This window comes from Oncorhynchus mykiss, chromosome 11 (genome assembly GCF_013265735.2).
Source record: "Oncorhynchus mykiss isolate Arlee chromosome 11, USDA_OmykA_1.1, whole genome shotgun sequence".
NCBI lineage: Eukaryota > Metazoa > Chordata > Actinopteri > Salmoniformes > Salmonidae > Oncorhynchus > Oncorhynchus mykiss.
In genome coordinates, this window is record NC_048575.1 from 25,186,812 (window position 1) to 25,258,900 (window position 72,089).

Here is a 72,089-nt window from a genome sequence, read left to right on the forward strand (position 1 = left end):
GTAATAGAGAGACAGATACTTATGTCTGTCATCCTGTGTTACTCCTGTCCCGATTAGGGAGGTGAAGGTTATGGTAAGACAATCAGACTACGCATACTAATAGCAGGGTTGGGATCAATTCAAATTGAAGGCATTCAATTCAGGAAGTAATTTGAACTTAAAATGCAAAAACATTACAAATTTGGAAAAAATTGCTATTACTACTCAATAGCACTACTACTTTATTGAGAAGTAATTGAAAATAGATACATTTCTTAATATTTTAATTGTAATTTAAGTTTACTTCGAATTGACCCTAACCCTGACTAATGAAAGATCTGTTGGTCTTAATGTGAATTGTCCATCAACTAAATGCACATTACCAGAAATTACAACCCAAACTACCAACTTGCACTATATGCACTGTACTGTGCACTGTATGTACAATAAAATGATGATGTCATTCATGTGTAGTAAATGCGTCAGGTTTCGTACGATAGCATTACTAACTGTCTTAGTACAAATTCCTAAAAGCATTTCCATTTAGAAGAAACACCTTATGAAAAAATTGACTCCACCTCAGGAATCCGGCACATCAAAGCCCCAAGCTATGTTCATTCTGAAACTCTCCAAATCTCATCATGAGATCCTACTTTCTCTCATTCTGGAAAAGGAAACTTGTCATCGACATTGTGCCTTAGATCTCAACCTTGATAAGCATTACGGCACAAAGCAATTTTACATTTCCTGCAAACCATGTCATCATAACTGATCCAAACAACTTTACTGACTCTGTGTTGACATGTGCTTTGCTTAGTTAATAGCAAATGCAGTTTTTGCAACTTTTTTCTGTGAAAAGAAAGACAATACTATATTCCATTAATGGTTTGCACCATGTGCAGCTGATTCTAAGTGGGCTAATTGTCACTAGGCGTAAAATTGCTGACTGGGAAAGGGTTGTTGATCCATGAAATAGAATAGTTAGAAATCCCAAGTCAGTATCAGGGGACCGGGGACAATCTTGAAGCCCATCTATTTGGCAGCAAACTCATCCTGGACACTAGCTATATTCCAACTAGCAATAAGGCAAACTTTAGTAGGTAATCAATTTAATCCAAACCCACTGGTGTGTAGGCTATATAGTATGTGATTTCCCTTTGGACACAGCCAACCGTCATATGATGATTTTAGAGGTGAGCCATTCCTTATAATCCCCCTCATCTCCACAAACATCCAATGTAATCTATCGGACAGGAGTTTTTCCTCCCAAGAGGACTCTGGGTCAATAATGCTGTCTGGAGTGACCTGTGAGAGATGTGGTGGCCATTAGCTTAAGACCAAGTCCCACATATTTACTCATCTATCTACCACAATACAATGACTCAAACTCACTAACAATTACCTGCCAGTATCCAAGCAGACTTGGCCGACCTATTCTATAGTATCTTGAAAGGACACATTTTCTCAATGACCACAACTGGGGATAATATTGTACATGGCAGAGGCACGTTTTCTCTAGTGAACCTGTCTTTGACATGCAGCTGTCCCTGGATTCCCAATGCAAACAATAGTGATGGCAATGAGAAAAGGCTGCTTGACATATATCATCACAAATGGAACAACTGCACTCTACAGTAACAAACAACCTCTACTACAGTCCTTTACGCATCACAAATGACACCCATATGGGTCTTGGTCAAAAGTAGGGCACTATATAGGATATAGGCTGCCATTTGGGGCACAGTCCTTCTCTTTAGAGAGCTGTAACTATTACAACAGATACGCTAGGCTCGGCACATTCATTTCCTCTCAAGCCACAGGAGAGAGTAGCTTGACTTCAGTGCTCTCTGTGAATGTGGTATTGGAGTTTCAGGGAAATTACAGCTGTCACTCCACTTTGCAGCAGTGCATGTTGGGACATGCCAGGCTACTTCAGGCAACCTTCCTTCTCTCTCTCTGTGTGTTTGCGTCTGTGTGAGTGAGTGAGTGTGTGTGTGTGTGAGGGACAGAGAGAGAGAGAGAGAGAGAGAGAGAGAGAGAGAGAGAGAGAGACTCCCAAGTGGTGCAGCCGGGAAGGGTTTCCTCTCTACACCCACACAAACAGCTCGCAAGTGCTTGTAGTGCCCATTCACACATAATTTTAGGAGAAAGGAAACTTACTGAGATAATTGCACACTATCTACTATCTACACTATCTACTGTATGCATTTCTGTCACATTTGACCTCTTTCACCATCAAAGTAGATATATTGCCAATAATCTCAAGGGTTGTTGAGCTTTTTTAGATAGATCAATACTTTATTGTTTACTATTGTATAGCAGTATTAAAGTCCCTTGAAGAATACACTGATTTACAAGAGCAGGAGCTCTTACTCTAGATCCAGTTTATTCGTTACAAAGTATTACACAATATTATAACCCATTTAATACGATGTTAATCCTACACTGCAATTAGGACTGATTCTAATATAACAGCAATTAGGACTGATTCTAATATAACAGCAATTAGGACTGATTCTAATATAACAGCGATTAGGACTGATTCTAATATAACAGCAATTATGACTGATTCTAATATAACAGCATGAAAATAAGTTGATGCACTTACAATAGGTTGTTTGGACCGCAACATTCGTGATATTACAGATCACTATTTTTGAAATTGTGACGTGAAAACACCTTTCTGTGCCCTTGTTTGGGATTTCCATGTGAGGTACAGTAATAGTAACATCAGGTAAGGTACAAAGATACAGTGTAGTTTCAATTTGTGTAAGCCCAACAGGTGTGGTATCCCAGAAACAGCATCTCTTTGGTATAAAAGTACCATGGACTTGCAATGAAGGGCATCACAAAACCCCCATCTATATCAGGGAACAAAAACAAGACGCAGCATCTTACTGTTGAGAAAGGACATCTACTCTGAGGTAAAGTTCACTTATTTTTTGTGCATTCTGTTGATAGAAAAACGTAACAATTTAGGGCAAAAATATGATTATAATCTTGAATGGATCTGACCATTCTGGATGATAGATATACTTTTGGTTATGTAGTGTGTGGACATCTGCTAGTTGAACTTCTTATTCCACAATCATGGGCATAAATATGGAGATGGTCCCCCCACTCTTAAGTTTGAGTTTATTTTTTTTACAGGGACAGTGTACATTAATCAACGTTTTAGTTAAAGTGCCCGTTTTAGCCAGCCGGCAAATTTTCAGTCCTTGGGCAGGTTATGAAAAACAATTACAACATCAATACAGACAAACAATGAGCAGTGAGCACATGCAGAGGAATATAGGACAAGCAACATGTAGCATGCAGACAGAGAAATAGCACCAAAAGCAGCACAACCAAATAAATTAAAGCAACAAAGTGTTCCCACACCTCACAAGCTATAGACAACATGGAAAGTGACAATACACAGCTGGTCTGATCCTGTCCCGGCGCTCTACGAACGATTCCTTCGACCTCGTGGCTTGGCTCTTGCTCTGACATGCACTGTCAACTGTGGGACCTTATATAGACAGGTGTGTGCCTTTCCAAATCATGTCCAATCAAGTGAATTTACCACAGCTGGACTCCAATCAAGTTGTAGAAACATCTCAAGGATGATCACTGGAAACAGGATGCACCTAAGCTCAATTTTGAGTCTCATAGCAAAGTGCAAAGCGTCTGAATACTTATGCAAATGCAACATTTCAGTTTTAAATTATTTATAAATTAGCATACATTTCTAAAAACCTGTTTTTTCTTTGTCATTATGGGGTATTGTGTGTAATCCATTTTAGAATAAGGCTGTAACGTTAAAAGAAATGTGGAAAAAGTCAATGGGTCTGAATACTTTTCGAATGCACTGTATCGTGTATCAATGTATCTTATTAAAATGATGTCTAAATACACCTACATTTCTCTTATTCCAGGGATCATGTGTTGGATAAGAGTTGCTGTCATCTGTGTTCTGATAAGCCTGGTGAAGGCTCAGAAAGAGTGCTTTAAACATGTTGTATGGAGCGATCTACTGCACAGCTTAAACATCTTGGTAAATATCCTACACAATGGGCAAATATAATATACAACGACACATTTTAAAAATCATGCATAACCATTCCACAAAACATTTTTTGATTTCCTTTCCACATCCATGTGACAATATGTTATGTTCTGTACATCCCATCAGTGCAAAGACATCTCCCACGAGTGTGTGCATCACCACGATAAGGCCAGTCTCTGTGATCCTCAACTGATGCTCGGTCAGGTAAGAGAAACAGGTTGACATTGTCATCAAATAGTCAATCACTTTCCATGTATATGATGTTGACCTCTGTAATAAAATACGGGATCACTCAAATTCACCTGCTCCCTAGATGCCTATTAGTCTGAATCCGACTTCAATTGCTAGGTTTTATCATTGTTGTGAGCAATTAAGTTTGGATCCAGATTGATGTGTTTGATAGCCTGCTAACATAATTAAATCAGGGAGATACAGAGTTTGAAGTGCTTCTCTCTATTTTCAACAGATAGAACACAAAGAAGTAGTTCTAGCTGACATCATGAAGAAGGCTGTGACCATGTATGAGAAAAGCCCTCAGTTTGACAGCTTCAGTGAACAATTAGCCATGTCGCAACATAGGCTAACATCTTGTGTGAGTGGCTACAACAAGCTTTCGCCTGTATTGCTAAGATCATATTCACGTTTTAGTTTTCCACGTGTGTTTTTTTATTTACTTATAACTCATATTTATTCCGACCATAGGCAGTGGCACAACTCCCTTCAAATGCTGACCATGAGCCAGTGACTGCATGCTTTAACAAACTGGAGAATTTCCTCCATCACAAAAAGGTCAGTGTCACAAAATTGCAAGTGATACGAGGGTGTTGGGTAGACTGAATGTGATGACAACGTGCAGTAAGCTGATTATAAACTGTTATCTCTTATTCAGGCTCATCTACAGTGTGCTTGGAAGATTATCCACATCACAGTCAGAGAAATCCTTCAGAGATTTGAGAAACGCACCGTCAGAGGACTACGACGAAGAAGATGATTGAATCAAATTGTTCATTACATCAACATTGAAAAAAAGATTGCTTTGTATTTTAATGAATTTGTATTGTTTTATTGGGGGAAATACATGTGTTAGGGCCTGTTTATGAAATAAAAATACGTGGATTTAAATGTTGGAGGTTGGCAATTGTTTATTGGAATGTGTTATGAAATTGTAACTTGTGTTTTTGATATTCTTGTTAGTTTGTGCATTGGGCCACCAGATGGCGACAATTCATATTGAATAAATATCCCACTAGAGGGTGCAAATATCTTGCCAAATTCATCACATATATTTTATTATAGTGGCATAAATGTTGTCTTACTTTATAAAGAATAATATAAAATATCAGAATGGCAGTTTAAACTGGTCAGTGTGGAAATACGAGGCTTTATTCCAAACTGCAAAGCCACCCTGATGGACTGCATCACACAGATCTACCTTTCTATGACAGGTTTGGGGGCAACACTACAAATAAATAACACACACACGAACGCACGCACACACACACACACACACACACACACACACACACACACACACACACACACACACACACACACACACACACACACTAGGTAGATATAATGTGAGAGAATGTGTGTTCCCACTGTAAAAAGTAAATGAGGATCAATGTACTGCTCCATATTCCCTATAAACGTGAATTTACGCACACATGAAACAGAGGGAGAGGGAGAGAGAGAGAGAGAGAGAGAGAGAGAGAGAGAGAGAGAGAGACTCCCAAGTGGTGCAGCCGGGAAGGGTTTCCTCTCTACACCCACACACAAACAGCTCGCAAGTGCTTGTAGTGCCAGTTGCAGTGACAAAATATTTACACATCATTTTAGGAGAAAGGAAACTTACTGAGATAATTGCACACTATCTTAGTACTGTATGCATTTCTGTCACATTTGACCTCTTTCACCATCAAAGTAGGTATATTGTCAATAAACTCAGGGGTTATGGATTTAAAAAAAATATATAGATCAATACTTTGTTTACTATTGTATAGCAGTATCAAAGTCCCTTGAAGAATACACTGATTTCTGCAAGCCCAACAGGTGTGGTATCCCAGAAAGCGCATCTATTTGGTATAAAAGTACCATGGACTTGCAACGAAGGGCATCACAAAACCCCCATCTAAATCAGGGAACAAGAACAAGACGCAGCATCTTACTGTTGAGAAAGGACATCTACTCCGAGGTAAAGTTAACTTATTTTTTGTGCATTCTGTTGATAGAAAAACGTGACAATTTAGGACAAAATTATTATGTTCTTGAATGGATCTGACCATTCTGGATGATAGATACACTACATAACCAAAAGTATGTGGACACCTGCTCGTTGAACATCTCCTTCCAAAATCATGGGCATTAATAGAGCAATTGGCCATGTCACAACATAGGCTAACATCTTGTGTGAGTGGCTACAACAAGATTTCGCCTGTATTGCTAATATCATATTCACATTTTAGTTTTCCACGTGTGTTTTTGTATTTACTTATAACTCATATTTATTCTGACTATAGGCAGTGGCACAACTCCATTCAAATGCTGACCATGTGCCAGTGACTGCATGCTTTAACAAACTGGAGAATTTCCTCTGTCACAAAAGGGGAAATACATGCCTTAGGGCCTATTTATCAAATAAAAATACATGGATTTAAATGTTGGAGGTAGGCAATAATTTTTGGAGTTTGTTATGAAACTGTAACTTTTATGTTATTTGATATCCTTGTTAGTTTGTGCATTGGGCCACCAGATGGCGACAATGTATTTTCAACAAACATCCCACTAGAGGGTGCAAATATTTTGCCAGATTTATCACATACATTTTTTTTATGGTGGCATGAATGTTGTCTTACTTTATATAGAATAATATACAATATCAGAATGGCAGTTTAAACTGGTCAGTGTGGAAATATGAGTCTTCATTCCAAACTGCAAAGCCACCCTAATGGACTGTATCACATAGATCTACCTTTCTATGACGGGTGCACCACTACAAATAAATAACACACACACACACGCACATGCACGCACACACACACACACATACAGTACACACACTTGGCAGAGATAATGTGAGAGAAGGTAAGATAAAGTGTATCCCCACTGTAAAAAGTACTGCTCCATATTCCCTAAAAATGTGATATTACACACACACACACACACACACACACACGGAGAGAGACACAGAGAGATAGAGAGCGAGTCAGGCAATCTGAATGTAAATACCAGTGGTAGCTTTTAAATATAAAAGCGTCTCAGGTATCTGCAGAGTAGGTTGATTTTTTTGCACAACAGTTTTGAGTTTTCAATAACATAGATCCTATACACTGCACCGAACTCATGAAGTGGCCTGTCTTTTATGGTCAGCCTTTATGCATTCAATGTTAGCAGCCATTAAAATGTGATTAGGCCTATTCAATGTACTGCCACATACAGTGGTTTTACAGTCAGGTTGGCCTACTCGTGTACTGCTCATAGGTACCTCCCATTCCATCACCTAATCTGCCCACCCACAAGTCTCCGATTGGTCCAAATACGGAAAGGTCTACGTGAAGCGAAAGTTCATTTGCTGACGATTATGTCAATTTATCGCCAACTTGTACTCTATGCAAATCGCTTACTAGAGTACATGCGGAACCCAGGCAGTGGGAGAATAGCGGGCACGGGAAGGAAGAGAGGAAAGGGGGGCGGACAGCAATTTTAGCCCTCCATCAGCGGCACAATTTATACTGTTTTAAATATAACTGTATAACTACCAATTTATTCACAAGAAGAAGTGAAAGCCGCCAAAATGGCACAGCCAGACAACCAAAGCAAGAGATTCTTTGAGAGTCTGTCGGGAGCAGGGAAATCCATCGCAGTGCTGACTAGCGGAGGGGATGCTCAAGGTACTGTGACAGATGACAGCGCAAGAGATTGTATGCTATGACATTGTATCAGTGGAGAGGCCCGTAGAGGGCGAAAAGCACCAATTTGAACTGAAAATAAACACATTGTTACATCGTATATTGAATCAACTAGCCTTGGTACCATGTTTCAATAAAAATAGCAATTCTTTGAAGTAATGTTACAGTAGCAGATATCACAGGCGCATTTAGCATTTCGGTGGTTAGCTAGCTCTGATTACCCACATATGGAGCATTTTCTCACCACTAGGCTAGCTGCAGGCTCCCGTCAAGGTGAAACACAAATGCCGACATAGCCAAATAGCTCGACATCTATTCGATTATCAGGCCAATCATCTGATTTGTATTGATTTTCCACAACATTAACAAAAACGATGACACCGGTCGAAGTGTGGAGAGAGGAGAGGTGATTTAATTTTTCGAATTCTTGCCACTGCATTGCGGAGTTTCGTTCTGTTCGTGTGATCACGTATTGTAGCATTTGTCCCTTAATAATACTGGTATGCTTCATAGTAATATGCCACATTATAACATCGGGGTGATAAAGGAATTAGTGAGGATGAGTGTTCACGACGACTCCTCCCAACCAGGAAGTCACTAAAAACGATAGTGTTCATGCTGCTATCTTCATCATTTTGAAATGTAATACGTCTGTCTCTGAAAAGCAGACGTTCACTATTATGATTATTATGAACGAGAATGTAATTGAAATAAGTTATGGGACTGCTATAAGCTTCAGGGATGCCCTAGCCTGTGTGTTGCCTACGTGAGGACCTGCAGGCAGCGTCAGAGGAAACCCATTGTCGTATGCTGCCTACTGTCACTTCATGAATGTGACTTGTGCCTTAGTCAAAATAGGGCCATACCAGCTGTACTGTAATTATTTCAGCAAGTGTACATGCTTTTCAAAAGAGGAATAAGCAGTGGGAATCAGCTCAAACGACTTGATTGAATCATAGAGAAAGCAGAACCGCTTTCAAGATTGCTGCAGTAGGCCTTTGCTCAAAATATAACTTTATTACTATAGGCCTACTGCAGCAATATTGACTTATGAGCCATGGTTGGAAACCTATATTCCACATGGTCCATCACATTGCACTGCAGTATCTATTTGAAATGCACTTGCCCACACACCCCTACAATGATGACCAAATGCCCTTACCCACTGCAGGATACAACATGGTCATCACTGTAAAAATTGTCCCTGTAAATGTACAGCATCATACTAGCGGCAGAGTTGCCAGTTAAATACTGTAGTTTTGCTCCACAGCAGGGTTGCTGTAAAATGTTTTACAATAAGAAAAACAGTGCTGTATTGTATAAAACAATCTATATATACAGTATATACCAAAAATGAATGAACCACTTCCACTTCTAGAAACCTTAACGACTTCCAATACAGACCAAGGACAAATACTCAACCATTCAAGGTTTGAGACTTGCTGCCACTCCAATCTGCCCCCTTTACACATTGAATTGTTGGGGCACTACTACCACATATCAGTGACATTGGTAGCCTCTTACAAGGCATACCTCAAAATATGTCAATGAGCCAGAAACAGCAATACCATGCACTCACTAGTGGTCAAACGGTTTTTGGCACTCCAAAACTGTGGTAAGGTACTGTATTCTGTGGGGTGGAATTACAGTACCATTTGAAATACAGTACTTCTTTAAAGGAATCTATTGTAAAACCAATGGCCTTGGCATTTACAGTATGATTTACAATGTATGCCTATATAATACTGTAAAAACATGTTTTAATAGTGTAGAGAGGGAAAAAAATGATGCGCTGGTGTCACGATCGTCGTATGGAGGAGACCAAGGCGCAGCGTAAAATGAATACATACTTTTAATGAAGACGAAGAACACTTAACAAACCGAACGTGAAGCTATAATAATACTAGTGCAGACACAGGCAACTAGACAGACAATAACCCAAGAAATACCCAAAGAAGAAGCCTGCCTAAATATGGTTCCCAATCAGAGACAACGATAAACACCTGCCTCTGGTTCTCAATTAATCTAGGCAACCATAGACGTATATAAACACCTAGATGGTAAACAACCCCATAAACCTACAAAACCACTAGACAGTACAAAAAACACATACATCACCCATGTCACACCCTGACCTAACCAAAACAATAAAGGAAACAAAGAATACTCAGGTAAGGGCGTGACAGTACCCCCCCACAAAGGTGCGGACTCCGGCCGCAAAACAGCGGGCCCCGGACTGAAGATCATCGTAGAGGGCGTCACTGAACTGAGGAGCGGCTCTGGCCGCTCCGGACAGGAGGGAGATTCCAGCATCGCCAGCGTGACAGGCGGCATGGGCAGCTCCTGGTCGGCTGGCGGCTCCTGGCCGTTTGAAGGCTCTGGCGGATCCGGACTGCACGGAGACTCTGGTGGATCCAGACTGGTAGGTTCCGGACTGCGACCCGTCGTGGTAGGTTCTGGACTGCAGCCCGTCATGGGAGGTTCCGGTCTGCGGCCCGTCATGGGAGGTTCCGGTCTGTAGACTGTTGCCGGACGCTCAGGACTGGGTACTGTCGCCGGACGCTCTGGACTGGGTACTGTCGCCTGGACGCTCAGGACTGCCGAGGCACTCTGGACTGGGTACTGTCGCCGGACGCTCTGGACTGGGTACTGTCGCCGGACGCTCTGGACTGGGTACTGTCGCCGGACGCTCTGGACTGGGTACTGTCGCCGGACGCTCTGGACTGGGTACTGTCGCCGGACGCTCTGGACTGGGTACTGTCGCCGGACGCTCTGGACTGGGTACTGTCGCCGGACGCTCTGGACTGGGTACTGTCGCCGGACGCTCTGGACTGGGTACTGTCGCCGGACGCTCTGGACTGGGTACTGTCGCCGGACGCTCTGGACTGGGTACTGTCGCCGGACGCTCTGGACTGGGTACTGTCGCCGGACGCTCTGGACTGGGTACTGTCGTCGGACGCTCTGGACTGGGTACTGTCGTCGGACGCTCTGGACTGGGTACTGTCGCCGGACGCTCTGGACTGGGTACTGTCGCCGGACGCTCTGGACTGGGTACTGTCGCCGGACGCTCTGGACTGGGTACTGTCGCCGGACGCTCTGGACTGGGTACTGTCGCCGGACGCTCTGGACTGGGTACTGTCGCCGGACGCTCTGGACTGGGTACTGTCGCCGGACGCTCTGGACTGGGTACTGTCGCCAGACGCTCTGGACTGGGTACTGTCGCCAGACGCTCTGGACTGGGTACTGTCGCCAGACGCTCTGGACTGGGTACTGTCGCCAGACGCTCTGGACTGGGTACTGTCGCCGGACGCTCTGGACTGGGTACTGTCGCCGGAAGCTCTGGACTGGGTACTGTATCCGGACGCTCTGGACTGGGTACTGTATCCGGACGCTCTGGACTGGCGAGGCGCACTGTAGGCCTGGTGCGTGGTGCCGGCACTGGTGGTACTGAGCCGAGGACATGCACCTCAGGGCGTACTGGACTGCCGAGGTGCACTATAGGCCTGGTGCGTGGTGCCGGCACTGGTGGTACCGGGCTGGAGACACGCACCTCAGGGCGAGTGCGGGGAGCAGGCACAGCACGTACTGGGCTGTGGAGGCGTACTGGAGGTCTGGAGTGTAAAGCTGACACAACCCGTCCTGGCTGGATGCTCATTCTAACCTAGCCAATGCGAGGAGCAGGAATATAGCGCACCGGGCTAGATATGCGCACTGGAGACACCGAGCGCATCTCTGCATAACACGGTGCCTGACCAGTTACACGCTCCCCACAGTAAGCACGAGGAGTTGGCTCAGGTCTCCTACCTGACTTAGCCAATCTCCTCGTGTGCCTCCCCCAAAACCCCCCAAAATTATTGGGGCTGCCTCTCTGGCTTCCGTGCTAGCCGTGTACCCTTATATCGTCGCCGTTCCTCCATTCTCCTGTATCCCTCCTCGCACTGTTCCAAAGAATCCCATGCAGGCTCTGGCACTCTCCCTGGATCGATCGACCAACTCAATCTCCTCCCAGGTTGTTACCCATTCATAATTATTTCGGGTCCATCTCTCCATTAAGCGCTGTTCCTCCCAATCACGCTGCTTGGTCCTTTTAAGGTGGGTTATTCTGTCACGTTCGTCGTAGTGAGAAGACCAAGTATGAATACATACTTTTAATGAAGACCAAGAACACTTAACAAACTATACAAACCGCCCATGACGCTATCATAATACTAGTGCAGCCACAGGCAACTAGACATAGACAATAACCCACAAAATACCCAAAGAAGATGGCTGCCTAAATATGGTGCCCAATCAGAGACAACGATAAACACCTGCCTCTAATTGAGAACCAATCTAGGCAACCATAGACATATATAAACACTAAGATGGTCAACAACCCCATAAACCTACAAAACCCCTAGACAGTACAAAAAACACACACATCACCCATGTTACACCCTGACCTAACCAAAACAATAAAGAAAACAAAGAATACTCAGGTCAGGGTGTGACAGCTGGTAATATGGGTAATATCTTCTTAGGGAACTGGTCTGTCTGCCCAATATAAAGGATCAAAATTGTCGGAGGAATAAAAATAGCATAAATAGGAAAGTATACCAGTTTCATTTGAGGACCAGGATGTTGACAACTGTGCCATACAGATTGCAAAATAGTTGGGAAGAGTTTTTTGATGGTTGGGATTGGGATTCCATGGTACAGGGTGTGTGAGTTTATATTTAAAAAAACAACACAAGATAAAAGACTTCATGCTTTTCAGCTAAAATGATTATATAGAATCCTTGACACCAACAAAATGTTGAATATTTGGGGCATAAAATCATTAAAGCTCTGCAGATTTTGTTGTGAGGATACAGAATCAATAGACCATTTATTTTGGTATTGCCCTCAGGTAGCCTGTTTCTGATCTCAGGTTCAGGAATGGCTGAAAATGCATAGCATTGATCTAAAATTGACCCTATAAATAGTACTGTTAGGAGATCTGGAGAGACCGGGTCAGTCAATTACTAATATACTAATACGCTTAGAAAAAGTATTTATCTTCAACTCACAATCTGTGGATTCTATTCGATTAGATAGATTGAAATTGTACATTAAACATCACAGCATAGTTGAAAGATATGTGTTGCGTAGAAACCCAAAGTGGGTGGCCATCAGAGATAGATGGGATGGGCTGAGGGAAGCTGAGGGTTGGTTTGTGGAATTGGAGACAAGTTGGAGTGGAGTTGCTGTGTGGGAGATAGAATGATGGTCAAAGATGAACGTTTAAAAACAAAAAAGTCCAAATAAAACATAATAAAAAGTACATTTGAATGACACTGATGCAACTAATGCCAGTTTGCCTGAGGCTGATGCCGTGTAGGTGTTTGTACACATGCATATACACACTCTCTCATTCAAATAAACACATACAAGAACACACACATACATGTAATAGTGCCAGACATGCACACAAACCTATTCAGTTCAAATCAAAATCAAATCAAATGTATTTATATAGCCCTTCGTACATCAGCTGATATCTCAAAGTGCTGTACAGAAACCCAGCCTAAAACCCCAAACAGCAAGCAATGCAGGTGTAGAAGCACGGTGGCTAGGAAAAACTCCCTAGAAAGGCCAAAACCTAGGAAGAAACCTAGAGAGGAACCAGGCTATGTGGGGTGGCCAGTCCTCTTCTGGCTGTGCCGGGTGGAGATTATAACAGAACATGGCCAAGAAGTTGAAACTGGAGCAGCAGCACGGTCAGGTGGACTGGGGACAGCAAGGAGTCATCATGTCAGGTAGTCCTGGGGCATGGTCCTAGGGCTCAGGTCAGTTGAAACTGGAGCAGCAGCACGGCCAGGTGGACTGGGGACAGCAAGGAGTCATCATGTCAGGTAGTCCTGGGGCATGGTCCTAGGGCTCAGGTCCTCCGAGAGAGAGAAAGAAAGAGAGAAGGAGAGAATTAGAGAATGCACACTTTCACACAGGACACCGAATAGGACAGGAGAAGTACTCCAGATATAACAAACTGACCCCAGCCCCCCGACACATAAACTACTGCAGCATAAATACTGGAGGCTGAGACAGGAGGGGTCAGGAGACACTGTGGCCCCATCCAAGGACACCCCCGGACAGGGCCAAACAGGAAGGATATAACCCCACCCACTTTGCCAAAGCACAGCCCCCACACCACTAGAGGGATATCTTCAACCACCAACTTACCATCCTGAGACAAGGCTGAGTATAGCCTACAGTTGGCATTGCTGTTATGATTTTAGTTGTCATTGATGTCATTTTTTAAAAATGTATTATTTTGTTTTATTCTTTTTTTGCATTGTTGTTTTCTTCTGTCTTTTCCTTTTTTCTCTTTAGTTAATTCTCCTGGTTGTTGGTGCATTGGGTGGGGAATGGAATTAATTTTATTTTTAATTTTTCTTCTTGGGGGACTGTGGGAGGGGTCTCGAATGGTTGAGGGACAGCTATTGGGGAACTGTGGGGGGGATCTTGGAGGGTTCGGGTTCACGTTTTTAGGCCTGGTGGTAGATTGGTCAACGTGCCCTTGAGCAGGGCATTGACCTTGGATGGTTCTGTGTGTCGCTCTGAATGGGAATCTGTTGGATAACTGGTATGATGTAGTTGTTGAGCGGCTTCACTGCAAGTATATTGTATGTTTCGAATATTCAATAAAAAAATATATAGAATAAAAAAATATATAATTTAACTGTTTGGGCAAGAAACAAGCCATTTGCTCTGTATTAATGGTGCAAACCTAACAGTCACGAGTCTGCGCTTTATTCACGGTGGCTACTGTACCCAGAGGCTACGGTAGAGCGAAGCCTAATCATTACAATTATTATCTGCGTGATTAGTTTTTTCTTCATTTTTTGTTGTTGTTGCTAATAATCTGAGCTTTATGCGTCTCACCCGGCAGCATTAGGTTTGTGCCTGAAACGGAACATTTTAATCTACGTTAGGCATACTGTAAAGAAATACTGAAATTCTGTTATTTATTCCAATTAATATCAGAAATGTGAGTATTTTACCCATAATGAATTTTACTGTGCATTCTACAGTGTTTTTATATTGAAAAGTCTTACAGTGCAGTCAAGATGCCTTTGACTCAGCCAGGAATGGCCAGGAGTACACTGATCGATCCCCTGTGGGAGGCTTTATAATGCCAAAGCAATGTTGTCTGCCTCACTGCGCTGCAGGGTTCACTGTAGCTGCAGGCCTTACTGCTCAGCCTCTGTTTGGCCCCAAACAAGTCTCGGGCCTCAGAAAGTACAACTGCTGTAGTACTCATCTGGAGGATCAGAGAGCATTCAGGCCGACTGAAAACAACAACAAGAATGTCAGCTTCAGGAAGAAGTCCCACTGGGCACAGATGCCAGTTGATTTAAATGTGGTTGAGTTGTCAACTAATGTGAAATCAACAAAACATTTCAAAATATCATTGGAGTTAGATTAAATGTTGGGAGAAAAAAAGAAAACAGTCCCTTACATTGATTACTTTTTGCAAATCCGTTTTGGACATTGATTCAACGTCATCCCATTACATTATTGTTGTTGTTGAAATGACATGGGAACAACGTTGATTCAACCTGTTTGTGCCCTGTGGGATGAGTCCGTCAGACTTGTAGCTCACAATAGCCATATGTTCTCTCTGGCTCTGCCGCACTCATAATCAGATCGTTTACAAGAGGTAATACGAATATAACGATGCTATTCATATTCATGTAGTTACGCCAACAGAACAGCGATGATCACTTGACTTGTAAAGTGGCATCTGATGATCCCTTTATGATGATTATGGACGAAGAACTATGGATTTGTCATTATGTAATAGCTTTTATAACACACTCAATGTAGGCTCGGCCCTATGAGGTTCATTTAGAGAAGTCTGTGCCAGTTCTTATTCTTTTTTTTCTCCCCTGCTTTCTTGCTTTCTTTCATATCCTCCTGATGGTCAATCTCAGAAGTGTGTTGCTTAGTAACAGCTTAGCCTAGCAACTATTACACTGTGAAACCAAACGTTTATCAGATTGTTTATAAACGCCTTGGCCTCGTCAGCCAAGTTCCATGGATCTGCCTGGTCTAAAGCACACAAATCATTATTCCTACTGTCTAAGAAGTTACAGTAGGTTAACCTGACATTAGAATTGTAGGCACAGAACACCATCTTTACAATTCTCCCCAAGGCAACTGGAAGCGGACTGCACAGTGTTGGTATTTTTTGGAAGCGAGGCTCTTTCTTATGGTGATAAAGGATTCAGACTTCGGCCTGAAAGGGGGCATGACATTACATGTTGAGCTATTCACCACTTACGCTCATAAGTGTATGCACAGGACTCATGTGCTTTGGCCATATGTTCTCTTGTTGATTTAATTAGACGATGTAGGACCCATCGCTACAGGAGTCTTAAGCAGTATTCAAATGTTGTTATTTAAAAATGCCTTATTCAAGTGAGTTTTCTGTTGACCAGGAATGAATGCTGCTGTCCGGGCAGTCGTTCGAATGGGAATCTATGTGGGAGCCAAAGTTTACTTCATTCGCGAGGTGAGTCTAGACACTCTGTACACACAGCACTACTTTAGAAACAATAAAAATCCTTCCTTACCCAAGGATACGTCAACAGGTGGGACTATCCTATCTTGAGTTTTATTCCCGGGACAAAACACTTTGTAAACACCTTACTGAGCTGAGTATGTTCCTTCCATCCAGGGTGGTTTTGTATGTAGACAAATATAGGATGACTGATCAACATTTGGAATCTTCTCAAAATTAGCCGATTAGAGGCTACCGCCCAACATTTGACCAGCTCTTGCGTCCATCATGTGGAAGCTGAATTACAAACACAAGGATACATGCCTACAGTAGGCTACAGTACATGGCAATGTGTGTGTTGCATATTCTAACGTCTGGATGGAACCAGACCATCTATTTCACATATAGCCTACACGCTGACAAATGGGCCTGGTTTCGCTTACGCCTCGGGTCTAATGATGATACATATGTTGAATGAATTAGGATATGTTAAGCCTCTATGCAGCTGACTTCCTGGGCAGGCCAGGGCCTAAAATGCCTGCTCATTCTGTAATTTGTGTACATGGTGGCCTATACGTTTATATCAACGACTAAAGGCATTAGTCGACAGATCACATGTGTGTTCCCTTTCGGGTCTGCTCAGGTCATCTGTTTGGCTTCCGTGTCCGTTTAAACAGGATGTGAAAGCCAAAGACCTGATACACAGTAGGACATATTTGTTTTATAGCTCTTTGGTTTAAATTGCGACCATTCTGGTTGCATAGGCTATGCTCCTATAAGCATTGGTAGTCTGTGCAGCCTGGAGTTTTTTCATTTGGTAGCACCAGTCCGCCTCAAAGTATATTCACTCAGATTAACATTGAATGGCAAAATTATGTTTGTGCCATTTGGAGTAGCCTAAGCAAAGTTATTACATGTGTATCGTTTCCTGTCAGTAGGCCTAAGCAAAGTTATTACATGTGTATCGTTTCCTGTCAGTAGGCCTAAGCAAAGTTATTACATGTGTATTGTTTCCTGTCAGTAGGCCTAAGCAAAGTTATTACATGTGTATCGTTTCCTGTCAGTAGGCCTAAGCAAAGTTATTACATGTGTATCGTTTCCTGTCAGTAGGCCTACGCTCTGGTTGTTGTTACATTTGCATAATTATTTGAGGGGTACAAAGTTGGTGCATTGTATCATTTCAACTCACCTGTGAGGGTGAACAGGAAATTCAGCAACTCTTGTAGGACAGTATAAGTTCAAAGTCAAGTTGACAACTTGACAGTGGAAGTTTTACAAGTAAAAAAATGAAGGAGGCTTTTATATATTTGAAATAGTGGGGGGTTGTTAAGCCTAGGAAGTGTGCGTGCCTGTGCGTGCGTGTGCGTGTGTACTTTGTGACATCTGTGTTGTATCTACAGGGATATCAGGGTATGGTAGATGGCGGAGAAGAGAACATAAAGGAGGCATCATGGGAAAGTGTCTCCAGCATGTTACAAATGGTGAGTACTGTACCATCCATGTAGGACAGAAATAGATGACCACACACTGAATCACAGTAGCCTATTTACAAAACCAGTAGACATAGACAGAGCTATAATTGATTGGTGTGAGTAGGCATCTTGCATCTGGGCTGTATTTTACATCCACTTCAATGTTTGTGTAATGCCACCATGCCAGGGTGGCACTGTCATTGGCAGTGCCCGGTGCAAGGAGTTCCGGTCCCACGAGGGGCGTCTGAAGGCAGCCCACAACCTCGTGCAGCGTGGCATCACCAACCTGTGTGTGATCGGAGGGGACGGCAGCCTCACTGGGGCCAACCTCTTCAGAGAGGAGTGGAGCGGACTGCTGGAGGAACTGGTCCAGCAGGGTGGGGAATGGGGCTGGTTTTGTTTCTACCGGGGACAGGAAAGGGGTTAGGGATCGAAGATTTGGAAAGATTGCAAGGTGGGGACTGGCACTTCAAGCGGGGACAGGAGAGAAGTACGAGAGAAAGGGATTGCAGAGAGAAAAGTACTGCAGAAGGGTTTGTTTGCTGCGGGGACAGACAGGAGCATGATGTAGGGGTCATTGAAAGAGAGCTTAGAGAAAGGTATGGGGCTGTAAAAGAGAGAGGTCATACTGACAGGGTGACATATTGACACTGAAAAGAAGTGGAAATGTCAAGAGTGGTATTGTGGTAAGCTGAACAGTCTTAAAAGTGTATTTGCACATGAGGTAATCCATTGTGAGCTTGCTGCTAGAACAGGATAATAAATCCCCAAATGTTTTTCATCTGAAAGGATTTGTCCGGGAAGACAAAGAAGGTTTTTATTTGAGAATGAATTGGTCGTAGTTTCTCATTGTGTACCCGTGTTGGATGTTTCGTATCCTAACTTAGAATGAAGCTCCAATGTCAAGTTAACCTTTCTGCTTAGAAGTTATGGCTAATCCCACCTCACATTGAAGAGTCAGGGATCTTGGAATAAATTGCTTTCCTTTATTTCAATCTTAGTCACAAAAGTATATAATTGCATTGTTCTTAAACTTTGCCACAGGGTTGATTGATGAAGATGCTGTCCAGAAGTATTCAGCCCTGCACATCGTCGGGATGGTGGGGTCTATCGACAACGACTTCTGTGGCACCGACATGACAATCGGGACGGACTCTGCCCTGCACAGGATCATAGAGGTGGTTGATGCAATCATGACCACCGCACAGAGGTTAGCAATAGTAGCTTTAGCAAATGTTGTCTGCGTTTTTACTTTGTCTGTGAGCATATGATTCTCTCAAATGTCATCTTCTCACTCGCTCATCTCTCTTTCAGCCACCAGAGGACATTTGTGCTGGAGGTCATGGGCAGGCATTGTGGGTAAGACAGACACAGACTTTTAAACTTATTTAAAAACTGATATGCTAACACACCTTATGTGTGTGACCTTGTGTGTGAGTTCAGATCCGTCCTGTGGGGCCGATGGGTGCTGTTGTCTGACTTGTGTGTGCGTCTTTGTGTGTCTGTGTGTGCGTCTCCAGATACCTGGCTTTAGTGAGTGCCCTGGCGTGTGGTGCTGACTGGGTGCTGATTCCTGAGATGCCCCCTGAGGACGGCTGGGAGGAGAAGATGTGTCAGAAGCTATCTGCGGTAACGTATTAACTCAGCAATCCTTTAACCTCACAACACTTCTCACTGTAATAATTCATGCTCGTTCACTATCCAGTTTACTCTGTTTCGTTGTTGTTTATATTGAACAATTTACAATAAATGATTACTTTTAGAATAAAATGAAGTTACCTTACCAAGAATGGGAACAAGTTTAGTTCAATGTCACATGAAGCTAACATTGCGATACGATCTGATCTGCAGTTATTTGGTCATGTCACGGTCATTTACCTGTGTGTTATATGCTGTTTTCTGTTTGGAAATTAAATGTTATGGTCCAGACTCGCTCCAGGGGTTCAAGGTTGAACATAATCATAGTGGCTGAGGGAGCCATTGACAGACATGGGAAAGCTATAACCGGTAGTGTTGTCAAGGACGTGAGTACCTTAGCGTGTTACAGGGCCAAAACCAAAAGTACGTAGGCCCAACAGTGTCAAAATAGTCCACTGGCAAACGAGCAGAGTATTATGTGTCGACACCAAGTTAGTAAATGATGTGATATTAAGGACATGTTCCAACAAAGAGATTGTGAGCATTTTTTGGTTAATAAACCGCCAAGAATCAACACTTGCTCTCTGGTCCATGGACAATGTTTTCACTGTCGGGCCCTCCGTCTTTTGCGAGCCCATGCCAAACCTCTGTTTTAGTTTCTGTCATGTGTCTTCCACCCCCCTCCCTCATATAGAACCGGGCAGGAATGAAAAGGCTGAATATCATAATAGTAGCCGAGGGGGCAATTGATTGTAACAACAAGCCCATAACGACAGACCATGTCAAGGATGTAAGTACAGCAACTCAGACCTATAGCAGACAGCTCCTGCTAGGCCTCTATCGCTACCGTGCTGCCCTTGGTGTGGCTTCACTCGCTGACTGTGCACTCTGGTTTGAATGCTCTGACGCGCACACACACACACACACACCCTGCGGTAAGACTGCTTCCTGAGTGGCCTCAAACTGACTTTACAGCTGATAACCTGCTTTTTCCCCTCTACCTTCTTAATTTGCTGTGTGACAGCTTTAGCAGATACGTTTGATTAACCTACTGTACATGTCTAGCCAGGCCTATGGAACGCGGTGTAAAAGAGGTACATTTTGTACAAAACACATCAGTACTTCCGCTGTCAAATACACTATAAATGGAAACTAATTGAGTTGCATGGTTAATCATTTTGAAAATTAAGTCCTTTTATAATCTGAGCACAATATGACACAGCATATTACCATTTCATTCTAGGCCCTCAGGAATTGAGGCAAAGCATTTAATCCAGCGTGTGCTTGAATGTCTTATTTATTTATTTGTGTCACATTTTGAAAGTCAACCCTTTTTTAAGCTTGGGATCTGTGCGTCTTGTAAAGACCCCACAAACATGACTGGAATACGGAGGATGGGTTGCATGTGCATTGTGTTTTCCCTTTGCTCAACTCTTCAGCTTGTGGGAGTATTTTCTCCGTGTTTAGTACAAATGTGTATGTCTAGAATATATTAGGTCAAATAATATCTGATGGTTTACTTGCAGTACGTAAAGATACAACACTACTTGCTTCAGTATTTAGCCTAGTATTAGAGCTAACATTTCAGTATTTAGCCTAGTATTAGAGCTAACATTTCAGTATTTAGCCTAGTATTAGAGCTAACATTTCAGTATTTAGCCTAGTATTAGAGCTAACATTTCAGTATTTAGCCTAGTATTAGAGCTAACATTTCAGTATTTAGCCTAGTATTAGAGCTAACATTTCAGTATTTAGCCTAGTATTAGAGCTAACATTTGCATGAGTGTATCGCATGACCATTACTCCTATGCCATTACTATAAGACAGACTTTAAAAGAGTGCCGCTAAAACCACCTCAATCTAGCTAAAACATGGTTCCTGTTGTCCCAGCTTGTTGTCAGATGCCTGGGGTTTGACACCCGTGTGACAATCCTGGGCCACGTCCAGAGAGGAGGAACCCCCTCTGCCTTCGACCGTATCCTGGTAGGTATTCTGACCACATTCCTGGCCGTTACCCCACATCTGCAATCGTGTACTAGCCTGGTCCCAGATATGTTTGTGCAGTTTTGCCAACTCCCATGCTTGGCGTGACAAAATGACCATAAAAGCTGACAGGGCAATACAAACAGACCCGGGACCAGGCTAGTAGTGTACAGCAGTCCCACGAGATTAATCGTGTGGAAGACATGCACTCACTAGGCCTGGGGAGGAAACAACTGCTGCTTTTAGGCTAAGCACATTAACAGATTTGAGGACATGGCACATGTGTTGATCTCGGCGTACTGGTCTATCATAGAGAGTGGGAGAAATCCAGGGCTGACAAGCTCTTCCAGTTTGCCTACATCCTCTGAAATACAACAAATGAAAAGAGGAAGCAAGAGAGCATGAAAACAAGAGGGAGAGTGAGGGAAACAGAGAGAGGGACGGCGATAATCCCTGTGTGAGCTCAGGCAAAGAGGAAGAAATGTCAGTATATGTTTAATGTGGTCCCGTTTGGCTCGGTTGCTAAGAGCATTACCCTAGCAGTGCCAATGTCTTGGGTTGAATTCCAACAGGGATCACATTCTGAACATGTACTAACATGCACTCAGTGTATTGTACATTGCTCTGGAGAAATGTTTCTTGCTGTGGCATCTTTCCTATCTTTATTATGTGTGGCTGTGTGTTCTCTCCAGGCCAGTCGTATGGGTGTGGAGGCTGTCATTGCCCTGTTGGAGACTACAGCTAATACACCGGCCTGTGTGGTCTCTCTGTGTGGAAACCAGGCGGTGAGACTGCCTCTCATGGAGTGTGTACAGATGGTAGGTAGACAAGAGTACTGTAGCCAGGACAAGGCAGCTTGCTACTCGTGTGCACACGCACCTCACACTCACAAACACACATGGAGGAATGAGAGAATTGCCTGATGGGAAATATAAGTGCATCAAGTGGGTGAATGATGAATGTTGTTTTGTTCTCTGAGCGAGGTGTTTTTTGGTTAATCGCTATCCAAGGCATGTGGCTGCCGGTTGCTTTCACAGAGCAGCTCTCAATGACTGCACTGCAAACCCTTCGGATCTTACCTAGATACCTACCTTTAGATTGCATCGACTTGATGTCCTACTAAGGCAGGAATCACATACACATTAGAAAAATGTATAAGTCACTCGGAATAAAAGCGTCTGCTAATTTGCATGCAAATATGAATCTGCTTTGGTTCACCAGACTCAAGAGGTGCAGAAAGCCATGGATGAGAAGAAGTTTGAAGAGGCTGTGAAGCTGCGCGGCAGGTACAGCCACGTCACCAACCACTGTAGTGGCTTTGTACAGCTACAGCCACAGCCACAACCACCAACCCAGTGTGAAATATTAGGGACAGTGACCCGTTTCTCGTGCTGATGTTAGTAGGCCTCTTGACACGTGACCTACTGGGCCACTGACACACACACACACATACATACACAGAGAGAGCAGCAGCCAGCATGAAAGGACCTGGTCAGGCAGTAAATTAGATCACTATATTATGTCAGGGTCACCCAGTTTGGAATGATTGGAGTTCACTGAGGGACATCCTCTTCACCAGTTAGGACAATGCTTACCCATTTACAGTATAAAAGTAGTGGGTTAATGTTGAGGAACTTGTTATTATTAGGGACAGGAGATTTTCCTGACCACCTGATCTGGCTAGGAAACACTCTGGACCCTAGTTATAACCTGAAACTACTGCCGAACCTAGAGGTGTTCCTGGTCACATGGTCATGAATCACTCCCGGCTCCACTTATTAACAGAATGCTAGGATCAATTGAACCGGGCTGTAGGGCCCTATTCTATCAGTCATTTTGGTCTCACTTTGTGCTAACGTGCCTAAGTGGATTTCTGTTCCTTAGTATTTGTGTAATATCTATATTGTAAGACATCTTTCCTTTTTTTGTCTGATTGCAGGAGTTTTGAAAACAATCTGAAGACATACAAGCTCCTGGCTCACCGTAAACTAGAATCAGAACTCCCACATGTAAGTCAATCACAGGTCATGAGTCCTGCATGGTGACAGAAAGTCAACATTGTTTGCTCAAGTTTCCCCTCCCCATATTCCTGTAAAATCTATAACAGGAAGGATGTTTATTTTGCACACGACTTACACTCCAAGTCCATTTTCCAGTGTTGAGAATGTTTTTCATCAGTGTTGCCTCTTCTAACATGTTTCTAATGTGTCAGCGTGGTCTATCTCTGTCTGAGCTAGCAGGGGGTATGCCTATGACCTAGCCTTAACATGTGTGCATAGGGCCAGAAAGCAATTATCTAACCTGCCCAGCTCTGTTGCCCCTTTCCCCCTTCCCAACCTAGCTCTGTAACCCCCTGCTTAAAAGTTAAATATATATATATATTTTCAGTTGACAGTTTTGGTAATGGTGTATCCTGTTCCCCTTTTCCCTGCAGAGTAACTTCAACATTGCTGTGCTGAATGTGGGAGCCCCCGCAGCGGGCATGAACGCTGCTGTCCGCTCTGCCGTCAGGGTGGGCATCTCTGAGGGACACAAGATGTTCGCTGTCAACGATGGCTTCGAGGGATTCTACAAGGGACAGGTAATCATAAACAGACAAAACGAGTTGTATTCTTATGTTCTTCTAACAATTTATAACACCTATAATTTGGATTAGAAGATGCCACACAGACTCAGAGATTCACTTACAATAATGTACTCTAGATTAGTTTGACTGCAAACAAACACGCTTTGCCGCCACAGGATCGCTCATATCTCTGTTATGTACCATTTTGGTATGAAATGGGCAGATAAAATATGGACATGAATGAAGAAAAAAACAAAAAGAGAAAAGATGGCTGTCTAGCCGACAGTCTAGCTGACAGTTGAACAGCCATGTCACCTTTAGCTGTCCACTGACTCCATGGCCGTTAATGTTGAGGTGATTGATAGGTAGTACAAGCAGTAGGATAATCTGACCAGATTAGTGTAAATCAATTACTTGGTCAATGATGTCACTTCCCCTCCCAGGTAAGAGCAGTACCACTCTGCACCAACAGGGGGCCACGTGACATGGCTGACGCGTAATACAAATACTTCACTGGAGTAGGCTTGTTTTGTTATTGTCCCCCTGTGCCATTCATTTATAAAAGGGGATTCATTCCAATGAAAGACCATGATGTATCTTGTAAATCTAGTTCTACTGGTCTTTCGCTACTGGTACTGAACTAGAAATTCTAAGTCACTGCGGTAACACAAACAGTTCAGTACATGGATTTGAAGCACCTGCCCAGTAGTCCCTAGATAGCTGTATTTGACAATAATCACTGGTGAGTTTAGAATCCCGTCCTAGGTCTCTTAGACAGCTATGCACAGGTTTCTTAGAGAGGGTTATGTGCAGCTACAGTTGAAGTCGGAAGTTTGCATACACTAATGTTGGAGTCATTAAAACTTTTTTTTTCAACCACTCCACAAATTTCTTGTTAACGAACTATAGTTTTGACAAGTCGGTTAGGACATCTACTTTATGCATGACACAAGTAATTTTCCCAACAATTGTTTACAGACAGATTATTTCACATGATTTCATACTGCTCAGGAAGGAGACGCGTTCTGTCTCCAAGAGATGAACATACTTTGGTGCGAAAAGTGCAAATCAATCCCAGAACAACAGCAAAGAACCTTGTGAAGATACTGGAGGAAACGGGTACAAAAGTATCTATATCCACAGTAAAAACAAGTCCTATATCGACATAACCTGAAAGGCCGCTCAGCAAGGAGGAATTTAGCTAAATACAGGGAAATACTTGAGGGAAACCTGTTTGTCTTCCAGAGATTTGAGACTGGGACAGAGGTTCACCTTCCAGCAGGACAATGACCCTAAGCATACTGATAAAGCAAGACTCGAGTGGTTTAAGGGGAAACATTTAAATGTCTTGGAATGGCCTAGTGAAAGCCCAGACCTCAATCCAATTGAGAATCTGTGGGATGACTTAAAGATTGCTGTACTCTAGCAGAACCCATCCAACTTGAAAGAAGAATGGGCAAAAATCCCAGTGGCTAGATGTGCCAAGCTTATAGAGACATACCCCAAGAGACTTGTAGCTGTAATTGCTGCAAAAGGTGGCTCTACAAAGTATTGACTTTGGGGGGTGAATAGTTATGCACGCTCAAGTTTTCCGTTTTGTTGTCTTATTTCTTGTTTGTTTCACAAACAACAAATAGTGGTAGGCATGTTGTGTAAATCAATACAACACCTCCAAAAATCCATGTTAATTCCAGGTTGTAAGGCAACAAAATAGGAAGAATGCCAAGGGGGTGAATACTTTCGCAAGCAACTGTAAGGGCAACCAATACAAGTTACAGTAGGCTCCAATATTTTCTCAAGCATTTCGCTACATCCAGCAACACCATCTGCTAAACGTGGATGTGACCAATACAATGTGATTTGGTTTGTTTTGATTGTGTTTTTGTCCCTTCAGATAAAAGAGATCAAATGGGCAGATGTCGGAGGATGGACAGGGCAAGGTGGATCTCTGTTGGGAACAAAACGGTAACGTCTCCATCCCAAATGCAAACTTATTTGATATAATATCACTCACTTGATTATAATGTTATAATAGTTTATAATACAGCATTTAGAGAAGCTATATAATTTCTTCCGTATAGCCAAATTTCCCCTATCAAGGTGTTTTGGTACTTCCCTTATGTGCTGCGCTTTTCTGTACGCTGCCCTCTATGCTTAGTGACAATAGCGGTAGGTGGATCGTTTGTCCAGATCTGCAATAGGTTAACTAGCAGTCATATCACATAGAAAGTCATTCAAATCTGCACAAATGTTCAATATGAATCCACAAGAAAAACATAGAAGAGTAGCTGATAGGCAGCAGAGAGGCTGGTGCGTCATTGCGCATGAAAGAACAGTAAACACATGAGACACACAGCTCAAAAAGCTCCCGTATTGATCTTGTTTAGGCCATACACATGTCACAAACTGAAATTAGACAAACTATTACAATTTTAGCAACCAGGAAACGGCTGAGCGATTTCTGCATAGTACATCTTTAACTTTTAAAATGTATGACCTTTTTTTTTGTGTGGCATAAACGCAACCAGTCATAATGTTTCAAGCTGATGAGGCTACTTCAAAAGTCTCCTGTAGACTACCGGTTCACATTCGACTCCATTCTAATATCATTTCAGCATCCAAACGGCACACCGGGCCATTCGGTGAATGGAAAGAAACATCTGTCACAAAACACCAGAAAGTTTAATAACATTCAGAGTTTGCCAAGCTTTTGATACTGAGTAGAGAGGGATGTATTTTCTGTAAGTCGAGATTGTCATACTGCATTTGATTGTGGTGTTGAAAATACAAACCGTGATGAAGCGCTTAGAGTCGGTAATCGGTATGCAGTTATGCGTTGCTTATTGGTTGTGTGTGGTGCATTGGCACAGAAACCCGCTGGTGGAAAATCATTGCATTTATTTTATATAATTATAAATATAGCATCAAAATGTAGAAAAACTGATTCCCCCTAGCTGATTATTGTCTGCAGCCAGCTCTGATCGTAGTGTAATGAGACGGGCAGGAAATGTGAACTCGACTGTGGTGGTCAGTGAACCCTCGACCTTCAGGCCCGTAGCCCAGGGTGGCATCGACTGTGCCTCAAAACCATGCTGAAGTGCAATTATTTTTTACAGTACACAGGTAGGGTCTCCTCCCCACCCCACACACTAAATGTAAAACTGTCTAACTCTTCTGTTGCTTTATCCTATTTTCTTTTTTCAGAACTCTCCCTGCAAAGCATGTTGAAAAAATTGCTGAGCAGATGCGAGCACATAACATAAATGCATTGTTAGTTATCGGAGGATTCGAGGTATGTTGACGCCTGTTGTTTTTACTATATAGTAGATATTATTATTTCATGAATTTCGAGCTTTGTGTTAGATTTGATTTTTTTACACATTTTTCATGTATTTTACAATATATACAGTACCAGTCAAAAGTTTGGACACACCTACTCATTCAAGAGTTTCTTTATTTGCATTATTTTCTACGTTGTAGAATAATCGTGAAGACATCAAAACTATGAAATATCACATATGGAATCATGTAGTAACCAAAAAAGTGTTAAACAAATCAAAATATATTTTACATTTGAGATTATTCAAAGTAGCCACCCTTTGCCTTGATAACAGCTTTGCATACTCTTGGCATTCTCTCAACCAGCTTCATGAGGTAGTCACCAGGAATGCGTTTCAATTAACCGATGTGCCTTGTTAAAAGTAAATTTGTGGAATTTCTTTCCTTAATGTGTTTGAGCCAATCAGTTGTGTTGTGACAAGGTAGGGGTGGTATATAGAAGATATCCTATTTGGTAAAAGACCAAGTCCATATTATGGAAAGAACAGCTCAAATAAGCAAAGAGAAACGACAGTCCATCATTACTTTAAGACATCAAGGTCAGTCAATGTGGAACATTTCAAGAACTTTTAAAGTTTCTTCAAGTGCAGTTGCAAAAACCACCAAGCGCTATGAGGAAACTGGCTCTCATGAGGACCGCCATAGGAAAGGAATACCCAGAGTTACCTTTGCTGCAGAGGGAAAATTTATTAGAGTTACTTGACATGCACCTCAGATTGCAGCCCAAATAAATGCTTCACAGAGTTTAAGTAACAGACACATCTCAGCATCAGCTGTTTAGAGGAGACTGCGTGAATCAGGCTTTCATGGTCGAATTGCTGCAAAGAAACCACTACTAAAGGACACCAACAAGAAGAAGAGACATGCTTGGGCCAAGAAGCACAAGCAATTGACATTAGACCAGTGGAATTCTGTCCTTTGGTCTGATGAGTCCAAATTGGAGATTTTTGGTTCCAGCCGCAGTGTCTTTGTGAGACGCAGAGTAGGTGAACGGATGATCTCCGCATGTGTGGTTCCCACCGTGAAGCATGGAGGAGGAGGTGTGATGGTGTGGGGGTGCATTGCTGGTGACACTGTCAGTGATTTATTTAGAATTCAAGGCACACTTAACCAGCATTGCTACCACAGCATTCTGCAGCGATACGCCATCCCATCTGGTTATCCCATCTGGTTTGCGCTATCATTTGTATTTCAACAGGACAATGACCCAACATACCTCCATACTGTGTAAGGGAAATTTGACCAAGAATGAGAGATATGGAGTGCTGCATCAGATTACTTGGCCTTCACAATCACCTGACCTAAACCCAATTGAGATGGTTTGGGATAAATTGGACCATAGAGTGAATGAAAAGCAGCCAACAAGTGCTCAGCATATGTGGGAACTACATCAAGACTGCTGGAAAAGCATTCCTCGTGAAGCTGATTGAGAGAATGCCAAGGGTGTGCAAAGCTGCCTTCAATACAAAGGGTGACTATATTTAGATTTTTTTTGGTTACTACATGATTCTATATGTGTTATTTCATAGTTTTGATGTCTTCACTATTCTACAACGATGTAGAAAATAATAAAAAATCAAGAAAAACCCTTGAATGAGTAGGTGTGTCCAAACTTTCGACTGGTACTCTGTATTTGTAATTAAATTCATGATTCAAATGAATCATTCACATGTATTATACTGTAGATGTAAAGTATTAATATGTATATATAGCTAATATATAACTTTGTAATGCTTATTGTGTGAGTTCATCATAGAAAACATTGTTATGTTGATTTTGCCAACCCTTTCCATCAATCTGCTTCTTTGTAGCGTTGGCTCGTACCCACCTGCTTTAATGCATAGCCATGCACATTATTTGGTACTTGTTGTTGCATCAAGTGCATAAGTAAATGAATAATCCGTTCAATTTAAGAATTCGAAAAAAACAGTTGGTTCATTGTTCAGTTTTTGATTTCAGTTCAAAACCTAGAATAGATCCTTTAGTTGAGGCATTCAAAACATTCAAATGAATAGTGAACCAACGGTCTGAAACTTAAAAGATAAGTGATAATTTGGTCCCACTGGAAAACACAGAATGCACATTAAGTCACACGTCATTTCACGCACACCTGTGCACTAGGCTCACCAGCTTTCTATATATGTGTATGTAAGAGTGTGTTCAATTGAGTTTGTGTGTGTGTGTGTGTGTGCCTGTGCGCGTGTATGCACACGTGTGTAGGAACACTGTGTGTGTATGTCTGGAGTGGTACCTGTCTGTTTCACGCTGCTGTCCGTTGTGATAGACTTGGCTCTCCCCTTGGCATCCTTTCATGTCTCCTCCTCCCTGACTGTCAGTCTGCTTTATCAGCACCATCTCGTAACTAAAACCCCTGGCTCTGGCTCTGCCCTGCAGGCCTACCTGGGACTCATGGAATTGTTAGAAGCCCGTGGGAAATATGACGAGTTCTGTGTGCCCATGGTCATGGTGCCAGCCACTGTCTCCAACAATGTGCCGGGTTCAGACCTCAGCATTGGCGCTGACACAGCTCTGAACGCCATCACTGATGTAAGCGAGGCTGGAAAAAAAAGAGATAGCCACACCTACTTCCTGGTAGGCTCAGCCAATCACATAAAGGGGCAACGCTGACCTGGACCAACCCCCTCGGCCTTCCATTTACCAGCATCAGCCAATCAGCTATCACGATCAGCTATCCTGGCCAACATTTGCATTGATACAGTTGACAGGGCAAAAGGTTTTGGACCTGAATAGGAAAATGTTTTATTTTATCTACTGTACTAAATTTGACTAAATGTAACAATTGATTCAATAACACAGTTTCTGAAATTAACAACCATGCAGTGAATGTTGGCTAAATATTTCCCTCAGTTTATAACTAACAGATAAACATTCATTACACATAGCTTGAATTTGAATACACATTATTGATCCCCAGAGGGGAAATTGGATGGCTGGTAAACCAAAGCCGAGTTGTCCCTAGCACTCCCAGGTAAGTGCGTAATGACATGGAGGCATGCTTTGACCGTACCTATGTGTCGTGGTGGCCACCATGTTTGCTCCAGCCTGCCCCTTGACTGTTTGTGTACCTCATTAACAAAGACCAACGGTCAACAACGTTCAGGCTTTACACTGCTTAGTGTTTAATAGAATGCTCTTTTACCCTCTAAAAGGCACAAACTAACATGCTGTAGTTGTTAGGTCGTGGTAGCTAAGTAGTTAGTAGCTGTTGAAGCTCTCACATTGATACTACGTGTGTGCTATTGCTAAGTTTGCATAAAACATTTTTTTAGAACGATCCCTTAGTAAGTGTTTTGTGTAAAGATTACAGCAAAATGGTGAACAGTTATTTTTTTTTAGCACACGGTTAAATACTTTAGTGATTATTCATCCGGCAGAATCTTATCCAGTTCGTTTTTTTTTTTTTACAAAGGTCCTTGTGTTACTGTACAAGAGTCCTCTTTTTAAAGGATTGTATACAGCAGTTAGGCACAACATCACAACGTTGTTGTATGCATCCAAACCGCATGTTGTGAAACGACAAGGCAGAGGACCAGTCTGGGCTACAAGTTGACCGACATCTCTTCCTCATTCATCTCCGTCCCCCCTCTGTCAACATCCTCATCCTCTGTTTGTGGACTTGACCCTTGCTTGTCCTGCCACCTGTGTGCCCCGCCTCCAGCCACCGTTTCGATTGGCTGAGGTACTGTAGGCAGTGTCACCGGCTGCATTGAGCTGCGAAACCCAAACAGACCTCTCTCTGCCTCTCCATCAGATGAATCCCTTCTTTTTTCAACCCTCCAACCTCTCCACCCCCTCCTCTCCTTTCCCAGCTCCTTACCGTAGCCTTTTCCTCCATCCTTCCCTCTCTCTTCCCTCCCTCCGTTCCCCGCCCTCCCCCTCTCTGCCAATGGGAAGCCATAGCTGCTATCACACGGAAAGAGCCCGGAATAGCAGGGTACACTCGATCAGTGTCTCCGAGAGGTGTGTTCGACCGTCTCTCAGTCAGAAGTCTCCCCCTGGTTGTCTAATGCGTGTTGTACTACTGCCTACTGCTTCAGGCGCTTGAGTGTCTTCTGCAGCTGTATGAGGCTCGGTCCAGCTATGAGGAGTTTTGCATCCCCATGTGTATGCTGCCTGCCACCATTAGTAACAATGTGCCTGGCACTGACCTTAGTATTGGGGCAGACACAGCCCTCAATTCCATCGTGGAGGTAAGGGACAAACCCCCGCTAAGATCACACTACTTTGATGACTTATCGATTGAAATCTCTCTTCTAGATGTTTTACCTCTGTTACAAAATATCACAACATTTAGATGTGCAATGTTTAGACAGTATCACACACTGCATGTAATGTAACATGTTTACCACTAAACGGTATATACTTTTTTAGCCTTCTGCAGGTCTCCAGTCTTTTGGGGAATAGAACATTTTAGAACGAACGGGCCTATGTGTGCTTAGTATAGCAAGCAAGCCGTGTCGTGGTATCATAACCACTCAATGACCTGCGGCAGTATCAGAATGCTTTATGGTTGTCTGCTATGAGTAGGGCGGAGTAACACTATGATGAGGGATGTACTATCACGAAGCCTGGGTTGACTTATTCACTTCAGATGGGTAAACATAGCGTGTCGTGAACAATCCAGGAATTCTCAACTTATTATGTATGAACAGAATGAGAAAGAACATGAGTTCACATGTTTTAAGCACCTTCTGTTGTGGCAGTAGTCTGCTTGGAATGGTGTGTTTGTTCACTTGATCTCCCGACTAATGCTGTCGGCGTCTGTCTAACTCTGCGAGTGTGTTTGTGTGTGTCAGACATGCGACCGCATCAAGCAGTCTGCCAGCGGGACCAAGCGGCGTGTGTTCATCATTGAGACCATGGGAGGGTACTGTGGGTACCTGGCCAGTGTCGGGGGGTTGGCTGCTGGGGCGGACGCTGCCTACATCTACGAAGAACCCTTTGACATCAGGGACCTTCAGGTGAGACAAACGCACACTTAAACAAACAAGAATATATGTGCAAGTTCATTCAGAAAAACCTCTCCCAAACCTTCAACTTGAACCCTCATAGCAGTCTCATAACCATGACATACTGTAAATGGAATATGTCCTAAGCAGTTATAGCAGCTAACATCAGGTTATGACCATCTGCCTTTGCAGAGACTGTTGTTTAGGTAAGATACTCAAGTTGCTCTATTTGGCTAGCAGTGCAGTATTATAGTAGAGCATGTGTAAGTGGAACAGAATGGATTTGTGCCCAATATAGATCAATGTTTTTAAGGTGCAGTTATGCTTTTTGCTGGTCAAGAGAAGGAACACTGACTCGTAGCATGTTTTCTTTCAGTCCAACGTTGAGCATCTGACAGAGAAGATGAAGGGAGCCATTCAAAGAGGATTGGTCCTCAGGTAACGCAGTGCACTGGATGTGTCCCAATATCTCCTTTTCGGTGAAGGCAAGAGAAAAGTGTACACTTTGGGAGAAAGGAGAGATAATTGGGACGTATCCACTCACTCACCGTCTCATTCAATCCCTCTCTCACTCACTCACTCCCTCACTCACTCACTCACTCCCTCCCTCACTCACTCCCTCATTCTCATTTTGGTGTGGCAGAAATGAGAACAGCAACGAGAACTACACGACAGACTTCATCTACCAGCTGTACTCTGAGGAAGGGAGAGGAGTGTTCGACTGCAGGAAGAATGTACTAGGACACATGCAGCAGGTAGGTAACCGTAGAATACTCTGTGGATGCGTCCCAAAACAGATCCCTATTTCCTATAATGTGCACTACTTTCGTGAAGAGGAGAATATAGTGACAGCTGTTGTGATTGTTTTGAAAGGGAGGGGCACCATCTCCTTTCGACCGCAACTTTGGGACAAAGATCTCGGCCAAAGCCATGCTATGGCTCACCAAGAAAATGAACGAGACCTTCAGACAAGGTACAGTAGTAAAGACTGTAGTCATGCCAGTAGATTCCTAGTGTCCTCAGAGAAGATTGTGATCGTGATGCAGCACCTTTACCTGGATCTGTCATGGAGTCCTTCAATAACCTTTGGGGTGTTTTAGGTAGTTTTGTTCACAATGCATCCATCACACAGCAGATTTCAAATTCCCTCCGGTTTCATTTGCGTATTTGTTATTTAATATAATGTGTAAGGGCTTTGTTGAACACTTTGCATGATGAAATTGCAAGTAACTATTCCATAATAAATGTGACAATTGCGCTTATACTGCACTATAAGTGCATACCACATCATGTAAATCATTTTTTATATTACTTATTTACTAAGTAAATAAATAGTAAAATATGTACTATACTAGTTTCTTGATTAAGGCTAACGTTAAAACATTACATTCTTCTTTGTTTTTTTGTCTATTTGTTTGTGCACATGGATGACATAAGATGAAGGTAAATTACTTAATTAATTGACTCTGGCTCCATGACCATCTATTTCATTAGATCTAGTTCCATGTCCCTTTACCCATCATGGCCTTGTAGTGTTACATGTCTCAAATAGAGTTTAGTTGGTGTTTGTAGCAGTTGGAGGTTCTGTTAGAAAAACTAGAGCAGGTATTATATTTTGAAATCATTTCTGGATCTGTGTATTTTTCTTTGGTTTGCTCTTATTCAGCACACTGTTGCAAGACTCCTAGATGTTTCCTTCTGTCAAACCTAAATTAGAACAGTATTCCCCTTTCCCATTCAAACATTATCCTAGATCCATGTAGACAGTATAGTGACATTCCAATTGTAGGAAGTTGACTTAACAACCATTACCATAATAATGTACTGGAAACTTGGACCATAACCGTGAAGTGGCATATAAACCATGGATGAGTGTGTGACTGCTGACTGTTGTTTTGTAGGGAGAGTGTTTGCCAACACAGAAGACACGTGCTGTCTGTTGGGGATGCGTCGCAGGGCCCTGGTCTTCCAGCCCGTCGTACAGCTGAAGGATGAAACTGACTTTGTGTAGGTCACTTTACCTCTGACAGCTTTTGTCACTGTACAGCACCCCCTGACAGCAACACCTACACCTTAAGTCCTACAAACCTGACTCAGTTACACCAGCTCTGTCAGGAGAAATGGGCCAGAATTCACTCAACTTATTGTGGGAAGCTTGTGGAAGGCTACCCAAAACGTTTGACCCAAGTTAAACAATTTAATGGCAATGCTACCAAATACTAATTGAGTGCATGTAAACTTCTGACCCACTGGGAATGTGATGAAAGAAATAAAAGCTGAAATAAATAATTCTCTCTACTATTATTCTGACATTCCACATTCTTACAATAAAGTGTTGATCCTAACTGACCTAAGACAGGGATTTTTTACTGGGATTAAATGTCAGGAATTTTGAAAAACTTGAGTTTAAATGTATTTGGCTAAGGTGTATGTAAACTTCCGACTTCAACTGTACAATCTCTCCCTCTCTGTCTGTCCCCCTGCAGCCACAGGATCCCTAAGGAACAGTGGTGGCTGAAGCTCCGCCCCCTGATGAAGATCCTGGCCAAGTACAAGACCAGCTATGACGTGTCTGACTCTGGCCAGCTGGAGCACGTGGTCCGCAACATCCAGCCCAAGGAGTCGGACCCCTCCGGGGCCATGTGAGCATCTGTTGTCATAGGTCTGTCTGATTGTCCCCTTTAGAACAGGGGGCTGTCTGCGTTAAAGAGTACCAACTAGCAACAACCAATAGCAGCGTAAAGGTCCTCTGTTGGTCAGTTATCAGTCACTTTGTTTATTTTTCTGTCTGTCTTTCATTCGTCCCCATTGTAAAAGTCCCTCCTTTTTTTGTTTTATTTACAAACCGGCGTATACAGTAGGACTAGGAATGTCTGTCTGTCACCATTGAGAGCTATCCAGCCTAACTCCAGTGCTTCTGTCTGTTTTCACACTGACCCGCCTGCTCCAACAACCCATACCCCCTCAGACCACTGGCAATTTCTATTTCTGTGCGACAACTCAGTCGTCGTGTCTGTCCCCTGCCCTTGTCAGTCACTGTGGCTGTGTTGTCAATCAGTGACCCTTTGTGTTGAACTGTACTTTCTCCTTCCTCCTCTGACACCCTGATGTCTGTTCCCAAGACTAACCCGTCTGAGAATAGGTAACACCATACGGTAGATCTGCCAGTGTGAAGTTACTGGCCATATTTACGTACCTGTAAGACTGAATGAAATACAATGCTGATATTGGCTGTGAGTTTCACATCACAAATGTTTTGTTTTTGTTTTAACTTCATGTTAATTTGCTTGAAACATGGATATATTATACAACTACTATTTAGACACTACTTAAAGTAGGAGTCAAATGTAATGCACCATTCATTTAAATGTGTACGGCCAATATTCCCCACACAATAAACATTATTAAACATGGAAATACAAAGGAACTGAAGTCGTTGCATTTGTTGTATTAATGGTCACATACTTGTGTATTTACTCAAACATACTAAAAAGTCATTTTAAAAGCCTTATGCAATGGGTTTCATTATACCTTCCTGGGCCTGTATTAATATAGTATCTCAGAGTAGGAATGCTGATCTAGGATCAGGTTTTCCTTGTTCATGTAATCTATTCATTACTATCTGAAAGACAAAACTGATCCTAGATTAGAACTCCTACTCTGAGACTCTTTATGAATAAGGCCCTGATGATGAATCGATAAGATCCCATATGCATTAGATGCGTCATTGGGTTCATTGGTTTTATTTTCTTTGCCACCTGATGGCAGCAAAGTACTGTCTCTGTTCACTATAACGTTACCTGCAGTGTAGCCGAGGCTACATTTTCCAACTAGGCGTTTTCCAACAAGCTCCCTACAATTTCTACCTATTCCATTCAGAACCATTTCAGAGCATGGGCTCTTGTAAAAATATATATATATATTTCTTTAAAAGACATGAAAGCGTGTGCCTGAATTTGTATGTCTACATAGCCACCATAATAATGAATTTATCTTTTAATTTAAAGGGAATTTCAATTTCCCTGAGGTGTATTAAATGTGTATACATGTAATAGGGTAATTTTTTTCACACCTAAATGGATTTGCTTTGCTAATCATAAGCAGTTGTGTGAGCGTGTATACAGAGGGCTAAGACCACTGCAAAGTGACAGTCAGCAACACGAAATATGAATTCTACTCATAAAAGTTACCCATAACCTCCATCTCTATTCCCTTGTGAATCAGCTTTAACTCAAACTAATATGAAACATTAAACTACAGTATAAGTCACTCATGCTTTCTTACAAAAGCGTTCTCTTTTTCATCATCATATTGTTTTCCTCACCTTCAGTGATGGGGGCTCGGGTTAGAGGGAGGTATTATTCTCCCATTGCTTCTCTGACCCTCCTACAGCATGAAATTAGCAACTCCAATAATTTGAGTTGATATAAGAATGCAGAGGGGGCGCCTGTGGGGTCATATGCACATAGGTAATCAATAGTCATTACCTTTCATTTCTCCCCTCTTTCTGTTGTAAATTCACACACACACACACACACACACACACACACACACACACACACACACACACACACACACACACACACACACACACACACACCTGATCTCATCGGGCTGATTAAAGGTTGCAAATGAAGGGTCCTCTCTCTAGTTATGTATCAAAGCCGCAACTTTGTCTTCATTTAATGTTGCATTCTCTTTAACCAAAGGCCCAATTACAAGATGGGACACTGAATCACTGAAATGGGCTGCTATGTTGACCTTTACTAGATGAAAAGCACGTTTTCCTCTTTAAGTTCATACACTTGAATTGAAGGGATAATGAGGAATATTGGCAGAGAATTCTTCTCGCTGTAAATGGTGAATAAAGTCTACCCACCATGGGGCTAAAACAGATTACTTTGAAAGGTATTGTGATTACAAGAGTAACGACAGCCAATAAATCTTTGCTTGTGTTATTAAAAAAAACAATATTTTCCTTTCAGATAAATCATGTATAAGTGACATGGGAAAGATTCATATTTAAAAATACTAGCATAGCTAATACATTGCAGCACAAATATCTGCCCCATGAAGGAACATGCATATTGCCTGTAGCTGTAGCTGTGGAAATGGATTGTAAGTACAATTCCTCTGTTCTCTGGATCCATGCAGGATTGGAATAGTGATACTACTGTGGTGCAGGTTGATTTAGAACCACACAGCTCTCGTTCTCAGACCCAGTTGAAAGATATATTGAACATGTTGCAAAGCACAGAGAAGTCTAGTGTTGGCTTAGGCAGGTGCAGTGAGTTGAACCTCATTTGAGTATTTTTACAATTTACTGAATGAGTGGAGACTGGAGACTGGTCACTGGTCATCACACTTGGCTATTAGGGCTTCCATGAGGGCATGAAAAGCTGTAATTTTACATTGGTCTCTATGTTGTTTAACCTGCTACCTGTCCACTCATCCCTAACATAGTCATCACTCCATTATGTGGCATTTGCCTCAGAATTGATATGAGAAATCTACATGGAAAAGCAATTTTCTTTCATTTCTCTCACACACACTTCAGTGGCATCGGACAGATATAAGGAATTGTCTTGGAGCCGCTAATGATGTTCGCTCTGCATCATTTAAAATGTTAATCTTTGGAAGAAAGCGACTTGGAGTCTGTGTCTTTATTTACTCGCCTGTATGTGACAGATAGAGAGAACGGAGTAGATGATATTGACGGTGGCGTTGTATCGCTGTATTTAATGAAAGGAGAGGAGCTTTAGTTGGCAGTCAGCTCAGAGACTGTAGCTGTCCTTTGATGCATTGGAGTTAATATCATCCTGACATTTCTCAGGACAGATTTTCATCGCAGGATCATCCATACTTTTGGACCTGTATGATAAATGATTCAGGACATTCATTTTCCTCTCTGTCTCATCTCTCCTTTCCTCTGTGTGAAGAATCAAAACTGTGTGTGTGTGTGTGTGTGTGTGTGTGTGTGTGTGTGTGTGTGTGTGTGTGTGTGTGTGTGTGTGTGTGTGTGTGTGTGTGGGCCAGTGTGAGCGTGTGCGTGGGCAGGTGTGCGTCCGCATGTCTGTGTGTGTGGGTCTGTGCATGACTTTGCGTGTGCGTCTGTGTGAGAGAGAGAGAGCGAGACCCGGCGCGGCATGCGATGAGGAAGAGAAGGCAGCATTAATGGAATTGACATTAATTTGACAGAGTGCTCGCTAACATGTGAAGTCACTCGCAGTTCATAAGAATAATATTAACTTGCCATTAGTATGCCAAGCGGCTGTCAAGCTTACCAGACGCCAGGCATTTTGGGAAGTCAGAGCCATGGCCCTGTTTCATTCTGGGGTTATGAGTGCATCCTGAAGCTATGCACAACAAGAAAACCCTCATTCCACTCACAGTCCCAGACGTAAATAGCCCACATTGTGAAAAGATGACAAAGATCCTGCTCTGGTATTGTAACCAATGGATGTATTGCAACACTGATACCCTCTGACCAACAGCATTCTCTGAATAGCTAAAAGCGTTAGTGAAAGGGTATCAATTAGGCAACAGGTTTAAGACCAAAACTAGGGCGGAATCAAGTTTTAATGTCACGTGCACAAGTAATGCAGTAATCAATATCAGTGTACACTGAACAAAAATATAAAGGCAACATGTAAAGTGTTGGTCACATGTTTCATGACCTGGAAACGTATTTCACTCAAATGTTGTGCACAAATTTGTTTATATCACTGTTTTTGAGTATTTATCCTTTGCCAAGATAATCCATCCACCTGACAGGTGTGGCATATCAAGAAGCTGATTAAACAGCATGATCATTACAGAGGTGCACCTTGGGCTGGGGACAATAAAAGGCTACTGTAGATTGTGCAGTTTCATCGCACAACACAATGCCACAGATGTCACAAGTTTTGAGGGAGCGGGCAATTAGCATGCTGACTGCAGGAATGTCCAACAGAGCTTGGGAGTATTTCTGTATGTAATAAAGCCCTTTTGTGTGGAAAAATGTATTCTGATTGGCTGGGCCTGGCTCCCCAGTGGGTGGGCCTCTGCTCTCCCAGGCCCACCCATGACTGCACCCCTGCCCAGCCGTGAAATCCATAGAGTGGGCCTCATTTATTTAATTCAATTGACTGATTTCGTTATATGAACTGTAACTCAGTAAAATCTTTGAAATTGTTGCATGTTCCATTTATATTTTTTGTTCAGTATTGTACTAAAAATAACATACACTCTTAGAAAAAGGGTTCCAAAAGGGTTCTTTGCATTGGGATAGGGTTACACCAAGAACTGTTTTGATCAGAAGAATCCTTTTTGGAAGACAAGGGTTCTTGTAATGCAAAGGGTTCTACCTAGAACCTTTAACATCCTAAGGAACCTTTTTGGAAGAACGGGTTATTTGATGTTTCTTTGGAAGGCAAGAAGGGTTCTACAAAGAACCATATAATATTTCCCGGCATGTGCTAGATTTTCAGATTTTTTTCGTTTTACTGTAATATTTGTGTTTTTGCATTTACATTGATTGGTTAATACATTTTATGCTACACAAAGATAAATAACCTACAGTTTTCTGAAATAAATCCAATCTGTTGGATATATTGCACCCATTACTGAGATGGATGTTCCAGATTTGATGATTGAGGCAGTCTCAAAGTTCTATCTTCCCTACCCTGGCAGTCATACTGAATGCAGGTTGTGGGTAATTTACAATTCCACTTGTTGGAATTGTAATAGGAATTACACATCACTTTGCAAGCCAGCATAATGTGACTTGCAGGCCTAATGTGGCATGTAGACCAGGAGATTCCTAACACCACTCTGTTAGGTTATACTGTAACTAGGCCCTCAAAGAAATTCCTTATGATATATATATAATGTATTCTCATAGATTATACAAATTTAAAAGCAAATAAGGCTGGTGGAACCGTTCCTAGAGGGTTCTAGGCAGAACCCTCTGCAAAGGGTTCTAACCCAGAACCAAAAAGGGTTTCTCTATGGGGACAAACTGAGGAATCATATATGGTTCTACTTAGCACCTTTTGTTTCTAAGAGTGTAAGGTAGAAGAACAAAAACATGAGAAATAAGAAATAATAAGAACTATGTACAGGGTCAGTTCCTGTACCATAATTACAATGTGCAGGGATACTGAGGTAGATATGTATAGGGGTAAGGTGACTACAGTAGGCATCAGGATGTATGATAAACACAGTAGCAGCAGCATATATGATGATTGTATGTGAGTGTGTGTGCGTGTGTGTAGAGTCAGTATAAATGTGTGTGCGTGTTATTTGTGTGTGAGCAAATTAAATGTTTGTGTTGGAATGTCAGTGCGTGTGAGTGTGCATAAAGACTGTGCAAAAATACAAAAATTAAATACAAGGGTCAACTCAGATAATCCGTGTAGCCATTTTGTTAGCTATTTTGTTAGCAGACTTATAGCTTGGGGATAGAAGCTGTCCAGGAGCCTGTTGGTGTCAGACTTGATGCACCGGAACCGCTTGCCGTGTGGAAGCAGTCCGCACCACCCTCTGTAGCACCATGCGATTGAGGGTGGTGCTGTGGCCATACCAAGCAGTGATGCAGCTAGTCAAGATGCTCTCAATGGTGCAGCTGTCCACATTCCCTTGACTTGCAAAAGGCTTCAAGTCACACACACACACACACACAAAGTACACACACACACAATGACAATGTTGAAAGCAGACTTGAATCATGAGCGTTGGGTGTTACAGCCAAATGCCATTAAAGGCCTCCCCCATTAACACTAATCAAAAACCACTTTAGTTGATAAGAACCCTGAGGTGGCCCACTACCTAGTGGCCACATCCCTCTTCAGCTAATATTGACCAGCCACAAACAAGCTGCCAGTACTAACTAGCACCAGGGTGATAAAGAGACGGAAGGGCTTCTAATTGTCCATGAAAAGGCAGTTCCTCTCCACTGCAGGTCTTTGGATGGTGTGGATCATGGTGATTTGTCTCTCTGGTAGAAAGGGGACTCATTGGGGCTGCTGGGCTCTCTCTCCATACAATATGGACTCGGCATGGCTGAACTGCTCATGAAAGATGCAGTTATGCAGATGTGGTTTGGAGTGAATGAATGCCACCCATAGGGGGCTGGTGGGTCGACGCGGGAGGGAGGGAGGCTGGTCCTACTGTACTGTACCATCGTGTGTGTGACCTACAGAACCCAGCTAGCACATTTGATTCCTTGGAAGTTGTGGGAACATATGTTTTTGGTTTCACATTGTTGGTGGGAATGAAGCCATACATTTCCTGACCGGTAAAAGTTTGTTGAACATTCTGAAAACAGAAGTGAAAATTTCACCTGTTCTGTATATGTTTATTTTGAGGTTGCAGGGAGGTTTCGAGAACATTTTACTCTGGTTCCTTGAATTTTTCCTGGGAGGTTTTATTAACACTGAGAACAGAAATTATAGGTTATTTGAAGGTTTTTAAATAACTTCCTTAAAACCTTCACTGACTGTTTCAATAAGACTTTTAATAACATTGCTAGCCTGTTTTGGGTATAAACAATTCAATTCCAAGCACCGATATGGACATGGAAATTAATTTCCATAAGCATTAATCATGCAAACACATTTATTTTTTATTGTGACACGACATCAGTGATATTCAAACCTATAATCTTCTGTTCTCTATTCATGAAATGAGCCCACTGTGCCAAAGCTGTTCATTTTAGTCTATTCAAACAGACACCATTTCAAAGGAAACAGGCATTCATTAAGATCAGGTACGGCCAATTAGTGGACACCTGAACACACTAAAGTAACAAGTTAGAAGATGGAGAGACTTTTGTTGATGACGAGAATGGAATGTATATGTTTTTGAGTAACATTTGTAGAGCGTTCTCTGAACATTACTAAAGTTTTCTTGTGGTTTTTCTGGAAAGTTTTCTGAACATTCTCAGAAAAATGTGAGAACATGACTTGAAATAGAACCATGAGGAAACCTGTAGATAATATTATGCTGAAGTACTGAAATTCCCTCTTAAGAATGTTGTTTCTTAACGTTCTCTGAACTATTTGAGAACATTCCCTGTCATGTACTGTCATGTTGTGTCTTGTCTCTGTCCTTTCCTTTCACCCTGTCTCCCTCTGCTGGTCGTCTTAGGTTACCTTTTCTCCCCCGCTTCCCCCCAGCTGTTCCTTGTCTCCTCCTAACTACCCATTCACCCCGTTTCCCACCTGTTCCCTTTTTCCCTCTGATTAGGTCCCTATATCTCTCTCTGTTTTTGTTCCTGTCCTTGTCGGATTCTTGTTTGTTGTGTTTCATGCCTGAACCAGACTGTCGTCATGTTTGCTGTAACCTTGTCTTGTCCTGTCGGAATCTGCCGGTCCGTCTGAGCCTACCTATGTTTGGTAATTAAAGAAGCTCTGTTTAAGTTAATTCGCTTTTGGGTCCTCATTCACGCACCGTAACAGAAGAATCCGACCAAGAATGGACCCAGCGACTTCGGATCCTCTCCACTCAGCCGTCGGGATCCAGGGAGCGATGCTAGGCAGACACGAGCAGGAAGTGTCTGCTGCTCGACATGCCGTTGAGACCCTGGCCACCCAAGTCTCCAACCTCACAGAACAGGTTCACCATCTCCGCCTCGATCCACCGGCCACTTCCAGGGCTTTCGAATCTCCGGAGCCCAGAATCAATAACCCGCCGTGTTACTCTGGGGAGCCCACTGAATGCCGCTCGTTCCTCACCCAGTGTGATATTGTGTTTTCTCTCCAGCCCAACACTTACTCCAGGAGCACTGCTCGTGTCGCCTACGTCATATCTCTCCTTATTGGACGGGCTCGTGAGTGGGGCACGGCAATCTGGGAGGCAAGGGCTGAGTGTACTAACCAGTATCAGGACTTTAAGGAGGAGATGATACGGGTTTTTGATCGATCTGTTTTTGGGGAGGAGGCTTCCAGGGCCCTGTCTTCCCTATGTCAAGGCAATCGATCCATAACAGACTACTCTATTGAGTTTCGCACTCTTGCTGTCTCCAGTGGCTGGAACGAGCCGGCCTTGCTCGCTCGTCTTCTGGAGGGTCTCCGCGCAGAGGTAAAGGATGAGATTCTCTCCCGGGAGGTTCCTTCCAGCGTGGATTCCTTGATTGAACTCGCTATTCGCATTGAGCGACGGGTTGATCTTCGTCACCGAGCTCGTGGAAAGGAGCTCGCGCTCTCCGTCGCCCCCCTCTCCGCATCACTACCATCTTCCTCTGCCGGCTCGGGTGCTGAGCCCATGCAGCTGGGAGGTATCCGCATCTCGACTAAGGAGAGGGAACGGAGAATCACCAACCGCCTCTGTCTCTATTGCGGTTCCGCTGGTCATTTTGTCACTTCATGTCCAGTAAAAGGCCAGAGCTCGTCAGTAAGCGGAGGGCTACTGGTGAGCGCTACTACTCCTGTCTCTCCTTCAAGATCCTGCACTACCTTGTCGGTCCATCTACGCTGGACCGGTTCGTCAGCTTCCTGCAGTGCCTTAATAGACTCTGGGGCGGAGGGCTGTTTTATGGACGAGACCTGGGCTCGGGAACATGACATTCCTCTCAGACAGTTAAAGGAGCCCACGGCCTTGTTCGCCCTGGATGGTAGTCCTCTCCCCAGGATTCAGAGTGAGACGCTACCTTTAACCCTCACTGTTTCTGGTAATCATAGTGAAACCATTTCTTTTTTAACCTGTTTACGATATTGGTTCCCAATTGGGAATCAACCCTCCCACGTGCAGCTGAAACGGTGGCGCATGGAACGCAAAAATATTCTTAAAAATATTTAACCTCCACACATTAACAAGTCCAATAGCTCAAATGAAAGATAAACATCTTGTTCATTTAGCCAGCAAGTCAGATTTCTAAAATGTTTTACGGCGAAAACATAGCACATATATATGTAAAACCACCACCAGACACAGCTCATTTCAATAGCCAAAACATGCAATCAACAAACGCAGGATTAAAAAATAAATCGCTCACTAACCTTTTGAAAATCTTCATCAGATGACAGTAATATGACATATTACACAGTACATATTTTTTTTTTTCAATAATATGCCATTTATATCCATAAATGTCCATTTACAGTGAGTTCACCTTCAGAAATTACTCAAAAATGCCCGCAGGAAATCTATGTAGCGCGGCAAGATAACGTAAATAGACATCATAAACTTTGACTAAATATACATGTTCTACATATAGTTAGAAAGATACACTGCTTCTTTATGCAACCGCTGTGTTAGATTTATTTTTAACGTTACAGAAATCGCACACTATTCCATATTGTGAGACAGCGCTCAGTTCCAAGCTACATTTCCACGTAATGTTGGAGTCAACAGAAACACAGATTTAAGCATAAATATTCCCTTACCTTCGATGGTCTTCGTTCAGAATGTTCTGGAAGGCTTCATACTTACCCAATACATCGTTTGGTTTCAAGTCTTGCGTCTTTGTATTAGCTACTGCTAATAACATCAGCTGAAATGCACCCAAAACGTCCTCTGGTCCGGATAAGTTGCGCATCAAAACTTCAAAATTACACATTATATGTCGACTAAACAGGTCAAACTAAGTGCAGAAGCAAGCTTTATGATGTTTTAGACGTGCAAAACAAACTTCAATTCAATCGGCCATCGTCTGCCCTTCTCTTCAGTGCTGGAAACAAAGGAATGGCTGTGACCAATTCGCGCCCATACGCACAGCCTATTCTCTCGTGGCTCGCACTAATTTCACTCCCATAGGGTCAATTCTCGCGCGATTTGAACGGTTTGAAGCTCTAATGAAAGAGGACATCTAGCGGAAGAGATAGAAAGTGTCCGCAGAATCATAGCTGGTTGGGAAGGGTGGGGGCCATGACGTCAAAGTTGCTCCAACTTTCATGGCCACAAAAACTAGTTTGGAAGAATGCCTGCCCTGTGAGTTCTGCTATACTTACAGACATAATTCCAACGGTTTTAGAATCTTTAGAGTGTTTTCTATCCAATAATAATTTTTATTTGCATATATTAACAATTTTTGACAGATTTTTTTTCCAGTTTACTAGGGGTACCCAATCTCTCCAAAGGGGGCGTATGTCTGCCATATCCTCAACAGGTTTAATTTTTCGTTCACCTTTTACACCTGTTGTTTTGGGCCATCCCTGGCTAGTTTGTCATAATCCTTCCATTAATTGGTCTAGTAATTCTATCCTCTCCTGGAACGTCTCTTGTCATGTGAAATGTTTAATGTCTGCTATCCCTCCTGTTTCCTCTGTCTCTTCTTCACAGGAGGAGCCTGGTGATTTGACAGGGGTGCCGGAGGAATATCACGATCTGCGCACGGTGTTCAGTCGGTCCAGGGCCACCTCTCTTCCTCCACACCGGTCGTATGATTGTAGTATTGATCTCCTTCCGGGAACCACCCCCCCCCCCGGGGTAGACTATACTCTCTGTCGGCTCCCGAACGTAAGGCTCTCGAAGATTATTTGTCTGTAGCTCTTGACGCCGGTACCATAGTCCCCTCCTCCTCTCCCGCCGGAGCGGGGTTTTTTTTTGTCAAGAAGAAGGACGGGTCTCTGCGCCCCTGCATAGATTATCGAGGGCTGAATGACATAACAGTGAAGAATCGTTATCCGCTTCCTCTTATGTCTTCAGCCTTCGAGATCCTGCAGGGAGCCAGGTTTTTCACTAAGTTGGACCTTCGTAACGCTTACCATCTCGTGCGCATCAGGGAGGGGGACGAGTGGAAGACGGCGTTTAACACTCCGTTAGGGCACTTTGAATACCGGGTTCTTCCTTTCGGCCTCGCTAACGCTCCAGCTGTCTTTCAGGCATTAGTCAATGATGTCCTGAGAGACATGCTGAACATCTTTGTTTTCGTTTACCTTGACGATATCCTGATTTTTTCACCGTCACTCCAGATTCATGTTCAGCACGTTCGACGTGTCCTCCAGCGCCTTTTAGAGAATTGTCTTTTTGTGAAGGCTGAGAAGTGCACTTTTCATGCCTCCTCCGTCACATTTCTCGGTTCTGTTATTTCCGCTGAAGGCATTAAGATGGATCCCGCTAAGGTCCAAGCTGTCATTGATTGGCCCGTCCCTAAGTCACGCGTCGAGCTGCAGCGCTTTCTCGGCTTCGCGAACTTCTATCGTCGTTTCATCCGTAATTTCGGTCAGGTGGCAGCTCCTCTCACAGCCCTTACTTCTGTCAAGACGTGCTTTAAGTGGTCCGTTTCCGCCCAGGGAGCTTTTGATCTCCTCAAGAATCGTTTTACATCCGCTCCTATCCTTGTTACACCTGACGTCTCTAGACAGTTCGTTGTCGAGGTTGACGCGTCAGAGGTGGGCGTGGGAGCCATTCTTTCTCAGCGCTCCCTCTCTGACGACAAGGTCCACCCATGCGCGTATTTTTCTCATCGCCTGTCGCCGTCGGAACGTAACTATGATGTGGGTAACCGCGAACTGCTCGCCATCCGGTTAGCCCTAGGCGAATGGCGACAGTGGTTGGAGGGGGCGACCGTTCCTTTTGTCGTTTGGACTGACCATAGGAACCTTGAGTACATCCGTTCTGCCAAACGACTTAATGCGCGTCAGGCGCGTTGGGCGCTGTTTTTCGCTCGTTTCGAGTTCGTGATTTCTTATCGTCCGGGCTCTAAGAACACCAAGCCTGATGCTTTGTCTCGTCTCTTCAGTTCTTCAGTAGCCTCCACTGACCCCGAGGGGATTCTCCCTGAGGGGCGTGTTGTCGGGTTGACTGTCTGGGGAATTGAGAGGCAGGTAAAACAAGCGCTCACTCACACTCCGTCGCCGCGCGCTTGTCCTAGGAACCTTCTTTTCGTTCCCGTTCCTACTCGTCTGGCCGTTCTTCAGTGGGCTCACTCTGCCAAGTTAGCCGGCCACCCTGGCGTTCGGGGTACGCTTGCTTCCATTCGCCAGCGTTTTTGGTGGCCCACCCGGGAGCATGACACGCGTCGTTTCGTGGCTGCTTGTTCGGTCTGCGCGCAGACTAAGTCCGGTAACTCTCCTCCTGCCGGCCGTCTCAGGCCGCTTCCTATTCCCTCTCGACCGTGGTCTCACATCGCCTTAGATTTTGTCACCGGACTGCCTTCGTCAGCGGGGAAGACTGTTATTCTTACGGTTGTCGATAGGTTCTCTAAGGCGGCTCATTTCATTCCCCTTGCTAAGCTTCCTTCTGCTAAAGAGACGGCACAAATCATCATCGAGAATGTTTTCAGAATTCATGGCCTTCCGTCAGACGTCGTTTCGGACAGAGGTCCGCAATTCACGTCTCAATTTTGGAGGGAGTTTTGCCGTTTGATTGGGGCTTCCGTCAGTCTCTCTTCCGGCTTTCACCCCCAGTCTAACGGTCAAGCAGAACGGGCCAATCAGACTATTGGTCGCATCTTACGCAGTCTTTCTTTTCGTAACCCTGCGTCTTGGTCAGAACAGCTCCCCTGGGCAGAATACGCCCACAACTCGCTTCCTTCGTCTGCGACCGGGCTATCTCCTTTTCAGAGTAGCCTCGGGTACCAGCCTCCGCTGTTCTCATCTCAGTTCGCCGAGTCCAGCGTCCCCTCCGCTCAGGCTTTTGTCCAACGTTGCGAGCGCACCTGGAAGAGGGTCAGGTCTGCACTTTGCCGTTATAGGACGCAGACTGTGAGGGCTGCTAATAAGCGTAGAACTAAGAGTCCTAGATATTGTCGCGGTCAGAGAGTTTGGCTCTCCACTCAGAACCTTCCCCTTAAGACGGCTTCTCGCAAGTTGACCCCGCGGTTCATTGGTCCGTTCCGTATTTCTCGGGTCATTAATCCTGTCGCAGTTCGACTTCTTCTTCCGCGATACCTTCGTCGCGTCCACCCGGTCTTCCATGTCTCCTGCATCAAGCCCGTCCTTCGCGCCCCCGCTCGTCTTCCCCCCCCCCCCCCCCCCCATCCTTGTCGAGGGCGCACCCATCTACAGGGTCCGTAGAATTTTGGACATGCGTCCTCGGGGCCGTGGTCACCAGTACCTCGTAGATTGGGAGGGGTACGTTGGGTTGGGAGGATTGGGAGGAGTTGGGTTCCCTCTCGGGACGTGCTGGACCGTGCGCTGATCGAGGATTTCCTCCGTTGCCGCCAGGTTTCCTCCTCGAGTGCGCCAGGAGGCGCTCGGTGAGTGGGGGGGTACTGTCATGTACTGTCATGTTGTGTCTTGTCTCTGTCCTTTCCTTTCACCCTGTCTCCCTCTGCTGGTCGTCTTAGGTTACCTTTTCTCCCCCGCTTCCCCCCAGCTGTTCCTTGTCTCCTCCTAACTACCCATTCACCCCGTTTCCCACCTGTTCCCTTTTTCCCTCTGATTAGGTCCCTATATCTCTCTCTGTTTTTGTTCCTGTCCTTGTCGGATTCTTGTTTGTTGTGTTTCATGCCTGAACCAGACTGTCGTCATGTTTGCTGTAACCTTGTCTTGTCCTGTCGGAATCTGCCGGTCCGTCTGAGCCTACCTATGTTTGGTAATTAAAGAAGCTCTGTTTAAGTTAATTCGCTTTTGGGTCCTCATTCACGCACCGTAACATTCCCAATGTAAAACAAGTTGGAGAACATTCCGAGAACAACCCAAATGTAAATGAAATGTAACCATGTTTGAACATTTAGGAAATGTTCTGTTAAAGTAATGAAATGCTAAGAAACATTTTTGCTTTTTTGTCAAGTTCTATAAATGTGCTGAGAATGTTCCAAAGCCAAGCAGCTATCCTTAGCCATTCCCAGAATTTTGTGGGAAAGTTGTATGCTAAATAACCAAGGGACAGTCAGGCTCTCACTAAGCTGTAAGAAACATATGGTTCTCAGAAATGTATATGCTAGCTGGGAAGGCTTCAGAGCCAGCAGCAGCAATGACATAACAAACAATGTGTATATATGCCCAACATTTCAGAGAAAGATAGAGACAGAGAACACAGAGTGCCCAATAACTCAATGAGACAGAGACAGAGGAAACTGCCCAGCTAGCACATAATGTTCTGAGAACCATATGTTTCTTAGAGCTTGGTGAGAGCGTGGTTGTCTTATGGTTATTTTGCATACAACCTTCCCACAACTTTCTTGGAATGGTGCAAGATAGTTGCTTGGCTTCAGGACATTCTCAGCACTTTCAAAGAACTTGACAAAAAAAAAACATGATTTTCTTTCTATTTCATTACTTTAACAGAACGTTTCCTAAATCTTCAAACATGGTTACACTTCATTTCAATTTTGGTCATGTTCTAGGAACGTTCTTCAACTGGTTGTTCTACTGTGGGAATTTCAGTTCTTCAGCATAGTGTTTCCAACAGGTTTCCTCGTGGTTCTATTGGTTCTAGTAATGTTCTCACATTTTTTGGAGAACGTTAAGAAAAATGTATATAAAAATCAGAAGCAAACTTTAGTAATGTTCAGAGAACGTTCTACGAATGTTATTTAACATTTAACACAGCATCAACAAAACTCTCTCTATCCTCTAACTTGTTAAGTGTGTTTAAGTGTGTTGGCCACGCACACTAATTGGCTACACCTGATCATAATTAGTACTTGTTTACTTTGAAACGGGGAATGTTTGAATAGACTAAATTTAACAGATTTGTATGAATAAAAAAAACATGGCATGCTACAGTAGCTCAATCCTGGCGGAGAAGTGGATTAATTCCATGGATAGAGAACAGAAGATCATAGGTTTGAATCTCACTGACGCTGTGCCAAAAAATAAAAATGTGTTTGCATGAGTAATGCCTAAGCAAATGAATATGAATGTGTCCTGTCTGTGCTTAGAAGTCAAACAGTTAGCCTACTGTAAGCTAGCAGTGTTATTTAAAGTGTTATTAAAAATATTCTCCAAAACATTATTTATTTAAATACCTACCTTCAAATAACATATCATTTCACTTCTCACAAAGTTAATAAAACCTCCCAGGAAAACGTTCAGGGAACCATTTTTAAAAAGTTCTCAGAACTGTTCACTTCCGTTCTCAGAACGTTAAAAAATCGATGTTTTACCGGTCAGGAAGCATAGGGCTTTGTTCTCAGAACCAATGGGAAACCAAAAGCGTACCTTCCCATAACTTCGATCCTAGAACCAATGGGAAACCAAGAATTTAAGTTCCCACAACTTCCAAGGTGGTGCCTTTATTACACTTAGGGACAGTTTCCTGGACCCAGATTGCACTAGCCTGTACCTGCTCAGTGGAACATCACCATTGAAAGCAGGGGTTGGAAAAATATTTTTTTTAAATTCCGTTCCACTGTTCTGACCAGCAAAATAAAGTTCTGAACCAATTCAAACCCCCCAAAAGTATTGTTTTTTTTATCATTCCTTTCTGTTCCTTTAAAGAAAAATGTACTTCCTTTTCATGGAATCCAATTTTCGCTACAACTCCCGTACGGGCTCGGGAGAGACAAAGGTCGAAAGCCAGGCATCCTCCGAAACACAACCCAACCAAGCCGCACTGCTTCTTAACACAATGTGTCACCTAGTTAGCATGCACTGCATCCAGCCCGCCACAGGAGTCGCTAGTGCGCGATGAGACAAGGATATTCCTACCGGCCAAACCCTCCCTAACAACACTAGGCCAATTGTGCGTCGCCCCATGGACCTCCCGGTCGCAGCCAGCTGTGACAGAGCCTGGGCACGAACCCAGAGTCTCTGGTGGCACAGCTAGCACTGCAATGCAGTGCCCTAGACCACTGCACCACCCAGGAGGCCTTCTGTCCCTTTTTAAACCTTCGAAATAGCTCGATATTAAATTACTTCACCAATCAGAGCAGATAGATCAGCTGGCTATGGAGTGGGCAAGCTATAGTTGTTTGCGTTACGGAAAGACAAGTGTAGGGCTGAAAATGAATGCCCTGAAAGTTATTATTCCCATGCTTTTAAAACAAAGGTTCTGTTCCGGAACAGTATAGATCACTGTTGTACCCTCTTATGATTCTATTGCAAGAAAAGTTTTGTCATTTTCCAGTTTTCAGTTCTGTTCCCTGATCCTGTTCCAACCCCTGATTGACATAACGTTTTGGTGCATAGCAGGGCTCAAACTGTGTCCAGAAAATGGTTTAACTCTATCCAGATGAACATACAAAACAACCACATGAATAGTTTACATTTTGGACCAGAGGTCAACATCAGACTGCATGATGATTGCATGTAGTTCTGTTCTGTATGATGAATCTAATTCAATGCTAGAAAAGGAGAGGATCATGTTGCAAAACACTAACCACATTATGGTGGTCCACATTTACACCCGTCATACATACTGTACCTAATTTCATTTATTGTTTCCAATTTCATTTCCTAAATATTCATGGGTAGGAGCTTGGGGCAAAGTTGTTCGTATTTGGTGGATCAAACCTCTCGTTTTCTTGCATCTGGTTAAGTCCGGACCTCTTTCTTTTTTCCCTTTCTTCCTTTTTTAATGAGATCAATAGCAAAATGCTACCCATCTTTCTGTTATACCCCGTCATCCTAAATTAAAGAATGAATTCAAGGTTTGATACAAAAGACGATGAAGGCATATTTGAACATTCAAAGAGAGGGAGTCTACTAGCAGCATTCCCAAAATTATTTTTCATCTCCAGGGTTCATGCATATTTAATAGGTAGCGGTAGAATATCACAGGGTAATACAATCCCAGCATGCATTGAGTCGAGAGGGAGATGGAAAAAAAACTTCTGCGATCGTTGTCATGAGCAATAATTCTCTGCAGAGCTGGGAAACAAAATAGCCAGAATGCTTTGATGAGGAAAAAAGAGAGTGGTAGGATACAGTGGAGGTTAAATACTGAAGAGGACTGGTCCCTTGGATGCTGTCTTTGTTCAGTTGAGACCAGCTCAGAGGCAGAGGAGCATACATTGATTAGTGAGTGACACTAGTTGACAAGCCCAGTGGACACCGTCCCAGGAGTTTATCTCTCTCCCTGCTGCCCCTAACCGTGTAAACACATCACATAATCAGTATGCACACACAAACACACACACACACACACACACACACACACACACACACACACACACACACACACACACACACACACACACACACACACACGCACACACCTCAGTTCTCTCACACACCACTGTCCCCTTAAAGATGTCCAGCTTTCAGAACAACAAACACATTCATTATTTCAATGCATTTACACAAGAATACCAATTCTGATATTTTGCCCAATTATAGGCAAACGAGCTGATCTGATTGGTCAAATGAACAATTAGTGGGAAAAGGTCAGAATTGGGATGCATGTGTAAACACAACCTAATAAGTTCTGTATCCACTATAGATAAGCATGAGCTGTAATGTAGGTGTGGCTATATAATAGTAAACCTGTATCCTAGAACTACCGGTATCTATTTACCCATTGTAGTTACCATGCTTATTAGGCATTCATCACACGTGTGTAAAATGAGCCATGAAACGGCGTTGTCATGCTGAACAGAATTTTAATTACAGATCGTCTCCTCCCTTCCTTTAGAGTACGCTCCAATTGGTCTGAAATAACAGCAGAAAAGGCCTTTCTGAAGGGAGAGACAGTGCCATTAACATTAGCTATCAGGAGTGATATAAAAGCTATATCAGAGAATAATTAACACAGGCAGCAAAGCTACCATTTAAGCCAGCTTAAAAAAAAGAAAAGCAAAAACCTAATCAATTCCTAGCAGGGGAATATCCAGTTTGGAATATTAAGACAGGGAGGGAAATGAAAAAGGAAAACATATTTTTTTTAAAGCGTCCGTTCATTTGCATTTAAAATGTGGGTTTTTAATTGAAATCGGTTGGATAATTAAGGTGTAGATTGAGGAGGAGGAGAAGATGGTGTTTGGTTGGAGCCCTTAGAACATGTCAACCCAGCAAATGAGTGAAGGGGCCTCTCTCTCTCTCTCTCTGTTTGACCAACAGAGATGAGTCCCATATCTCCCCATCCACATAACCCAGTGGACTTTGATTTTCTGCAGGATTTGAAGCCAAGGCTAAATAGGCTGATCTAAATAAACCCGTTGATTAGTCGACCCTCCCATCCTCCTCCCGCTTCCTCTCCTCCACCCTTCCACCCCCATGCAGAGATCATTGACAGGAGACCTCCACTGACAATAACTCATTTGGACCTGGACCGCTTTTATTTTGACGCTTGATACCTGCTTGTTTTATATCCTGACAGCTAAATTGAGTCGTAAAGACTTGTAAAAATAACGATGGTCCAGAGTCCTGTTTGACAGTTCAAGCCACCCATTTTTATTTTTCCATAGGTCCCCCGTGGGCTGTTAGCTGGCGCATTAAGGCCCTGACACGTTAACAAGTGTGAAGATATTTACGGGAGGCTGACCTCGACCCTAGCTGGCTGGTGTTGTAGTTCAGTCGGTGGTGGTGGTGGTGTCAAAGAGTGCTAAAATGTAATTATTCCCCAGTCATTGACAGTGACCTGTCCATAATCCAAAGGTATGCTGGACCATAGAAATAAAATCACTAGAACGTGAATTCCTATTCAAGTCAATGTGCTGTGATAGGTGGACCAATTTCTGTTTTTTTTTATTACCATTTACCATTCTAGTAATTCTATTTCCATGTATCATCCACACCATCTGATGTGTGGGCTCTGTTTACCCAGGGTGGATATTCCTCTAGGGAGACGGACTGTAAGGAATGCCAATATGAACTGACTCCTCTTCAATGGCTGCTCGGGTTAGGTCCCTGTGTGAAAACAGACGATAAATCCAAAATCACATAGAGTTTTATTTGTCACATTCATAAACAACAGGTGTAGACTACAAATGAAATGTATACTTATACCAGCAATGCAGAGAGAAAAAGAAAATATAGAAACAATTACAAGAGGAGTAAATATACAATGAGTAACAATAACTTGGCTATATACACTGGGTACCAGTACCGAGTCCATGTGCAGAGTTATGAGGTAATTGAGGTAGATATGACAAAGTAAATCATTCCTTTCGTATTCTCTCACAGGGTTACTCGTTAACTCTCTGGCTAAATCCCAAAAGGCACCCTATACCCTATGTAGTGAGTGCACTACTGTTTAAAAGTAGTGCACCATATAGGGGATAGGGTGCCATTTGGAATACAGACTCTGGAACCCCCAGTATCAGCACCATTGATTGGGCAGACAAGCAGTTAAAGCGTATTTAACAAAGCACTAAAGGGGAGTGCTGTAACACACTGTAACGAATCGTCACCCCTATTCAGCATTACTGTAGCTAATTTCCCCCCAACTTCAGACACCCCCGAACATCGGACACTCTCTAGCGGTTGGAGGATTAAATCACCTGGAGCTCAACATTTAAATGGCCTGGAAAACATTTTGTGACTAAAGACAACCTTCTAGCTAGCTGACCACCAATTTTCATTGCAGTTTATGTAAGTTAAGTTAGGTTTGGAGAGTTTTCAAAAAAGTTATATATATTCACCTTTTGTGGGACATGCTGTATAGTGTAACATTCGACTGCACGACAGACCACACATCATTTAATATCCAACTTCTACCTAAATTATTCATACTCATTTATATGTTAGTATTAAAACTGTTATCTACTTTCTCAAAACATAAGATTAATCTGTAAAACAAACCATGTGACATCATTTGGTTACAACACTGAAGAAGATGTTGGTGAAGAACCAAGGAGGGTGCACCTGGCTACGCTTTGATAAATTGACAGGCAGGTCCTTTTTTTTTTAAACTTTAAGGCTAACCTACAAGTCAACTGTCTAGTAAACACTTTGGATATGAGGTTGGTGTCTCTTTTTTGAACAAAATTAGGTGGCCAATAACTGGGGACCTACCGTATGCTGATAATTCGGGACATATTTGTTTTGCAAAGCCGCTTATCAAAAAGCTGATCGGAGTAGTATTTCCACTGATAAGTCAAACATGCTAATTGCTAACCCGTTGTTAGCTAACATTTTTACAACAATAATGATCACAAAACATTGATAGCTTGCTCACAAGGTGAGATTAGATTAGTAGATTAGATATTAGACAGTTGTACTAATCTCATTAAGGTATTTATAAGTCACATTCTTTCAAATCAAATTTCAAGAGTTAAATGTACTTGAAACATGACAGACTGTGGTATTTAAGATGGTGAAGTGGTCTGGTAGCATGACTCTGGCTAGAGAGTTAAAATGGAGGGGTATATTTGAGTGGTTGATAAGACTGGACATCTTACAGACTGTGGTTTTAAAGATGGACACTACAGTACAGTCTGATCTGTATAACATGACTCTCTGGCGACTTCCTGCCGGCTATCTCTACCCATATGGAGAAACCATATGAATTTCACGTGAACACGTGATGTTGTTGAATAAATGTTAAATAAATGTGACAACGGAGATGCAACATTTCCACATGTGATACCATAACACTACACGTGACAACATTTGAGCACATGAAAACACAAGTGTCAAATGTAATTTAGAGTAGTTTACTATGAAAGGCATAATTGAAATAAATTCAATTTAAACAGTCATGGTCCCATGCAGGTTTTGTCTAGCTCCCGGTTTGCTTCAGGGTCGTCCCCAAGTAGTTTTTTAATAATATTATGTCATGGTCCCCTGGAGGGTTTTATCTAGTTGCGATGAAAATACAGTACATCTAGTTACTGTATTTTTACAGCTAAATTCAGGTGTTAATGGACAGTATGCAGTTTACTTGGGACTCAACCTCTCTTGGGATTTCCCTGATAGTTACCTTAAGTTAATGCTGGTCCACCAGATCTGGGAACATCATGGAGATTGGCAAGAATACATATCTGCACTTTGCCTAAAGTTGCAGTAAAATAAAGTAAATATATACAACAACTTGAAGGTGTTATTTCTATAAAATAACATTATGCTGCTGTATTCTGATTGGCAGTGCCACCAGGTTCATACTAATTGATTGGAACATATATTAACACAAAATAAGTGTATGATTACCTGGGGTACATGGTCAAAGGCACACTTCACAGGGACACATGAACTCAATGGGGCATTTTTCTACCCAATATTTTGAATGTAAGTTATGATCGTCACTGAGCTTTGATAGGTGGGGACAATGTACTGGTGGGGCTCATATAAAAGGGAATGTCCTCCCTCTGTTCATTAAACATTAAGCTTGTACACTGTCAGTACTGCAGCCTTCATTTATAGCTAGTCACCATGTAATTGTAATCATCACTTTGGTACCAGACCATCAGGTCAGTGAGCGTGAGGAATTAGCCACAGCAAATTACTGTGAATTTTACAATAACTAGTTGACAGTAAGTTATTGAAAGGTAAACACTAACTTCCTGTGAAACAGCTGCCATTAAGCTACAGGAAAATGCACAGTAACCTTTTACCAGAGTTGGGACAAAGTCATTGTTTCACTCAATTCCCAGGTCAAGACAGGCAAGTCCGAGTCAAGTCTCAAGTCAAGACCAACAATTCTCAAGTCAAGTCTCAAGTCCTAAACTTTGAGTTTTGAGTCCTAAACAAGTCATAATGTGCTCTTCACCAAATGTAATACCATTTCATATTTTTAACAAGAGTAATAGTTTGAATATTACATTTACGCAAATCATGAATGATTTAAAAAAATACATTTATTACTTTCCAAATAAACTTTATATTTCCATGGAAATACATGGGTAGCCATAAGAAAGACCCCCCTCAATAGCGATTGACTATCGAGGATCGCTATGGTGCGCAATCGAGCGATGTAGGCTTGTGCACAATCGGCCAACCTTAACACACACACGCAATCGAGCGCTATGGTGCGCTCGATTGCGCACCATAGCGATCCTCGATAGTCAATCGACTGCACTGACTGACTGACTGTGTGGAGGCTCATTGATTTAATGTTACGTTAGCCTACATGCTACACTAGCAAAGTTATGAATGATATAGCTGTCGGCTATATTAGCCACAACTTACCGTTCTTTGTGCAGCTACAAATGTTGAACAAAGTTGGAAGTTGTTGCGCCTCCTCCGTCTGTCGTTTTCTTCCCGCATGTTTTGCAAGTTGCAATCCGTTTTCTGTTGATACAACGTAGTCTTTATATCCGAAAATAATAATTTTGGGTATCATCTTTCCAAAGGCTCCATCTGAATGGAGCATGCAACTTTTTCTCAGCTGGCACAATTTGATTGGCTGCTGTCCGATTCAAACTGTAATTCGTTAAATGAAGAGTTGATGCGCTGCACACTTTTTTTAATAGCATCATTTTTAATATTTGGGCTTGGGGAGGGTATCAAGTCAGTTCGAGTCAAAAGGCTCAAGTCCAAGTTAAGAGTCATTGGTGTTAAAGTCAAAGTCGAGTTGCAAGTCATCATATTTGTGACTCGAGTCTGACTCGAGTCCAAGTCATGTGACTCGAGTCCACACCTCTGCTCTTTACAGTGCAGTTCTTGAATGTCACAAATTATTACAAAGATTTCTATGTGTACCTCTGAAGATACCTTATGTGTACCTTTGACCTTTTTGTACACCAGAGAACAACACTGTACAGTAGTCATACTCTTATTTTTGAGTGTTTGGATATACACTCACCGGACAGTTTATTAGGTACATCTAGTACTGGGTTGGACCCCCCTTTGCCTCCAGAACAGCCGGATGTTGGTCCATGCTGACATGATGGCATCACGCAATTGATGCATATTTGACATTGGTACATTCACGCTGCAAACAGCCCGTTCCATCTCATACCACAGATGCTCTATTCTATTGGGTTGAGGTCTGGGGACTGTGCAGGCCGCCCAAGTAAAATGAACTCGCTGTCATGTTCCAGGCTTTGTTTTTCCATTCCTCAATTGTCCAGGGTTGGTGATCGTGTGCCTACTGGAGCTGCTTCTTCTTGTTTCTAGCTGATAGGAGTGGAACCCGGTGTGCTGCAATAGCCCATCTGTGACAAGGATCGACAAGTTGTGAGTTCCCGAGATGTCATTCTGCACACCACTGCTTTACTGAGCTGCTATTTGTCTGTTAGCGGCCCGCCTGTTAGCATGCATGACTGTTGCCATTCTCCTGCGACCTCTCTCATCAACAAGCTGTTTTCGCCCACAGGACTGACACTGACTGGATGTTTTTTGGTTTGTCGCACCATTCTCAGTAAACCCTAGACATAGTTTCTGAGATACTGGAATGTGATATGTAATCTACACCTCGATAAGACTGACAGTAATCCTCAAGATTCAAATGAATGATTTTCAACTTAAGTGTCATTATTTCTGTGGAGCCTACACTTTCTCATTCTAAAATGTGAATGCTAGTAGGACAGGTGTGGCATTCGTGACGTCGATTTGACAGCTCTAACGCAGTTACAGCTCCGACATTCGCCAAAACCCCAGCTATGCGGGTGTTCGGTTATCGCAGTGCAGTGCCATCTGCACTGCTATTTTAGTTATCTGTTGTTCTGACTATTCTTTCGTTATTGATTTAATAGACTTATTTCAGCAATTTGAGGGTTTTCTGTTGGTGAGGCATATTATTCTGTTTTAATGTTACTCCTGAATCACTCTGTTAAATATAATGGTTTTCTTGAATGTATTTTTAAGAGATTTACTTTGACATCCAAAGTGTAGAAATACAGGTGAAATCAGTTACTGATAGACATGGTGGTGTAGCAGGAAGATCAGATTGCCGTGACCCAAGAGGTTGAGAGTTCAAATCCCAAGAAAGGACATGTTGAGTAATATTTACTGTACAAATAAATCTACACAATTTAGTCATGTGTGCCAAATATGTAAGTTAAAAGCACTGTGTGTATCATAGAGACACATTTTTGATTACAGGGCATCACCTGTGAAATCTCATGTGAAAATGTGAATCCACATGTGAAATGTTGTGTGATCACGTGAAGTCTTCCAAAAACACAAGGTTTCATATTATTTTACATATGAAAATCCACATCATCCACAAATCCACATCATCCAAAAACACTCGTGCAAAACCTGTGGAAATGTCACGTGAAATTATGTGATTTTCCACATGTGAAATCATAGTTTTCGGTAAGAGTACTCTCCAGTTCTCCTGGGATTAAGATCCGCTCTGTGTGCCTGTCTGCCTGTAATAAGCAGTGTGTGTGTGTGTGTGTGTGTGTGTGTGTGTGTGTGTGTGTGTGTGTGTGTGTGTGTGTGTGTGTGTGTGTGTGTGTGTGTGTGTGTGTGTGTGTGTGTGTGTGTGTGTGTCCTTGCAGCCAGCCAGGTAATATTACCAGTCCATCTCCTTCAGGGCTCGGCCATGTGTAAAGGACTACACTGCACTCAGTGGCTGGTTAAAAGCCTCACCTGCTATTGATGTCATCCAGGCTGTTTGTCGTTTGCTTACTCATCTGCAATAAGCCTGTTAAATTAAACCAACTGGAGAGATATTTCTCACACACGCACATACGCACACACACACACAGGAACAACAAGACACAAAAAAAAATACAAATCTTTGCAATTCTCTGCCCAAATGCTGTTAACAAGTGAATAGGTGCTATAATAGAGCAGTGAGCACAATAAGACAAAACATTGTGGTTGTATTAAATTCATCCCAGGTTGTGAAACTCATCCTGCCATGTCTAGGAGAATAAAGGGTAATAACAGGAATTTGTGGAACACAATTCAAAAGGCTCGTAAAATGTTTGGGGTACTTCAAATCCTTCATTTAATCTAGCAGTAACTCTTTTTATTCTCAGGTTTCCATGGAAACTAGTCAGATGGGGCACAGGAGATGAGGGGGTGGGTGGGTGGGGTCCTGATGGGCGGGGGGTGTGGTGAATTTGGGAAGGGCTGGTGGGGAGGGGGGGGGGGGGGTAGTATAGTATAGTATGATCAACTGACAGAACGAAGAAAAGGTGTGTCTCTCTCTCTCTCTCTCTCTCTCTCTCTCTCTATCTCTCTAGCTCTCTCTCCTATCCTAACTTCCTCGTCCTTGAAAAGCCTGCCTCCCTCACAACGAAGGTATTTATCATTGGCCATTAATTACCATCCAATTAACTATTCCCTTTGTGGAACCATTGTAATTCTGCACAGTGTCGAGTTCCCTTTCAGCCAACCCAGCAGGCAGCCTGACACCTAAATGTGTTTCGGCTTAGACCAAAAAGAAGGGAGAAGGGGAAAGTTTTTTTCTCTTTTTTTTTTTCAACAAAGCTTTAGTCTGCCTAGTAATGTAATGTAACTCTAGGGTAATTAAAACTGGACCATATTGAATGGTTCATTTGTAAAAATTCGGAGCTAATTTTGTGGGAGATTTGTCACTAAATATATATATTTTTAATTGGCAAGGCCAGCTTAAGCATTATATATTTGATGTTGCGTGTGACGTCTTTCATGTTAGGAGAGAGATACAGCTTATTACTGCTACAGTATGCCCCCTCCACACTTCATGCAACCAAGACCTCATTCATCCTCCAAGGGCTTCAGAAACCTTAGGATCACTTTTCAGGGGCCTGACAGACACAGAAGCCTTTACTAATTGGCTGGCTTTAAGAGCGGCCGGGTGGACTACTGCTGTACTGACATGGAAGTGGCATCTCTCGCTTGTTTGGAGGAAATTAGCCCCAGTGCACGAGTGTGAGTGAATTAGACCAAACGTATGCCTCCCTCCAGCCACACACAATCAAATAAGTATGTAACTTAGAGAAAGACCCTTAATGCACATAACTTTCTCTCTCACACACACACATACATCTCATTATAACATTGGGATAAATACCCCCAAGAGCTCTTTGCTGCTGTGTATTTAGCATTCATATCAAATAACATTTTAGTCTCACAACAAGCTTAAACTGTTTTACTCCAAGACACGTCCCAAATATTTTTTCTCTCACAGAGTATATGGGTTATGATTATATTTAGAGATATACAGTACAGTATATAGACTAGACAGTGATTACATTAATTCCAGAGCTCCTTTATGAAGTCCATAATTAGAGGGGTGTTTAAAAAAATAAATAAATCCATATCTCAAGGGGGGTCATACTCTACTGCATGCAGCACTGTGTGGGGGGGGGGGGGGGGTGCAGCACTGTGGGGGGGTGTGTGCAGCACTGTGGGGGGGTGTGTGCAGCACTGTGGGGGTGTGTGTGCAGCACTGTGGGGGTGTGTGTGCAGCACTGTGGGGGTGTGTGTGCAGTATTGTGGGGGGGTGTGTGCAGCACTGTGGGGGGGTGTGTGCAGCACTGTGGGGGCGTGTGTGCAGCACTGTGGGGGGGTGTGTGCAGCACTGTGGGGGTGTGTGTGCACCACTGTGGGGGTGTGTGTGCAGCACTGTGGGGGGTGTGTGCACCACTGTGGGGGTGTGGGGGTGTGGGGCGGGGGGTGTTGATGATTATGTTCTCCGGCCCACTCCAGTGCATGCGGAGCCCCTGTACCAGAGTGTACAGTACGCTAACACACACACACACACTGAGTCTGTCAGATGTGTGTGTTGTGCAGCTCGAGTAGGGTTTTTTCCTTACTTCACTTCCAACGTTCAGACAAAACAGCTGTGGTGTGGTAAGGGTGGCTGTAGGGTCTGCTCTCTTTCATCTGTCCAGATACAGGTCAGTGTTGGTAAACGAGTTGATAGCAAGCACACTTCAACACATCACAGAAGAGCTCTCAATATCAGCTCAGACTAACAGAAAATATGAACTCTCGCTAGACGTTAGCTCCACTTCTGGTGATAGCATGTGTTGGATGATCCCATACAGTATATACAGTACTTGAATGGCAGATCAGTACTTCATACACTATAAAGAATCTTCATTTATTTAGCTTGATCTTTGCTGCTCAGGTAAATAACTTGGTACACCTATTTTAGCTAGAAAATGCTGGACCTGACTTAATTCAACATTTGCAGAAGCAGGGAACCATATAAACAATGATTTAATTCAATGATGAAATTGCTTTGCTCAGATAAGCTAATCGTTTGTTCAAAAGTATTGCTCCCTGTTACAGAAACATAAAGTGTTATAGTTTAGCCTGCCATTCTTCATTTTATTTTAATATACGTTTGCAAATTGAATATCACTGAACTCTATAAACGTCACAGTCACGATCCCCATTCCAATGGGCAAAACATACCAGTTGCCATGGATACTAGGTTCATTCAAAAGTGCACACGCACAGTTGTCCTTGGTATGAAACAGTTGTCCTTAGTATGAAATGGAAAACAAGGTCATTTCCCCTCTTCTGAGATGCAAAGAGAAGGGGGTAAAAAAAATCCCTGTTGAATAGAAATATATTCAAAGGAGTGATTACCCAACTCTCACATGACCTTTATCTGACGACACACTAATCGCATCATGTAGTAAATAGATGATAATGACGGTGGCGGTGATGATGATTATGTTGGAAATGATGACTATTATTGGCTGTAGTAGCAGTATGGAGATATCATCTAATAGGAGTAAAGGTAGTTTAAATGGTGGTTGTAGTAGCAGTCAAAGATTTTTGCAATTAATAATGTAAGAACGTGGGACACAAAATAAGAATAGAGAATTGCCTGAAATTGCCGTCATCTAGCAATCACAGTGCACTGCATTAGTGATGGAGATGAAATAACCATTATAGGAACAATATACAGACCCATTAGTAAGTGAGAATGAACTAGAGAGCTACAGAGCTCCCAGGTAATAGGCAGCGAACAGACCCATGAATTTTTTAAAGTTTTCATTGCTGTAAAAAACAGAATCCACCTCTAAACAGCCACCCAGACACATCATCAGGTGAACAGGTCTAGTTGATGGCGATGCCACATGGTGCTGGTAGAGTGAAATGATTGACATAATCAAAATCTAAATAATTGCTACGGAAATAACAACTGCCAATCCAGCAATCATGTCTCTGTACAGACGTTAGCTACATTCAGGGTAATTGGAAATTTGGTGGCTGACTGGCACTATCAGCATGTGCAGCCCAAAGTAGCACCTGGTTCCATTGCTTAAAGCCAGGCTCTAGCCTAGCTAACACCATGACAATAACAATCACAGATACTCCTTTCATAGTAACCAAACCAAAGGGTTAGTGTTATGTTTTCATTTCACAAAGCTCATGGGTTTACTTAATGTAAGATCAATGCCAGCCAGGTAACAAAAACAAAGACCAAAGTGTTTTTATTCACAAGGCTTAGGAGACATGATTGCTTGTACTATCCATACCGACACCAATCCCAGGTAACACAAAACCGGTCTGGAAATCATCCTTCCTCAACTAGCCGTTCACTGTGGCCTCAAGTTGACTCAACCTCAGGTTCACCCCTGTTACACACTCCCATTTCCTCCGGGGGGTAATCTCCTGGCTGCATGTTACAGCCAGGGCTCAGTGTTTGTGTCGGGCTTCAACTCTCAACTCACAGGGCGGGTAGCTGGAATGGGCTACAAGAAACAACATCGAACCCAAGTCCCGCGGATCAAGATGAGAAAAAACAGCTCTGTCCAAACCCCCCAAAATTTGTCAGAATCTTTTAGAGCCACAGTGATTTGGGGTGGCAGGGTAGCCTAGTGGTTAGAGCATTGGACTAGTAACCGGAAGGTTGCAAGTTCAAACCCCTGAGCTGACAAGGTACTAATCTGTCGTTCAAACCCACTCTTCCTAAACCGTCATTGAAAATAAGAATTTGTTCTTAACTGACTTGCCTAGTTAAATAAAGGTGAAATATTAAAACAATTATCAGTTGGTGTTCTTAATCAAAATAAGCGTGAATAAGCAAAAATGCTATGCGTCCGTGTACAAAAACATATATGAAGCTTAATTTCATTTTTTATTTTATGCTGGTTTTTTTTGTCCAAACTGGTGGCTTGGTACTAATGTTCAGCCTGTGTAAACCACCCAGATCAGCAGAACCCAATTCTCTGAGAGAAACAGACAGTATCTGCTGTACTCCAGTGAGATAAAACTATTAAAGCTAACGCTTAAAACCACAGTAGTTCACAGTTTCTATCTCTAAACTGCATCTCACCATTTCAGGAGATTCCACTCCACCAAGGCAATTTGTAGCCAAAGTGTCTCCATCTGCGACAGTCGCTTTTGCAAGGCAGTAGGGAGGGAGACTAGCTAGAGACTGTGTGTTCTTGAGTGATTCAGTGCATGCATCAGACTCTGTCATCAAATGCTTTCATGGTTTCGTGAGTCCCTTGAAGAAACCACACATTTCATCAGTCAGCAGTTTCACACAGACGCAGGGGGAAAAGCTTTGTTTTAAAAGCCAACCGTTGTCTCCTCTCTTACCCCTTGTTCGTTAAAGCTTATCCACCTCCTCACCCACCCAGTCAAGAAAAGCACTATGAAACACTTTTCAAATAGAGGAGACACACTTTGTTGTCTTTTTTAAAATGTATTTTTAGCATCGCCATGACAACCTGACACACCACAAATATTTTCTTCATAGATGATTTTTCCTTCCTGGTTTTACAATGAAACAAATTATGTTGCACTTGAAAGAAATGTGTGATTATTTGTCGCTTTCCTTGGATTGAAGAATTTGAATCGTCTATGTCGATATTGTTTTGACAAAAATGCAATTCTCCTTGATCTAGGCTATGCTTTATCTTGGATTTGTCTTTTTTGAAAAATGAATTCTGGTTAGTTATTAAAGAATAGATAGTGATATCAAATGAGCTCCAATACTTTTCCTTCAAATAACACTGTAATGTTAAAAGATGATACTATGACACAAGAAAGTTAGCTAAGGACTTTCTAAACTGTTGAGCAGAGGGGATTATGGGAAAAGAATATTAATGATTGTCACCAACATTGTTTGTGATTTAAACAGCAAATGTAGATGAAAGAAAAATGCACCTAAAATGTCATTTTGTTATTCCTTAAATAGCCTTTCACTGTGCTTTTCGACTAATCATTTGGCTTAAATCTAATTTATGTGAATAATTATCCATAATCATATTTAATTATGCACTTAATGCTAATACGACTATTAATTTGATTTAAATGAAGACAGCCTTGACAATCATAATTTACCAGGACCAGATTAACATGCATTGCATAAGAATCGCAAAAATGCATTTACATTTACATTCATCAAAGCGTATCAGCTTAGCAACCCCCCCAAACCCCCACTACACAATACTCAATAAATGTGTATGTGTTCCTTTTTAAAATGAAAAATATATATGGCAACAAGAAAGTAGCAATTGTTAGGGTTGTTCTATACAGACAGGTGACCTTCTGTATTGTACATATACAGTAAATAAATCAATGGTCATTTTCTATATTGGCTAAAATTCATGTCACATCTCGCTGTTAAGGGGGCTAAAATGGAGATGGTTGTTGTGGGTTACCGTGCATCTCAATGAATCGCCTGTGTCCGACTACTTTGGCGGCACTATATATGGAATAAGAAATAGGGGCCATTTCAAATGCAGCCCTGGTCTACAGAAACCATGTGTGACCTTTCCTAAAGAGTGGCAACGCCATTAGCTAAAGGTCAACCCAAAAGACACATTAAACATTACAAACTGCCCCACTGTCAATGGCACAACCATGTAGCAGGATAACATTACTACACTGTGTTCATGCTTTGTAGCAGGGCTGTATGGTAAACTATACATGGGCTGTCTGCTATCAAATAACATTGAGAGGTTGATAGGCACTTCTTCTTCTGAAATGTAAACTCCATCAATGTCTGTATTTCTTCATTGAGGTTCAGGGACAGTTCCATGCATATCATAGTAACCGAAGTCTTGTAGATTGATGGACACACTTCCTCAATGTCTTCTGTATTTATGCATTTAGGTAATTGCACCTTTGTGACCTTTTTTTCCAGACAGCCTTTCTGTGCTGTGTGCTGCTTGCGTCTAGCTCTCTGACGCCTGGTTATTGACCTGTAACACTTGTGACATTACAGTGCTCAGATTCAAGAGGATAATAGAGGGGAGGGCGACCTTTATGATAAATTAATAATTAATAAAGTAATTGGTCTGGCGGGTGACTGGGCCATAAAGCACAAGGCCGACAGCTTTGTCTGCCCACTACTTTCATTCAGACGGCCTGAATGATTATTCTGGTCTGTACGCTGGCAAAGGGCAAACAGAATATCAAATATTCACCATGGAGAACACACACACAATTATTTCAGACTTAATGAAGTTTACTCAGGAAAACTATTTCTAGAAGCATTAAATGGAGCACACGCGTGTGCATGCGTACACACGCACACACACGCACACTTTAGGTCACCTTGAGAGGATGGCATTGAGTCTACCTACTTAACTAGAGGCCAACAACATGAAAATTTGGCAATCATCGAGATCAACATTTTGGACATTTCTCAATCTAGCATTGTCAATAGAGTAGCAGAAACATGATTAAATATGAATCCTCTCTGAGTACTATATGTTTCACTGGACACAATTGCTTGATAGGAAACACAGACCTCACAGTTGAGACTGGTGCCTCCCCCCTCTAGCATAGTGTTGATAAATGCATTCTGTCAAATTGTCCTTAAATGCTCCTGAGGTCTGCAGATCAACTTTAGACAGGCTGGCTTTGATATCCATTAAGACATAATTATGTTAAAGATCTTGTATTATTTGATGCTTAGCTGTGCAGGCTAAATTGCTGCGAGGTCAAGCTCCAATCGAAGCCCTGCGTTTGTAACTCTGAGTGCTTCGGAGATTTCATAATTGGCCTTTTGAACGGCTAATGGCATAGCATGATTGATGTGCTCTCAGAATTGAGTCTTGTCATACGCATAATGCCTATCAAGAAAGTTAGGTTGGAAGGAGAAAAAGCAAAGCACGTCAGTTTTTTTGAGCATAAAAACAACGTCTGTCCGGCTGAATAATTTCTCAGCTGTAAAGAAAATGGGCTTTAGTCTGGCTCTCACTGACTGCCTGGTATCTTTATGATAAAGTACCATGTTTTGGTTCCCCATCTGTTTTGTGTGTATGGAGAGTGGGGAGTGGGGGATATGCCATGTCCCAGAGAGGGAAACGGTTTGGTTGGTATTCTACAGAATCTGACTTGTTAGGCACATCACTGCATATTCACTGGATGCTGCTGGATGTCTCACTCATTGAATGGCTGTGTATGAGGAATCATTTATATTTGTGTTGCATGCACAGCACTCCCCCCTTCTCTCCGCTATAGCCCCTCATGCATTATTTGTTGTGGTATTGTTTTCCAGCTGTGAAAGTATTCAATGCTTTGCACCAGGAGACCTAGCAGGCTGTTGTCTCGCATTAGCTGCTTTTATCTACAGTGCATTCGGAAAGTATTCAGACCCCTTGACTTTATCCACATTTTGTTACGTTACAGCCTTATTCTAAAATGATTCAAACGTTTTTTTTCCTCATCAATGATAGTAAAACCTTGATTGGTTTTTATCAGAAAACGCTACAGAGGAGCCATAGCCGAGTCTTGTTATTTGAATTATTTCTACAGGTGCGGTGTGTGGATCTCCTTCTGTTTATTTATAAGATGCTATATCTACACATTTTTTACACATGTGTGTGTAAAATATTACTGTCCTCAGATTATTTATTAATAGATTTGAGCAACGTATAATTTTTTTTGCTGGAATGGAATGTTCGTATCCTTTATATAACATAAATTCATCACATCATTAATCTAGCCTCATGCTATAGGGTTTGGTTAGAGTTAGCCCTTGTCCCAAATGGCACCCTATTCCATATATATAGTGCACTACTTTTGACCAGAGCCCAGATCTCATATTACTGTATATATATATTTTTATATGTATGTATATATATGTATATATGTAAATATTGATTTCCATAATGTATCATGTGTAAATTGTAATTATTTGTCACATTTGACTGTGTAAAACTAACTGTTTTCTCTGTGAGTGAGGCAGATATATATGACTTCTTGTCTCACTTGAGTGAAACCATCAAAGTGATTTTAAACAGATACACCACCGGTCAAAGTTTTAGAACACCTACTCAATCAAGGGTTTTTCTTTATTTTTTACTGGTTTCTACATTGTAGAATAATAGTGAAGACATAAAACTGTGAAATAACACGTATGGAATCGTGTAGTAACCAAAAAAGTGTTAAACAAATAAAAATCTATTTTATATTTGAGATTCTTCAGTGTCACCAGCAAAGCACCCCCACACCATAACACCTCAACCCTCCATGCTTTACGGTGGGAAATACACATGCGGAGATCATCCGTTCACCCACACCGGGTCACACAAAGACACGGTGGTTGGAACCAAAAATCTTAACTTTGGACTCCAGACCAAAGGACACATTTCCACCGGTCTAATGTCCATTGCTCATTTTCTTGGCCAAAGCAAGTCTCTTCTTATTATTGGTGTCCTTTAGCAGTGGTTTCATTGCAGTAATTCAATCATGAAGGCCTGATTCACACAGCATCCTCTGAACAGTTGATGTTGAGAAGGGTCTGTTACTTGAACTCTGTGAAGCATTTATTTGGGTGCCAATTTCTGAGGCTGGTAACGCTAATGAACTTATCCTCTGCAGCAGAGGTAACTCTGGGTCTTCCATTCTTGTGACTGTCCTAATGAGAGCCAATTTCATCATAGCGCTTGATGGTTTTTGCGACTGCACTTGAAGAAACTTTAAAAGTTCTTGAAATGTTCCACATTGACTGACCTTCATGTCTTAAAGTAATGATGGACTGTCATTTCTCTGCTTATTTGAGCAGTTCTTTCCATAATATGGACTTGGTCTTTAACCAAATAGGGCATCTTCTGTATACCACCCCTACCTTGTCACAACACAACTGATTGGCTCAAACACATTGAGAAGGAAAGAAATTCCACAAATGAACTTTTAACAAGGAACACCTGTTAATTGAATTGCATTCCAGGTGACTACCTAATGAAGCTGGTTGAGAGAATGCCAAGAGTGGGAAAAGCTGTCATCAAGGCAAAGGGTGGCTATTTGAAGAATCTCAAATATAAAATATGTTTTGATTTGTTTAACACATATTTGTTTACTAAATTATTCCATATGTGTTATTTCATTCAGTCAAGGGGTCTGAATACTTTCCGAATGCACTGTAGATAAAAGCAGCTAAAGCGAGACAACAGCCTGCTAGGTCTCCTGGTGCAAAGCATTGAATACTTTCACAGCTGGAAAACAATACCACATTCATTTAACAACCCCATCCTTTATTAGATGGGGAAAAATACACCTATCTCATTCAAAAGTTATTTTAACAAAAAAAGTAAATTGACAAACATTTCTAAAAATGGATATACACAATATAGCATTTTTAGAATATAACTCTTCATTTACTCAAGCAGGGCTGAAAAGGAGATAAGCAAAGAATAGTTTCATTTGGAAACCCATTTTGGCTACACCCCCTCTCCCAGTATGGGAAGGGAGTTAAATATCAGGTGGCTGCTCCAAAATAAAGTAGTGAGAGTCTGAAATAAACCAAAGTCCTCTCTTCTACTCTTTTCCAACTGTAATGGGTGACAGATCACAACAGGGAAGGTAAGCCGCTAAAAGGATCACGTAGAATTGAGTATTTGTTGTGTCGGTGCACTGAAAACATTTATAGTTGTTGAAGCTAGAGGAATATTTCGCTAGCACAGACTGGAATTTGTTCCGAGATTCATCCGATTCATCCAGTTTACCACTGTCACGGCCGTCGTTGGAAGGAGACCAAGGTGCAGCGTGGTTAGCGTACATTTTTCTTTTATTTACATAAAATGTTGCCAACAAAACAAGAAATAACAAAACAGCCGTGAAGCTTAACAGGGCTATAGTGCCACTAACAAAGATAACTACCCACACTGAAAGGAGGGAAAAAGGGCTACCTAAGTATGATTCCCAATCAGAGACAACGATAGACAGCTGTCCCTGATTGAGAACCATACCCGGCCAACACATAGAAATAAAGAAACATAGAAAACAAAGCATAGAATGCCCACCCCACATCACACCCTGACCTAACCAAATAGAGAAATAAAATGGCTCTCTAAGGTCAGGGTGTGACAACCACATCATTCACCGGCTTCATTAATAAGTGCATCAACGACGTCGTCCCCACATTGACCGTACGTGCACACCCCAGCTAGGAGCTTCGGATTACAGGCAACATCCGCACTGAGCTAAAGGCTAGAGCTGCCACTTTCAAAGAGCGGGACACTAATCCGGACAATGATACGAAATCTCACTATGCCCTCCGGCGAACCATCAAACAGGCAAAGCGTCAGAACAGGACAAATCCTACCACACCGACTCTGAAGCTGCCGGTGACGCAAGCCTACCAGATGAGCTAAATGCCTTCTATGCTCGCTTTGAGGCAAGTAACACTGAACCATGCATGAGAGCACCAGCTTTTCTGGAAGACTCTGTGATCGCGCTCTCTGTAGCCGATGTAAGACATTGTAAGAGGTTAACAAGGCCAGTAAAGTAAGAGCTTTAAACATTGACAAGGCCGCAGGGCAGACAAGTAGGACACGTACTCAGAGCATGTGCTTACCACCTGGCAAGTGTCTTCACTGATATTTTCAACCTCTCCCTGACCCAGTCTGTAATACCTACTGGTTTCAAGCAGACCTCCCTGTTCCCAAGAACGCCAAGGTAACATATCTAAGTGCCTATCGCCCGTAGCACTCATCTGTAGCCATGAAATGCTTTGAAAGGCTGGTCATGGCTTACATCAACACCATCAAACCAGATACCCTGGACTCCAATTCGCAAACAGATCCTACGATGATGCAATCTCTATTGCACTCCACACTGCTTTTTCCCAGACGAAGGGAACACCTAAAGTTGAAGTCAAAAGTTTACATACACTCAATAAGTATTTGAATGCATTGCCTTTAAATTGTTTAACTTGGGTCAAACGTTTTGGGTAGTCTTCCACAAGCTTCCCACAAGAAGTTGGGGGAATTTTGGCTCATTCCTCCTGACAGAGCTGGTGTAACTGAATCAGGTTTGTAGGCTTCATTGCTCACACACTTTTTCAGTTCAGCCTACAAATGTTCTATAGGATTGAGGTCAGGGCTTTGTGATGGCCACTCCAATACCTTGACTTTGTTGTCCTTAAGCCATTTTGCCACAACTTTGGAAGTATGCTTGGGGTCATTGTACATTTGGAAGACCCATTTGCGACCAATCATTAACTTCTTGGAAGACTGATGTCTTGAGATGTTGCTTCAATATATCCACATCATTTTCCTACCTCATGAGCCATTTATTTTGTGAAGTGCACCAGTTCCTCCTGCAGCAAAGCACCCCCACAACATGATGCTGCCTCTCCCATGCTTCATGGTTGGGATGGTGTTCTTCGGCTTGCAAGCCTCCCAAACATAACAATGGTGATTTTTGCCCAACAGTTCTATTTTTGTTTCATCAGCCCAAAGGACATTTCTCCAAAAAGTACGATCTTTGTCCCCATGTGCAGTTGCAAACCATAGTCTGGATTTAGAGCAGTGGCATCCTCCTTGCTGAGCGGCCTTTCAGGTTATGTCGATATAAGACTATTTTTACTGTGGATATAGATACTTTTGTACCTGTTTCCTCCAGCATCTTCACAAGATCCTTTACTTTTGTTCTGGGATTGATTAGCACTTTTCGCACCAAAGTACGTTCATCTCTAGGAGACAGAATGTGTCTCCTTCCTGAGCAGTATGGCAGCTGCGTGGTCCCATGGTGTTTATACTTGCATACTGTGTTGTTATGTGTTAATAACATTTAGACTACGTTACCCAGCAGGCTATGCGGGAGGCAAATGGTTCAAGAATGCCTTGCATGGCTAAACATGGAGTTTTCTAGCTGAAGTATAAG

General features: G+C 42.6%; 1 protein-coding gene across 8 annotated transcripts; it reads left to right on the forward strand.

The window, feature by feature from the left end:
* Window positions 1-7,641: 7,641 nt before the first annotated feature.
* On the forward strand, window positions 7,642-35,854 carry pfkpa (phosphofructokinase, platelet a). 8 transcript variants are annotated; one of them, XM_021620585.2, is made up of 23 exons: window positions 7,642-7,917; window positions 16,398-16,471; window positions 17,860-17,940; window positions 18,119-18,308; window positions 18,976-19,141; window positions 19,246-19,290; window positions 19,452-19,560; window positions 19,860-19,955; window positions 21,460-21,552; window positions 22,245-22,370; window positions 22,774-22,838; window positions 23,492-23,561; window positions 23,987-24,133; window positions 26,013-26,083; window positions 27,323-27,410; window positions 29,852-30,004; window positions 32,275-32,439; window positions 32,804-32,865; window positions 33,071-33,182; window positions 33,301-33,400; window positions 33,865-33,870; window positions 34,329-34,434; window positions 34,914-35,291. In XM_021620585.2, exons 1-23 carry the CDS (start codon window positions 7,821-7,823, stop codon window positions 35,071-35,073), a joined length of 2,382 nt encoding a protein of 793 aa, XP_021476260.1. In that variant the 5' UTR covers window positions 7,642-7,820; the 3' UTR covers window positions 35,074-35,291. The 8 variants fall into 8 exon arrangements, with proteins under 8 accessions (XP_021476260.1, XP_021476262.1, XP_036791123.1 ...); XM_021620587.2 differs by lacking the exon at window positions 19,860-19,955 and adding an exon at window positions 20,264-20,359; XM_036935228.1 differs by lacking the exons at window positions 19,860-19,955; window positions 29,852-30,004 and adding exons at window positions 20,264-20,359; window positions 31,516-31,668.
* The last annotated feature ends 36,235 nt before the right edge of the window (window positions 35,855-72,089 follow it).

Coding starts and splice junctions, on each gene's coding strand:
- pfkpa (XM_021620585.2), top strand. CDS start 7,821: ATGGCACAGCCAGACAACCAAAGCAAGAGATTCTTTGAGAGTCTGTCG. Junction 22,839..23,491: donor GCTGTGAAGCTGCGCGGCAG/GTACAGCCACGT, acceptor GTCTGATTGCAG/GAGTTTTGAAAACAATCTGA. Junction 27,411..29,851: donor TAGTTATCGGAGGATTCGAG/GTATGTTGACGC, acceptor TCTGCCCTGCAG/GCCTACCTGGGACTCATGGA.